Source organism: Heteronotia binoei, chromosome 11 (assembly GCF_032191835.1).
Source record: "Heteronotia binoei isolate CCM8104 ecotype False Entrance Well chromosome 11, APGP_CSIRO_Hbin_v1, whole genome shotgun sequence".
Classification (NCBI taxonomy): domain Eukaryota; kingdom Metazoa; phylum Chordata; class Lepidosauria; order Squamata; family Gekkonidae; genus Heteronotia; species Heteronotia binoei.
Genome location: NC_083233.1, coordinates 50,881,730 through 50,953,818, shown reverse-complemented (window position 1 = coordinate 50,953,818; position 72,089 = coordinate 50,881,730). Strand labels below are relative to the sequence as shown.

The following is a 72,089-nucleotide window of genomic DNA, read 5'->3' as shown; positions in this document are numbered from 1 at the left end:
CATCAGGGGTGTGTGGCCTAATATGCAAAGGGTTTCTGCTACAAAAAAAGCCCCTGCCCATAGATTTGGCCTTTTCAAAATGTCAGTCAGGCAACCCTCAGTGCTCTTTTCTTCTGCAGAACTGTCTTTGGACCCACCTGGCTGGTGTTCCTCTGATGGTTGGCTCTCCTTTCAGGCACTCCACATGTGTAAATAATAAAAGTGGATTAGAGCAAAGGGATTAGATGAAACAACAATAATCTCTTTGTGATGCTACTGGGATTATTCTTTTTCCTCCCGTGAATCAAAATCCAAAGGATGGCGAGAAGAGAGTGCTCTCCAGCTATTAAAGTGCTGAACTGCAAACTGCACCCCCACTGAGCTATGGCTGGCCAGCTGCATTCTTCCCAAAACTAATGGCACTCATCCTCCTTGAAAGGTACTAACAGAATCACTATTGAATGGGCAAGGGACGGTTTGTATGTATTTTGCAATTCCACACAAGCACAGCAACAGAATTCACATCTGGAACTCAGAATCTCAGCCTTTAAAAAAAAGAGCCTTTCAGGTTGAATAGGTAAGCTTGAAAGTGGTAGGGATGATGCCTGATTGAAGACTCAGGATCCAGATTTCCAGATGCTTCAAGATTTCCAGTGCCAAAGAAGGGGATAGTGCAGCAGTGCCCTACAAAGGTGTTTCCTCCCCACAGAGGATTGTCAACTTCCAGGCGAGGCCTGGCAATCTCCCATAATTACAATTCATCTCCAGACCAGGGTAGATTCTATGGCATTATACCATGCTGTGGTCCCTCCCCAGCCCTTCCCAAACTTTGCCCTTTCAGGCTCCACCCCCAGATTTCCTGGAATCTATAAAACCAGAGTTGGCAAACCTACCTGCCTAGGAGTAGAAAAACCAGAGTAGGATCTGCCAATTTCCATCATTTTATTATAGTTGCAAATTCAGCTGGGGGGGCATAGCATGTTGATATCTTGTATGTGTGAAGCATACCTTATGCAAACGGGGCCTCTGACCATTTAAGAAGAGAAAATGTCAGGAAAGTGCAGTTTTCTTCATTGCTCTAGTATTACAGCAAGAAAGTTAGTTCAATACAAGATCCAGTGGAGATTTTTCTCTTTCTCTGTCGTTACACTGTACCGTGTAACGTTACACTGTACAGTGCAGGAACTAAATACTGCCCGGCCAAGAGGCAGAGAGTTAAAATTAGCACTGGGAGCATTGAGGACCTCCTCCCTGGAGGATAGGGGTGGGTTGTCATCATTCTGTGCCCTGCACCACATGGAAAGAGAAGCCAAGATGCTTTTGTACACTTATCCCTTCGCAAGCATTTGTTTCATTAGAAATCTACAGATGGAGCAAGTAGTGCAACAGGGGTGTAGTCTCCATTGCCCAGATGTTGCTGTAGAACAAGCACTTCAGGCTAGGACTGCCATTCCCCGCCTGCCTTTAGCAACAGGCAGCCCTTTTCTCTCCATGTGAGAAAAAATTCCACCTGTTGAAGTTCTATGTGTCACACATGGCTGTTAAAGATACTAAGGCAGCAGCAGTTAAAAAGCAAAAGTGACAAATGTTCTTCAGCCCTTCAACCCTGTTTGGGCACTGCAAAATCCAAATAGGGTGGGTTTTTGTTTCCTTCAGTTGTTGACGCTTTGCCCTGACCTGGATAGCCCTGGTGAGCCTGATCTCATCAGATCTCAGAAGCTAAGCAGGACTGATTCTGGCAAGTACTTGGAAGGGAGGCCTCCTCGGAATACCAGCAGTCGGGAGGTGGGGCAGGCTTTATTCAGCCACCGCGCTAAATAACCTTCATCATGCCCCCATTAAGGGTTAGACACCAGAGGTTGCCATGACTTCCAGGTGAGCACATGTACACACACAAAAAAAATACAAAAATACCCCCCAAAACATTGATGCTTTACTAATACTTTAGGTGTTTGTGGATGGTGCCTATGGTATTCATGATGCATGGAGGAAAACCTATTTAATCCCAGGTAAGGGTCTGAAGACTCTGACTTGGATCAGATCTCAGAAGCTGAGCAGGGTTGGCCTTATTTGGTATTTGGATGGGAGACCTTCAAGAAATCCCAGAATCATAATGCAGAGGCAAGCAATGGCAAACCACCTATGAACATCTCTTGCTTTGAAAACTCTACATGGTTGTCATAAGTCATTTGTAACAGCAAATAAGGCCTGAACTCCCAAATAATACATAATAAAATTACCACTCTTATCAGTCAAACATGCAGCTTACTTTAAAAAGTACTTGCAATTTTTTGCTATATATAGGGGCTCTGAACAAAACTGAATTTCCTTTTATAATTGGTTTCATTTATTATAGCAGCGCTTAGGCATTGTCTTTACAAAAAGAAACAGAAAATTTTTGCTAGGAGATCATGTCCAATGATTAATCCTGTATAATGTTTATGGATAAGTCTTTTTTTTCCTCCTGGACACATTTTGAGTTTAATTTGTGGGGGAAGACATACACACAAAAGAGCAAATGTATATCTACAACAGTACAGCATAAATTCACAAAAAAATACTACAGCTATCATGCATAAGAGAACAAACAAACACCAATGAATTTCCTCATCACCAATATCTTATTTACACAAAAGATAATACCTCTAATCTAGTAGTGTAGTGGTTAAGTGTGTGGACTCTTATCTGGGAGAACTGAGTTTGATTCCCCACTCCTCCACTTGCACCTGCTAGCATGGCCTTGTGTCAGCCATAGCTCTGGCAGAGGTTGTCCTTGAAAGGGCAGCAGCTGTGAGAGTCCTCTCAGCCCCACCCACCTCACAGGGTGTCTGTTGTGAGGGAGGGAGATAAAGGAGATTGTGAGCCGCTCTGAGACTCTTGAGTGGAGGGCGGAATATAAATCCAATGTCGTCGTCTTCTAATCTTACATTCTCCTCAGGTTTCTCTTAGGTCTATTACAAAACAAATGGTCTCCATCTTTAATAAATACAATTTGTGTTAGTTTCTTCTTTCCCATAGATGTTTATACCTTGTAAGCTGACCCATGAATCACTAGAACTGGTCCAACAAAGCCATTTTGTGTCCATCTCTCTCTAAAAGCATTTTCAGCCAAGTAACAAGGTGTTACACCTTGGACAATTTTTCTCTGTTGACCTAGAGAGTCATGGTGTGATTTGATTAGTGCCTTCAACTGTTCTGTACCTAGGTAATCAAAAGATAAGAAGGCCCACACAAAAGAACATAGCAAGTAGAGATAGATTCTGCTATTGCAGATAAAAAGACTTGCACATCCATTTTTCCAACAGTATTTTTCTTGACTCTGGGATGATCAGAGTTGAGAGGCCTGCTCAGCTAGGAAAGTAATGCAAAGGTGGCTCATGCTACATACCCCTCCCCCCACCACTGCACTGCTCAGTTTTTCTTTTCAGCTGCAGTTGGAATTGAAAGGAGAGTTCCACTTAATAAAGCGCTAAATTCACCATAAAAATCCATTCCCACAAGCAATATTGTACTGCATCCTCCTTGGAAGCAAATTCCCTTTAGCAAAGATTCTGCTGCTCCTGCAATTTCCCTTTTGTTCTGTTATTTTCAGGCTAATAAATCATTTAATGTTTTCTTTGGGCTTCCATTTTTCTCCCCTGACTAATGAATCAAAGATTCCAAATCAGCTTTTGTTCCCCTGGGTGAAGGAGACTTCTGTATAGCTTCTTTTCTTTATTGCGAACCATGCTCCCCCCACCAAAGATCTGATAATTTACAATTGATTCATGATCACCAAGCAGCCAGCAGGAGAGCAGGATGTCATTAACTATGCTAGAATGAAAGACTGAAAATTTAAAGAGGCAATACCCTGGGAAGCCTTAACTGTACTATGACTGTCCATATGGGAATACCAGCTGTTGTAAAGGTGTTTTAAATTTTTTAAAATTGCCACAAACTAGATATGAAAAATGAAAAACAATGGAGAAAATACTGGGCTTCATTGGATTATCTGTAAAAACGGAATGAACAAATCAAAGAAATTGGAAATTAAATGACAAATGTAAAATCGCCAAGTCAGCCTCTAGATCAGAGTGCTTTGGGGCTGGATGGCAAGGTTTTAAATGTAATAGCAACATGAAAATTTTGAGATCAAATCTGTATCTTTCTATAACCTGAACTGATGTTGCAAATTTGCTCTATTTGAATAAGTTGGCACAAATATTATTTTGTGTTCTTCTCATTCCAAAGTACTGGAAATCTTATTCAAACATTCTTCTGGTTTCTTAGAATTAGAATTCACCAGGTATTTTCCACATACTTCTAAGCACATCTTTGAAATCATAAGGGCAATAAACTAGCTTTTATAAAAAAAGAAATAAAATATTTTAATGAAAACTAATATTGTTTTTAATATGTGGCTTTTAAGTATTGCACAATTCAGTGTTGTTTTTTAACTCGTTATTTACTAGATTAAATTCTACAAATAAATACAAGTTGTGAACTTAAAATAATAGCATTACCACTAGAAACAAAGCATAAATGTAGGAGGCATAACACTTGGTCTTCAAAGGAGTAATATGTAGGAGCCATATAAGCAACAAGGAACCCCCAAGTAATTGTAGAAAGAAGAGCAATTTGGAACAATCTAGAAATCCCTCTCCCCCAAAATCTCCTCCTGTAAGATGCTATAAGCAGTTAAAGACTTTGATATCCCTTTGAACTGAAATTTGGCTGTTTTCAAGATTCCTTACATTTTGAAGTATTTCCAGTCCTCATCACACTCCTTTTTCCCTCTTAGTTTCTTGAAATAGCATATTTTTCAAAACTCTGCAATTCTTAGCCCTGCTACATTGCTTAATAGATGTATCATCCTATTGATTACATTGATTTACATTGTGTAATCTGCCCTGAATGTCAGTGAGAAATACCTGAAGGATCCTCCAGGTATCAAGTAGGGTTGGCGGCAGGTAAAGAAAAGTGTGACCTCTTCCTTTAATAGAGCCTTAATGTGTGGAAATTTGCAGCAGAAGCTTTTTGTGGCATAGAGGCAAGTGACATCACCTTGCAAATAACATCCCTTTAGGGCACTCTTAAAGGGACAGAACATTGCAGCTGGCAACTCAGAGATCTCGCTCTTGTTTTTAGGTTGGGTGGCTTTTGTCATCAGCATATGGTTCCATGAACTGGTATATGGATTCTAATGAATATCTCAGAGAGTATTATTATTATTCAGTTCTAGGAAATACATGCCAATAATTTCTCAAGGAAGTGTTTTTTTCTTATATGAGTGTCTGTTTTTAAGTTAGGGTTGCCAGCCTCCAGATGGGGCCTCTTGCTTTTACAACTGATCTCCATCTGGCAGAGATCAGCTCCCCTGGAGAAAATGGCAGCTTTGAAGGATGGACTCTATAGCATTGTACCATGCTGATGCCCCTCCCCAAACCCCATCCTCTCCTGGATCCACCCCCAAAGTCTCCAGGTATTTTCCAACACAGACTTGACAAACCTATTTTAAATATCCTTGAATTCTATTCAACCATTTGTGGCAGCTATTAGGTAATTAGTTTAAACTTATTTGGCAGAATCTATTCTCTAAATTGTTTTTACAAGATTGTCTTGGGAGTCTGTTCCTAGTGAGTATCAAGTTATGGTTTTGACATGTTGGAAGCCTCTGGTTCAATGTCTTTGTGCCTTGAACAGGTCTATAAATATGCTAACATTTGCCTTCTTACTATATCTGCCCTAGCAGAGATTCAGGTTAGATTAACATATATCTGGCAAAAAAGCCATTGGCTAAGAATTGCATATATGCAGTCTCCAGCAGATACAGGGTGACCTAGGTGATAAGGTGATTTCTGTATTTTGACCCAGGTTTCCTCATCTAGCTGCTTCTGGAGGTCTTGTTTCCAAGATGTGTGCACTAATCCAGCTGCAATACTCCCAACAATTTGTTAAACTGCTGAATGAAAAGCTCCCAGGGAATAGATACCCTCCCAGTCATAATTTCCCCCATTCTGGGCTATAGGCACTGTAACTCAGACTAGTTCTATCTATTTTCACATAGAGCAGAACTGGAGATGCTTTAAGCTGATCCTGCATGGAGCTTAAGCTGATCCTGCAGGGGCAGGGCTGGATCTGGGGGTGTGGCAGAGTGGGCAGCCACCCTGGATGCTAGAGCACCTCTTTTCCTTCCAAAAATAGGTAGATCTTCATGGTGGTGGGAGGGTAGTTTGTTGTTGTTCAGTCGCACAGTCGAGTCTGACTCTTTGAGACCCCATGGACAAAGTTACGCCAGGCCCTCCAGTGTTCTACCATCCTTCGAAGTCTGCTCAAAGAGAGGGTAGTGGTGGGCACCATTTTTTAACTTTGTCACCTCTTCAAAAATAGGTACATCTGTCCCTGAACAGGGGGTTAGACTAGATGGTCTGTATGGCCCCTTCCAACTCTATGATTCTATTATATGATTCTGTGATATAAACTCTCTTCCTGGGAGAAGTGTTCCTTCTTGGAAGGTATTGAGCTGTTTCAACAGGGCTTTTTTGAGCAGGAACACAGTTCCAGTTGGCTTGGTGTCAGGAGGTGTGGCCTAACATGCAAATAAGTTCCTGCTGGGCTTTTTCTACAAAAAAAGCCTCATGTTTCAACATATTTGCAAAGAATTCTCTGAGATTATTAGATGAAGTCACAATTCCTATAGTGACTGCTTTAGCCAACAGCCTGCCCTTTAGAAATAAGCACCTGTCACAAACAGAAAAGGATAAGAACAAAGCAGGAGTCAAGTTGCACCTTTAAGACTAACTTAGTTTTATTCTGAACATAAGCTTTCGTGTGCTCTCTAAGCACACTTCATCAGACGAGGAATCCAGTACAGTGAGCAAAGCCACACATAGCTGGTAGTCAGTGGCTCAGAATGCAAACTGGTACAAATTTAAGGTGTTTGAAAATGGAACAGGTGCCCTTTTGATTTCAAAGTGCCATGTGATATATTGTTTGGGGAACAATTTTGTTCTTAGTAAAGTTGATGGCTTCGTACTTTGATGTATTTACTTTACAAAATGGAACTGTTCCACCAGGCCTTTGGTTGAGGCAGTGGATGCCAAAAAACTTTGACCTCCCCTGCTTCAAGCAACCCATGGCACTATTTACATCAAGGGCGGCAGGAGTGACTGACCTATTCCAGTTAGTGTGTCACAGCCCTCCCTGACGTGATCTCAGCCTGAACTGAAATAAAAAACTATTCACCAAGCACCAGTGGGCATTTTAAATCAGTTAATTTTAATTGTTACTGAAATTTTTTAATGAACTGTTTAATTAATCTGTATGGTTTTATTGTTGGCTGACATGTTGTAAGCCACCCTGAGTCCGTTTGCAGGGTACGGCAGGATAGAAATCCCATAAGCAAGCAAATAAATAAATAATCAGACTTTTTATCAGATGTTTACTATATCAGACTTTTGTTTGCTTAGCGAAATCTTTTGACAAACTGATTCAAGCCTGTAACATTGAGCAATAAGAGTTTATATGCCCTTATTACAGATACAAATAACTTGAATATGTTTGTTAATGTAACACCTTTCCCTTCCTGCTTGGTTAGAAAAGCTGTCATAATCTGCTGTAAACATTAACTCTTCCCTTCTTTCCCCCCATCATATGATCAGGCCAAGTGTGATTAACCTGTAGCCATTCATTTTGGATTTGGTTACATGAGCTTGAGGGGGGCAGGTTCTAAATGTGTCAGTCAGTGATGTTTCTGTTTTGTCATCCTCCTCAGCCAGTCTCCACCGCAATAGTGCATGAAAGGTGCATATCACTGCATCAATATAAGAAATAAAGGGTTTGGGACAGGCATTTCAGGCTATTGCAGGAGGGCAAGGGAGGAATTCCAGGGAAAATTTGAAAGTATTTTTAATTACATAGCTGAGAATCAAGAATAAATTGTTAAATTATTAAAACAGAAAATGATAAAAAGAATCAGGCAATATGTATGTAAAAATGGAATATTAGATATGAAGTAATTAGGGAAAGGTGGAAAAAAACCAGTACAAAATTAAGTGTATGTAAAGTAATTTTTATGCAATTAAGTTCTGATCAATAATCAAGTTATGTTCGTTTTTATTTGTATATGTAGTTTTGTCCTTATCTATGTATGATTAGATATAGTATGTTATGTAGTTGTAAAAGATTATAGATGACTGTTTATGCATATGCTTAAATAAAGTGATAGTTTATGTTATGTTATTTGTATGATTGTATTGTAGTTATCGTAGGTCTTATAGTGTGATGAAAATAGAAAAGTAAAAGGTTGTGGACGTGGGCTCCTTTGTTGCTTTCTCTGAGATGAAAGGTTTAGATACTCCTAGATGAAGCAGTAGATCTCTTCATTCTGATGCATTCACTGGAGTAAGTGTTATGCCCTTATATTTAATCTCTACTTATAACACAGGCTACATTTTCATAGCTCTCAATAATAGTTTCAGTTTTCTGCCTGTTAGAGCCTCTGGAGGATGTCTTGAACGCTGTTCATTGCATGGTCTTTGTAAGGGAGTGAGCCTTCTTTCCAGGCCTCTACCAGTATATTCACTTTGGTTTTGTGATACACAAATCTAGCAGTTAAGTCAGCAATACTCACTTCACATCTCACAGAGAGCCATGTTCACAAAGACCAACAATTTAAAGGGGCCACATGAATACCGTATGCCTTGTACCCTCCCCATCTAACATACACATAGAATAATATACATTAATTTATATTAAATATTTAACTACAACTTTTTAAAATTACCAGAGTACCTCTGCACACATAGGGTTATCTGTCCCCACCCTGTTGAAACTTTGTCAAGCCTGTAAAGAGAAGGGCGTCCTTCTCTGCCTTTCTGCTCTCTCCTCAGCATGAGGCAGGGCAAGGCAGGCAAGAGACAGTGAGATTACCAAGGGGTCCAGAGAAGGATCAGTTAGAAAGGGGATTCAAACCACCACCATCCCACTATGGCCAGCATGCTTTTTTCTTGGGTGGCTGTTGTGGTGATGGTGGTTGTATACCCCTTCTCTGCAGCCAGCTTGCTCACCTCCCAGCAGCTGCTCAGGTACTGGGATGAGAGCACAGAACTTCTAATGTATACATTAGTTTGACTTACTATTAGGAAAATTATTTCAAAAGGCATGTGAACTCATATGGAGAAACTGTATTCCCAAGACCCTAAGTTCTTGGGTTGTCGGTTATAATAGGAAAATTAATTCTCTTTGTTATTTTTATATTTTTATGTGTGAGTGTGTGTGTGCATTTGGGAGTCCTAACGAACTCACATGACTGACCCCTACTGGGGGCCTGGAGGCTATTCAGAGAAGTGGCTGAATAAAGCCTGCCCCCACCTCCTGACTCTGGTATTTCACAGAAGTCTCCCATCCAAGTACTTGCCAGACTCGACTCTGCTTAGCTTACGAGATCTGATGAGATTGAGCTTGCCTGGCTATCCTGGTCAGGGCAAAAATGCATTCTTTTAAAATTAATTCTATAATTAAAGGTAAAGGTAGTCCCCTGTGCAAACACCAAATCATTACTGACCCATGGGGTGATGTCACATCACAACATCACGACATGTCACATCTTGGCAGACTTTTTATGGGGTGGTTTGCCTTTGCCTTCCCCAGTCATCTACACTTTACCCCCAGCAAGCTGGGTACTCATTTTACTGATCTCAGAAGGATGGAAGGCTGAGTCAACCCTGAGCCAGCTACCTGAACCCAGCTTCCATTGGGATTGAACTCAGGTTGTGAGCAGAGCTTGGACTATAGTACTGCAGCTTACCACTCTGCACCACAGGGCTCCTTAATTCTATAATTACTATTAGGCAAAAAAAAAAAAAGTGGGGGAGAGGAATATGGGGATAGATCCAGCCACTTGGCTCAGAAAAGTTACAAGCCTGTCTCTAGCCTAAAGCACCTTCCTTCAACTTTGGTGGGTCTTCTAAAGAACCACTTAGGAAGACTCCTTCAGCTGGAGGAAAGCTTTGAACTATGGAACAGAGCATCTGTTTCTGGACCCACTCCACTGAGTCTAGGACTGTCCCACTTAACAGTTTCTTACCTCAGTTAGCAAATACATGAAGTTGAGAATGGGTAGTATACCTTTCTGGGAAAGTAATAATATTGCACAAATATGAATATTGATTGATGAGGTAGTGATTATATCCTATGAATAACTCCGACAAATCCAGGCTGGCAGACATCTGTATTTTCACATTTATTATGCTCTGAGAGCAGTGTTTAATGCACAGACTCCCTTGAGGAACTCAGTCTGAATTTTTATTAGGCCAAATGGAATGGAGAGGGCTTGTCTTGACAATTTATCAGATTCTGTTAACGATGGTGAGACAATGAGTTCCTTTCAAAATAAATGGGAGAATGTTTGAGTAGAATTGTATCTGAATCTGAATGGAAATTGGTTTGGGATAACTGGGTTTTTTTAAAAAGTTCTGAATCAGCTAGGGAAATTTTCTGAAAATTTAACTTCAGTGGTATTGGACTCCCTATACTTTGAAACATATTAATAATTTAAATGATCAGACTGGGGATCCATCTAGTTCAGCATTCATTTTTCACACAGTGGCTTAACAGTTGCTCTGGAGGACCAACAAAAAGAGTATAGAAGGGTATAGAAGAGTATAGAGAAACTTAAAACAGTTTCATTCAGAGATAGCCATTATTTGTTGTTCTGAAACAAACAGTCTGTTGCTTCCTAACCCTGGTGGTCAGGGTTTTGTTTTTTTCAGAATGTGGAAGTACCCATTGGTCACCATGGATAGTAACCATTAATGGATCTATTCTCCATTAATCTAGCAAAGCCATATATGCCATTACTATGTCCTCTAGCAGCAAATTCCACAGGCAGATTAGAGAAAATTATGAATTAATCCGCCTTGAGATTCAGTGGGAAAAGTGGGCTATATGTAATTGTTATGTCTTACTAAAAATAATTAGTAATAGTCCATCTTGAATGTTTTTGTCCATCATGAATGTATTGCCCATCAACTCTATTGGCTGCCCTGAAGTTTTAGTATTATGGGAGGAAAAGTTCTTTCTACCTACTTTTCCCATCCTATGCATAATTTTATAATCTTCTGTTATGTCCCCTTTTTCCAAATTGGAAAGCCTTAGACACTTTAGCCTTTCCTTATAGCAAATGTGTTCCAACTCCTTGATTATCATGATTGTCCTCTTCTGCACTTTTTCTCAGCTCTGCAAAATCATTTATGAGATATGGCGACCAGAACTGTACACTAATCCAAATGAGTCCACATCATGGATATATATAGGGACATTATCATAGTGGCATTTTTATTTTCAGCCCCTTTCTTAATCCCCAGCATAGAATTTGCCTTTTCACCACAGCTACACTACATACTGAGTCCACATTTGATGTTGATGATGGAGAGCTGACACATTAAATGTAGATATTATGTGTGCATATTTTGGAGTTGGGAAAAAAATTAAAAGCATTTAGAAACTGGCATTATACAATAAAAAGCAGATGTCTGCATCAAAGCTCCTGTTACCTAGAAAAAAATAGTAGAAGGAGATAATTTGGAATTAATTATCTATAGATTGATAGCTGCTAAGATGACAGTATTTTTAACAGAAAGAAAATGTGTTCTCTACTTACAGAAGACTTTTTAAAGAGGTTGGAAGTTGGAACACGACTGTTTTCATGAAATGGCCACATGAAGGTCAAGTATCTTAAAACAGTTTCTTTCAGAGATAGCCATTATTTGTTGTTCTGAAACAAACAGTCTGGTAACAAGGCCATTCTATGTTATTTTCACTTTCACAAAGATGATATAAGATGTTAAACAATTTTCTCTTTTTCTGTAAATTCTTGAACTTTTGTAATTTCTTAGCTATAGTGGCTGGAGTTCTTCATTTAAAACTGCCTGTCATGAACACACATGAAGCTGCCTTCTGCAGAGTCAGAACATTGCTCTGTCAAGGTCAGACCTGTCCACTGTGAGTGACAGCAGTTCTCCCAGGTTTTAGATTAATGTTCTTCACATCATCTTCTACCTGATCCTTTTAACTGGAGATGCCAGGGCTTGAACCTGGGACTTTCTAAGTACCAGGGCATGTACTTGGTCATGTTACTTTGGCCAAAACTCATCCATCTCCTCTTAAGGAGTATTTTACTTTCTAACTCAGAAGGAACTTTTAAAGATCCTTTGCCTACCAAGGGAAAGCTCAAGAGCTCCCCCATCAGACCCCCAATTTGGGGTATTTAGTACAGCAATTTTCAAAATTGAATAGATCAAGAGAGCTTCAGTTCTCAGAAATACACTTGCATCATCTAACGTGGTATCTACCCTCCTGTTTTTAGTGGTGTACCTCACCCAGAGGTTTACATCTGTTAACTACTGCTGCGTCTATACATACTGCAATTACCTGCCTGCTGTAAGTAATTTTATTTGCTTGAAGGCTTAACAGAGCGTTAGTTACAAGTCTAATTCCATACATTGAAAATTATCTTGCTCTGATAGAATGTTAAATGACCAAGAGCAGGTAGTGAAAAGGTGTCCAGTCATTCTCAAATGTGAGATAGATTTGACTTTGTGTTTTAAATGAAAAAAGAGTAACTTTGAGAAGAGAACCTTCAGCAGGAGTCAAAGAGGAAGAATGGAAGGCATTTTTTTTAAGACAGTGCAGTCTGCTGACTCAAAACATTATGGTAATGGAAATGGAAAAATCCACCTTCCCCATTAACAAAGGGCCAGGGATTAAAGTGAACGGGAGCTATGCAAAGATACAGGAGATATATAATGTTTGTATGCCATTCCTATTCATTTCAATAGCACCTGTGCAGGAAAACTTTCCAGTGAATTTTGCCCTATGTTCATTAAACACAAGTGTCATGTGGACCTGAACCCCATAAGCCTCATATCATGTAGAAGCATCTTGAGTCTTCCCATCACCCAGTCCAGCCCCACCCACCTCTAATTTGTGCAGGGCCCTCTCTCTGGCACACCTGTACTAAACGGAGTTGCTGCTCTGAGCTAGTGCCTGGATGATTTTCCTGCACTAGCAAAATGCTGTGAGATACAGAATCCCGCTAGTGTGAGGTCTTCTGCCTCTTACTTCTGGATTATATTTCTTGATGAAACATTCGTTCCACCTCAGAAAGCAGTGAATGAACATATTATGTAATATATGGTGTCTTGATTATTCTGCTCTCTCTCTCTCTTTTGCACTGCCAGATGGCAAAGAATCCATCTTAGCAGCTTAGTAATGTTAGATTTCCCCCCCTCTCTTCTTGCCTGGGCTTGATTGCTGGGCTCCTCCAGAGCAGCAAGCTCTTTTCTATTCTGATGGTAACATGCAGCCTCTCACGTTACCCTCTGATCCCAAGATTAATCAGGGTCTACAAGAGGAGAGAAGCAAAGCTCTTTCAAAGCAGTAGTCAGAAGTAATGTTTTTCAAGTGGAATGCTATGACTTCCTGGCCTACTTGGATGGTCTTTCCATCCTATATTTCCATGCCTTTCTCTTCTCACACAGCAGTCATCTGGGGCTTTTTTTAAACAACGTGGGAAATCGCTTTGTCATTTCCATTCTTGCAGGAAAAAATGCTCTGCACGTTCTCCAAAGCACTGTTTTTCATAGGTCAATTTTAAAATTAACTTGTTCCCCTTTAGTCAGGAAAAAGCAGTCTGCAAAGCAATTCATTCTTGTATTGACTTTAAAACAATTATTCTCATTCTTGGTAAAGGCACTCTCCAGTTGCTAAAAAATTTTAAAATATAGAAACCTAGTTTAGAAGTCTTTAAAAAATCCCATTCATAGGAAAGCTTCAATATATTTTTGAAAAGAGCCTGGAGCTGGAGCCATTAACCAGTTAAGGAATTTTAGTTGAATAATTATCCATCATTTAACTGATGAAATCTATGGACATTACCAACCACTGGCTAATATTGCCTCATGAAAATTGAATAAAGCTACTCCTTGTTCTAATTAAACATTTTTCTTTTCCTATTACAAAACAGGGGAAAGTGTAGCAAATTAAAGTGTGTTTAAATGTGTAGTCCACTGATTAAAATTGATCCCCACAAAAATTAATCAACTAAACCAGGAATTGGTTAAAGCTTTAATTGATTAACATAGCAATTAACCCAGTTAAAGTTTGTAGCCCTTCTTTCTGAAGCCTGACTCTTAGGAAACACTGATGCCCAATCGGTGTCAAGCCCTTACTGTTTCCATCTACACAGAGATGATGCTCAGTGATCTCCTTTGCATTACTAAGGCAGCTACTTCCAAGCCTGCAGTGTTCAGTTGACTGAGACAGCAAACCTGCCTGTTGGTAGTCTCACCTGAACAATTTTTGGAAATACTGTTGAGAGCTCCAAGTTCTTAAGCTGTTCAGAATCAAGTGAAATCTCCAGCTAGGAAGGTTCCTTCAATGCTGCAGCAGGAACATCAAAGGGAAAGAAACTTTTCTGAATTAATTTTGATGTTGGCTACAACAGTTTTCACTGAAACTCACAGCTGTAACATGTAGTCATGGCCACTAGCTTTGAAGACAAATCATCCAGGATATATGCTGAATGGCGATTAGCTGTCATAATAAAATGGCGATTAGCTGTCATAATAAAATGGAGCCTCCATAGTCTGAGGCAGAGCATAGTGCTAGCAGTGAGAAGTGTATGTTGACTTCTGACCTCCTTTTTTCCTAAATAGCACAGGAATGAAGGGACAGTGACCGTGTAGTCACAAACACCCTTTCCATATTCTTGGTACCCAGTGACGGTATTTTGTCTGAAGGCATTCATTCCATACAGGCCTTACCTGGGGAGAGGAAAAAGACTTCACCTGTTTCAGGATCCTGTCTCTTACTGGAATTTCAAGCCCCCAATACAGCTGCCCTGTGTGTCCCTCCCAAGAAGTATCTGCCCCCAGTTTGACCCACTGGATTACTGTAAAATATAATGAAAGGCATTTGTGAAACTAAGTCAAGTGAGATGTCAGCCTGCATGTAGGCCAATGAGAAACATGAGAGAGATGGTGAAGGATGAAGTGTGACCTTTGGTGGCTGATCTCGGATTTCTAGACGGACATTTTACTTACTTGCTCTTACTAGGGAGATTCTGATTACAGTGTAATATCATTTCCTCAGACTCCTAAGGGATAGTTAACCCAAGATCCATTACACTGCATAACTTCAGCTGCTAGATGATGATGCATCCATGTGCCAGCTTCTTGAGCTTTATAATGGATCCCCTTGCTCACTTGAAAGTCTACAATTATAGTCACTTTCTAGTGGGAAACATCTAGATCCCGTCTGAGCTGTCCAACTACATCGGGTCCACAATACTCCCCGAGGTGGAAAATCCAGATGGCAGGGGCTCCCACTACCATGAATTAACAGGGAACCCAAGCCACCAGTCAGTGATCTGGATCAGTTTAACTAAACGATCAGGAGTTGCGACATTGCCTGACGCTTGTGCAGGAGATTCTCCCAGTACATTGTGCTGCAGAGGAGAATTGTCCCTCCGTCTTCCACACAGACACACAACAGCGTCCACTTGTGTTGTCTGTTCCTCCCCGCTCTCCTTATGTCAAGCCCCCCCCTCCCCGGTTTTGTCGGCCGCCCTGAGAGCGCGTGCGTGGGAGGCGGAGTGTCAGCCAGAGCAAGATAGAGGCTTGAGCCTCTCGCACGTGCCGGGTGAAATGCGCCGGCAGCTGGCTTTGGCGTCTGCCGCCCTCGGACCACGAGGCGAGCCCTTCTTCCCCCGGCGCGTCTCCCCTTCGCCTCGATGGCTGGACTTGGGTCCCATCATCCGCCACGCCCGGGGAAGCTGGCGGACTCGACAGGTGAGGGCTGGAAGCTGGCAGGCGGCTACCCAAAGCAGGTGGGCTGGGGCTGGGGCTGGATGGAAGGAAGGAGGAAGTTCTTTTGCGGCGAAGACACGGCTGGGCTTGTCGCCGCTGCTGCTGCAGGAGCCGGCCTCGCGGGTCCCACCAGGGCCGGCCGGCCGGCGGGGCACTCACTCACTTCCTCCCCGCTTCTCGCGCGCCGAGCCGAGGCTCTTCTTCCTTCCTTCCTTCCTTCCTTCCGCCTGCCGGCAGCCGCTGCGTGCAGAAGGAGGCGGCGGCTGCGGCTGTCTGCTCGCCCGCCCGCCCGCCCGCACTCCCTCCGCACTGCCGGGCTGGCCCTGCGGCTGTCCTGGGCGGGCGGCGGGCGGCGGGCTGCCCTGGCGGGAGGGGAGGGGAGGGGCGGGGCGGCGGCGCTGGCCGGGAGCTGTCACATGGGCCCTGGTGCTGAAATGTGAGGCGCTCCCCGGCGGAGCTGCCCGGAGCGCCGCCGCCGCCGCCCCTCGCCTTCCCCGCGGCGCCCTCCCCGCCTCCGCCTCCCCTCCTCCTCCTCCTCCTCCTGCTCCCCGCCCGCCCGCCTGCCGCCTGGCTGGCTGGCTGGCTGCCTTAAGAGATGCTCGCCTGAGCGGCCGCGCCGACCATGAGCGCGCCGAGCGGCCGGAGCGACTCCCGCCCTGCCCAGCAGCGGGCGGCGGGCAGCGGGCGGCGGAGCCACGGACGGGACGGCAGAGGCGGCCCCGAGGCGGCCCCGAGCGAACTGAGCTCGCGAAGGCCCCTGTGCCAGCCGGGCGGCGGCGAGGGGCAGCAGCAGCAGCCCAGGCAGGCGGCGCCAGAGGGGGCCCGGCGCGGCAGCATCAAGGCGCCCCCCTCCCGCTCGGCCCGCCAGCAGCCCAGTGGCGGGCAGGAGTCGTCGCCGCGCGTGGACAGGGCTGGGCTGGCCCGAGAGGCGGGGGCGGACTCGGGCTTCGCGGGCGCCAGCCGAAGGGCCAGCAGGGAGTCCCTCCTCAAGCTCCCCGACGGCGCGTCCCCCGGCGGCGACAGGAGCCCCGCGGCCAGGGCCGGCTGCAGCCAGCGGCGCGGGGAAGCCGACCCGCTCTTCCACCAGCTCCACCCCATCCTCAGCTCCGTCTTCGGGCAGGTAAGGCGGGGGCGGGAAAACTCCGGCCTCCTGGAAATGCGCTGCTTCCCGGCTGCCCGGCAGGAAACTTCGGCGAGGGGGGAGCCTCCGGGACCAGCTGGCAGGCGGCGAGCGGGTGCGGGGTCCCGCGGGAGCCAGGGGGACTGCGGCAGAAGGGGAGAGGACTTCTCTTGCGCGCCGGGGAACCTCTGAGGAGCGGCTCGTGAGCCCTCTTGGCTCCTGGGGCGAGCGAGGCGGTTGGGAGTCTCTGTCCTCGACGTCCAGGAGGGGCGGTGAGGAGGAAAGGCGTTGGCGAGGGGACGGGTGACTTTTGAGCCCGACTCCTGGGCGCAACAGGATTCCAAGGATCCCTCCCTCCAACTTTAACCCACCCAGCCCCTGAACAGCATCCACACACGTGCGCCATTGGGCGGCTAGAAGCCCGCAGGCAAACTTGGTGTCATAGGCGGAAGTGCCTCTGGCCAGGGCACAGGGGGGGCGGGGGGAGCTTGTATATTTCGGTGCCGGGGGCGACAGATGGCACACTCCCCGCAAACACACGGCACAGCGCACACACACGGGACAGAATCCACCCGGATTTTTTGCCCCAGCGCAAGCTCCATTCCAAGAAAGAGGAGCTGCGCCGCGCCTGCCTGCCTGCCTGCTCCCGCCGTCCGCTTCAACGGGCCTGATGCGGGAGAGTTTCTGGCCGGACTGTGCGTGCTCCCCTCCCTCCCAGGCGCCTGGGCACTCTCCGTCCCTGAACTGCCCTCACCGTCCCTTGCCAGGCTTCGTGGTGGTGGATGGGCCACCTCCCCGGAATTACAGAGGCGGGATGAATGCAAGTTGCCTTTAAAGACAAAAACACGACTTCTATTAGTGTGTCTGCCGGAGGAAAGAACAAAACCCAGAACCAGATTGGAGTGGGGGTGTGGAAATACCCGCAGACTCCGGTGTCTGCTGTATTTGCTCACTTCGGCTCCTGGTCCGCTTCTGCGCAGTCACCCGCCAAGCATTCTGATGCTCGGAGCTGCCGGAGACTGCAGAAATGGTGTGTGCGCGGCTGCGTGTGCGAGCAAAATCCTTCTGACCCAGTTCAAGCCTTCTGACCAAGCCTTCAGACAGCCGGTATGTTGAGCAAGGCTAGATGCAGCCAGCGGTTTTGTGCTCTGCCTGGTTGGCACCATGAGACGCTGGTTTTTAAAAACTCCTGGACCCGGGATTCCGGAAGGACGATTTGTTGAGTGGCAAGACAGAGCCTGCTTTGGGGTTTCCTCTGTGTGGTCCGCACAGGGATGGCGTTGGACAAGTGAGGTCTCCAAGAAGGCCAATGACTGCAGGAGTGGGGTCCCTCTTGTAATGGCCCCCCCTTGGCTGGTGTTTTAGAAGGCTCCAGAGGGGACCACGAATTGCCCCGTTTTCTATTCAAGGGCCACCTCCTGATATTAAATGAGATGCTGGAAGGTAGGTTTCTTCCCATCGTATGCAGTCACAAAGGGACTTTGCTGGCCAAGGGAACTTTGGTGAAAGGGATAATCTACTGTGCATTGCTGCCATCAGCCCTATATCCTCAGGTGGCAATCCTTCCCTGGGGGAGTTTTGATGGAGGAAACTAGCTCTGGGGAGCCCCTTGTTGAAGCTCTGCCTCCTACTACAGGTATCATGTGAACATAGTGGAAGAGGATTGTTTCTGCAGAGAAATGCATCCCTGCTTTAACCTATAATGGAATATATTCAATATAGGGGGAAGGTAAAGGAGATTGTACGCTGCTCAGAGACTGTGAGATTCAGAGTGTAGGGTGGGGTATAAATCCAATATCATCATCATCTTCTTCTTCTTCTTCTTCTTCTTCTTCTTCTTCTTCTTCTTCTTCTTCTTCTTCTTCTTCTTCTTCTTCTTCTTCTTCTTCTTCTTCTTCTTCTTCTTCTTCTTCTTCTTCTTCTTCTTCTTCTTCTTCTTCTTCTTCTTCTTCTTCTTCTTCTTCTTCTTCTTCTTCTTCTTCTTCCAGCACCTTGAAAAAACAGAGCAGGAGGTGAGGTGGGAACCAAAAGAGAAAGGAGTCGGGAACTTGTGGATTTCCTTAAGGGCTCCCCTGCCTTTTTCAGCTCCATGCATTTATCAGAGGGGATTTTAGGCCTGAGCAGAGTCAGCAGGAGAGGGATGTTGCATTTCCTTGAGGAGGGCATTTCACACATGTCATTGCCATTTCTTTTTACAGTGGCTTCCTAAGCAGAGGTGGACCCTTCTAAACCCATGGATTTCAATGGACTTAGAAGGGTGTAAAGTCCGCTTGCCCTGTCAGCGTCTCGGATGTGTCTCAGCATGCATGCAAATGAAATGTGAGTCAGCATGGTGCAATGAATTAATTGTCATATTCGGTTTGCGCTGGGTTCAGATCTTCATTCAGTCATGAAGCTTATAGTGGGGTGAGGGACTTGGCCACTGCCTGTCAGTATAATTTATGCTGCCCCCTTGGTGGAAGGTTGAGATAGATGCTCTCCAAATAGACATTTGGCTGAGTAGCAATGGAAGTTAACAAGATCCCCTTCTGCTAGGCAGACAGGAATTGCAGGATGAGCCATTACTGGAAACCAAAAATAGCTGGGCCAGTGGTGATGGCAGCATCTCTTTTTCCTCATTCATTTCAAAGGATTCACAATTATTATAGGCTGGGCTCTGCAATGAAACCTTTGCTGCTGTCAGGAGTGAGGAGGGGTTGGACTCCAGCTTGGGCTGTGTACACAAGTGCAGCAGCATGAGGCACTAGAATGGAGTGTACCACTGCAAATTACAGGTGGGGAGGTGCCATGTTAGAAAGGTCTTCTATGTGCAGGGGGGAAATCTCATTGAAATAGAAAACAAGCGCATCAAAGAAGAGAAGGTTATTGCTCAGCATATTGTCTGCTGTGCTGGTTTTCTGTTTGCAGGGAGTTTTTTGTTTTCACTTCAGAAGGACAATCACAAATGTGATTTCCCCCACCAAAATCTGTAGCCTAAAGTGACATTCCATTCTGCCACTTCTACATTCTAGCACCTCAATCTGCTGCAGATATCAACCAAGCCTTTTGTGGCTTAAAAAAGTCATATTCCTGCAAGACCAGTTGACTGCTTTTAATGATGGCAGCTAAATGGAACCTCTGTGTTCAGAGACAGTGCAGGTCTGCTTACCAGATGCAGGAAGGCAAGCAACAAGGAATGCCTGTAGCTTTTCTGCCTTACTTGAGAGCCAGTGTGCTGTAGTGGTTAAAAGCAGTGGACCAGGTTTGATTCCCCTCCAGGAGAACCAGGTTTGATTCTCCACTCCTCCTCCCCATGAAGCCTGCTGGGTGATCCTGGGCCAGTCATAGTTCTCTCAGAACCCTCTCAGCCTCACTTAGCTTACAAGATGCTTGGTGTGGGAAGAGGAATGGAAGGCAATTGTAAGGCACTTTGAGACTCCCTAGGGTAGAAACAAGCAGGATATAAAAAGCAACCAATACTGCTTCTGTGAACTTTACAGAAATACCTCATTGCTTTTGGAAACAAGCACTGAGTGCTATACCCATTTTGGCCAGTGGCATAAATGGTTGCCTTAACAGTGCAATCCCAAGTAACATCAATGGACTTAGGATATAACTCTACTTATTGCACTGTAAATTGCACTATAAATCTGACAAGTTCAGTTATACAAGTGGAAACTGATACAAGTTCATGTGTGAGAGAAGGTCCTAACATGTTTCAGCAGTAGTATGTGGGAAAAGAATCTAGAGGTCTTAGTGAACCATACATTGAACATGAGTCAGCGATGTGATAGCTAAAAAGGCAAATGCGATTTTAGGCTGTATCAACAGAAGCATAGTGTCCAGATCATGCAAAGTGATGGCATCTCTTTACTCTGCTCTGGTTAGACCTCACCTAGAGTATTGTACTCAGTTTGGGCATTACAATTTAAGAAGGGTATAGACAATCTGGAACATGTCCAGAGGAGGGCAACAAGGTGGAGACGGGTCTGGAGACCAAGTCCTACAAGGAGAGGTTGAAGGAGCTTGGTATGTTTAAGCTTGAAGTGGAGATGACTGAGAGGTGGTATGATCACCATCTTCAAGTACTTGATTGGCTATCATAGAGGATGGTGTGGAGTTATTTTCTGTTGGTCCAAAAGGCTGGACCAGAAGTAACAGTTTGAAATTAAACCAAATGAGTTTTCAGGCTAAACATTAGGAAGAACTTCCTGACAGAGCAGTTCCTCAGTGGAACAGGCTTCCTCAGAAGGAGCTAGGCTCTTCTTTGGAGGTTTTTAAACAGAGGCTAGATGACCATCTGACAGCAGTGCTGATTCTGTGAACTTAGGCAGATCATGACAAGGAGGGCATCAAGGGTTACATCAGTGCTTAGTTCTCGTGGCCCTTTCTTACATGCCCAGGGAAATGCTGATTGCCACTTTGGGGTCAGGAAGCAATTTTCTCCAGGCCAGTTTGGCTAGGGATCCTAGAGGGTTTTTTGCCATCTTCTGGGCATGGGTCACTGGGGGTGTGGGGGGGAGGTAGTTGTGAATTTCCTGCATTGTTCAGGGTGTTGGAAAAGATGACCGTAGGGGTCCCTGTCAAGTCTATGATTCTATGAGGTGGTAAATTGTGGATAGTCTGAAAGGCAGGAGAGTGGGTGGAATCCCCAGAGAAATTCTGAGCAAGTCCCACCAGAAGGAATAGCAAACATCCTTCAAGATTTCTCAGATTTATTTGTGGAGGAGTCTACAAATGAACTTGGAACTTTGCTACAGAAAGAATATTGCTCACACCCCGCCCCCTTTAACACCAATAAAAAGGACTCCCTAAAAACACAGGGAAGCCTCAGAAGAGTTTGTCACACTTTCCCAAGGGAGCAGGCAGACACTGTGATGCAGGGAAGCCTTGCTGGATGCAGTATTGCAATGGAAATGGATAGTTACTGGAGCCCAGAAAATATTGTAGAAACGAGTGTATGATAGGGAGGGGGCAGAGTGAACACCACATGATGGAAGCGTTGCAGGGAAAGAGGATATAGGATGGTTAAAATCTTCCATCATGCTCTGTACATATGTAGTTCTGGAAAACTTTGCTTGCAGGCACCAAGGGGAACACTGAGCGCCTCCAGGGTACCTTAATGTTGAGGACTGTAGGATTAGCTACACAGCAGAAGCTGCTCTGTTTGAGTGCCAGATGGCAAAGTAGATTTTTTAAAAGTCTCCCAGTAGACTAAAGGCTATGGAGGGAAGAGAGCTATTCTGTTACGTTGCCAGTTTCACTGTGGTCCCTGAGCAGAAGCTTCAAGAATGACTTTCCACAAAATGCTCTTCTGTTGTGTCCAATCTGGAAAAAGCATCCCAGGGCTAGAGGAGATTTCCCAAGCAGCCAGGTTCAGCTAAGGAGAGACATGTCACAGGCACATGAGCTCAGAAAGGCATGATCCGGTCAAGAATCTACAGCAATGCAGTGGTTGTTAAAATAATCACGCTTTGGGTCCTTTTGGCAAAGCTGACTGTCTTGGCATAGCTTACTCTGCATAGCAAAGCACTACATAGATAAGCAGATTCATGTCATCATGCATGATCATAACCTGTGGTCTTGCATTAGGTTAATGACAGGTTAGAATACCGGTTTGGTGGAGTAATTGCTTACTGTAAGCAGAAAGTGTTAGCAAAGTGCTGATTATGGAACGTTACCACTGGAAGGGACCAAAATGCCATTGTGTTCAATATATACACTGCAAGTTAAATTGGTGCTACCTGGAGCCATGAAGAGCCCCGTGGCGCAGAGTGGTAAAGCTGCAGTACTGCAGTCCTAAGCTCTGCTCATGACCTGAGTTTCATCCTGGTGGAAGCTGCGTTCAGGTAGCTGGCTTGAGGTTGACTCAGCCTTCCATCCTTCCATGGTCGGTAAAATGAATACCCAGCTTGCTGGGGGGAGGGGGCGGGGAGTGTAGATGACTGGGGAAGGCAAAGCCAAACCACCCCGTAAAAAGACTGCCATGAAAATATTGTGAAAGCAACATCATCCCAGAGTTGGAAATGGCTGGTGCTTGCACAGGGGCCTACCTTTACCTTTTTTACCTGGAGCCAAGGTGAGGAGGCTGCCTCAGGCACAGGAGTCTGGATGCTTCTGAGGGTGACATAGTAGGAACTGGAGGAATTGACATCTTGATCTCAGTCCACAGGGAACTTCTATTCAGGCTCTTCTACATCTCCTGTTCATTTCAGAAGAACTTTTACAAGAAAAGAGCTTGCTGGTAAAGTAGGACAGAATATGGGGGAAAGGCCTCCCTTACACCAAAACTGCCCCCCCCCGGTTATTAGCCACTGCTACTTGGGTGAGGTGTAGACAAGCAGTCTGAATAGCTTGTCAGCAACTTGGTTATTAGGTGATGCTGCTGGGTTATTAGGTGACACTCAGGTAATCAAACTGAGAGCCAGAACAGAGTTGGCAGTGCATTTATTTATTTACTTACAGAATGTATCCACTTGCTTTTTATAGAACTTTTCAAAGCAGCTAACAAAGATAATTTTCAAAATGAAAATAAAATACTAAATAGCACATTAAACAGAGAAGAAGCTGGTTAAGTGAGGAGGCAGAGCTAAGCAGCTGGGTGTTGCTTTCATATGAAGCTCTGTAATACGGAGTCTCAGACCATTGGTCCATCAAGGTCAATACTGTCTTCTCAGACTGGCAGTTGTTCTCCAGGGTGTCAGGCAGAGGTCTTTCACCTACTGACTGGTCCTTTTTAACTGGCAGTGTTGGGGATTGATCCTGGGACCTCCTGCATAAGGACATAAAAGAGCCCCACTGGATCAGACCAATGGACCATCTAGTCCAGCACATAGGGGCAAACCACTGCATGCCATAGCAGAGGCTCTTCTACTGAGCCATGTCCCTCTGTACCTAAGTGACATTTGTTCCAAGGAATGGAAGTCCATAGCCCAAACATAGCACTCTGTACCACAGAGGATGGACAAGAGACCCAGAAGTGTAGCCAGAGTATCTGAGATGGCACAGGGTATCTCTCTCAGAGCTATTTCACAGTCTATGAAGGGGACTGATGACAACAGCTTAACTATTGAAAGCTTGGGCCTTGATGGCAGCTGATCTTCTCTTCGTTGGCAGCTGGCACTGTTGAGCAAGACCTCTGGGTTACTTGACCCCTGCTGAGCTGATAGCTGCAATACTACTTTTGGCCATAGTAGTGGCACTGAAATGAAGCAGGCAGCAGTCCAACAGCTCCCTCTTCTACAAAGCTTCCATTGTGCAGAGAAAGGGTCTTGGATCCTGGTGCCAAGCATGCCCAATTTGAGCCTCATGTAAAGTTACTAACCTTCAGGCGGGGCCTGGAGGTCTCCTGGAGTTACAGTGAAACTCCAGTTGGCAAAGATCAAATCCCTGGGAAGAAATGACTGCTTTGGAGGATGGACTCTATGACATCAAATCCCTGCTAAGCAGAGTTCTACCCCCAAATCTCCTGGAATTTCCCAACCTGGAACTGGCAACCCAAGCCTCATGATGTCTTTCTTGCTGTGGACAGCCCAAGTGAAATGTAATTTGGGGCAGGCCACCCAGTGTCCTATTTGTAACTATAGTAGCCAGGACCTCTCTTCAACAAAATGTTTGGAGTCTGGCTATGAACAGAAGGTTGAGATGTCCCTCCCTCCTTATGCACAGTGCCAGAGCCTCCAACATAGCTGCACACAAAAAGGTCCCTGGTTCTGCAAGGCCAGTTCAGAGCTTCAGCCTTTGCATGGCTATCATGCCAACAGAGACACACAGAGCACTAGTGGTTTTGCTGATTTAAGTCGGGAAATACACATAACGATGGCTGATGAGGTTGGTGATGGCAGTTTGCCTCTGGAAGGATACAGTATTAAAGTGTAGGGGAGTGAAGTTTTCATAATGCCCAGGGCTAAGCCTAAAGCATATTGTCACATTTCACTGGCACATACCACAGTTCATTGCAATGTACATATCCTATAATCTTCAACACAGCAAAAGACCTTGGGCTATAAACTGTTTCTCTGGAGCCTCAAAAGATATTTCCATCCCAAACAATTCCCAGAGTTACTTGTTCAGAGGGACCAGCCCTGACTATATCAAGTGTAACATGATTACATTTGGTTGCGCATGGTTGTAGTGGTTAAAGTGTTGGACTAGGATCTGGAAGACCCAGTCTGATTCCCTGTATGGTGAAACAGGCCTGCTCCAGCCTGCAGACCCTATTCCATCTTGTCAGGCCTCAGTTTGGGCTGACGTGGTGAGCCACTCTGAAAGCTCTGGGACCCTTCTGCCCCACCCCACATCCTCCCCACCTGCCTCCACTTCAAGAAAGATGCTTGCCACCAATGCTGCAGGGAGACAACACAGAAGGGTGAGTTGGGGTGCGAGTTGAGGTGGGGAGGCTTGTTGTCCTGTTGGGGGCAGGGGGCACAGCTGGAGAGTGCCTGGGCCATAACAGCCCTACTTGGGGTGACCGGAGTTTTCTCCTGGTTGCCCCAAGCAGACCTTGTGTGCAGCTCAGCCTAACCGGGCATTTGGGAGGCCTTCCGGGGGCTGGGGGAGGTGGGTGAGGAGAGGCCAGGGCATGCAACACCTGCTTGGGGTGACCAGGGGAGTGTTCTCCTAGTCGCCCTAAGTAGGCCTCATGCACAGCCTGCCCTTTCTGAGTGCCTGGGACGCTTTTCAGGTGTTGTGGGGAGATGAGTATGGAGAGGCCGGGGTGTATGAGGCCTGCTTGGGGTAACTGGGGAGTTTTCTCCTAGTTGCCCCAAATAGGCCTTATGAGCAGCCCAGTCTCCCCAAGCAGTTTGGAGGCCTTTTGGGGGTTGGAGGGAGGCAACTGTGGAGAGGCCAGAGCACACAAGACCTGCTTGGGGCAACCGAGGGAGTTTTCTCCTGGTCACCCCAGGCAGGCCTTGTGCATAGCCCAGCCGCTCCAGGTGGCTGGGAGGGCTTTTGGGGGTTGGGGGAAGGTGGGCATGAAGAAGCTGGAGCGCATTTTCCCCTTCTCTCACACCTTTCTCCCCATCTTTTTTCTACCTCTCCCTTCCTTCCTTTCATTCTTTCTCTGTCTTTAATTTTTCTTTCTCTCACTCCTTTCTTCCCATCTTTTTTCCCTACCCCTCCCTTCCTTTCCTTCTTTCATCCATTCTCTGTCTCTCTGTCTTTTTCTTTCATTCTGTTTATCTTCCTTCCTTCTTTTCATTTTTATTTCTCTCATTCCTTTCTCCCCATCCTTTTTCCTATCTCTCCCTTCCTTCCTTTCACTCTGTCTTTGTCTTTTTCTTTCATTCTATCTCCCTTTCTTTCATTGTTCTTTCTCTCTTTCACTCCTAATGCAGTTCTGGTGATGTCAGGGGTGTGTGACATATGCAAATGAGTTTTGCAAATGAACTCCAGCACCCGTTTTCCTACAAAATGACCCCTGCAACTTGCCCTCCAAGATTCTTCCCAACACCTGGAGAGGTTTTTATTTCTTTCTTGGGTAACCCACTACTACCAGCTGACTTTTGTAAGGAACTGCCCACTGGAAGGGTCAAGGCTCCCACTTTCCCTTCCAGGCTCTGAGACCATGCCTCTGTGTCTCCTGCTGCCCAGAACCTGGTCACCACAGTTTACTGCTTTGTGCACCCCTGGAGGAATAGCCGTTTGCCAACTGACTGCCTTTCCCCTGGTGCTCCTTTTAAAATAGCGTGTCCAAGATGATGGAGGTCTATGTGGTACAGAGAACCACTTCCAACATCCAGTTATAAAATATTTATTAAAAAGAAAATATTCACAAGCGTACTTTTAGCACAGCACCAGATTGAGCAAGGAAGAAATGGGTAAAATGCAAATCTTCTGTCTATACATGCCCTATTAGATGTTAAAATATTTTGATTAGATGTTAAAATATAAGACAGGGTCCTAAAGAATTAGTAAGTTACACATAACTACAGATTACTACAGGCTCCTAAAGATTAGTAAGTTACACCTTAGTAAGTTACACAGAGTATGTATTCCCTAGTAGAGTTCTGTAGCTCTCTGAGCCAGTACGTGGTCAATGGCTGGCTCCTCCAGACCTCAACAAAGATTTCTGTCTGCTCAGATGGACCCAGCACAAAAGAGGACTTCTTTCTTGCTCTCCTGAGTTTATCTCCTCTCTTTCCCTCTCCCACTGACTATGTCAGTGAAGCTTTTACTGAGTCTCTAGAATTGTCCTTCTTGAAACCTTTCTAGCAGTTATTTCCTCCAAATCTCTGTTCCCTGCTTGGGGGTGTGTGTGTGTGAAAGAGCTGGACTCATTATCCCTCCTGCTGGATCTATTAGCATTTGTATGAAGGTTGGCTGAGGTGCATCTGGAAAACTGACCTTTCCCCTTCCAGCCTGCTCTCTCCCCAGAGAGAAAAAAGACTTAAAATTCATAGTGAAGGTTTTGTTCATTTCAAACATCCAAAGGGGGAAAAATGTATTTCTTCACATCCAGCTATGCCGTGGAAGCTTGCTAGGTCACTTTGGGCCTGTCATTCTCTCTTAGGCTAATGGGGTTGTTGTTGTGAGAATAAAAGCAAGGAATAAATATCTACATAAATTAAAAATTGGTGTGCTTTGTTTTAGTAGCATAGTACAGTGATGTGTGAGCAAAGTATTGGGGTCTGTGAACACGTTTTCTTCTTGTGAGAAGGAAGTCTATGTCTATTCTCTTATTCTGTTATAGATAAGCTCTGGTTATGTATAGCAAGTTAGTTTACCTGTAGCAAACTAGTTCTAGTCAATTCTTAAAAAGACAGCTTGCTGTGAGAGCTATGTATGTGTTGCAATTTGTGCGTGTGTGTGTGTGTTCTAGTGCTAAACCATCTTCATTTTGATTGCTGAAAGAAAGCTAGTCCCTATGTTTGTGCAAGTTGATAGGCAAGCCCAAAGCCATCATTAACTACAGCATCATAAAAAGAGCCCTTTGAAAGAATGAACTGAAACTTCCACACTATGCTGGAATGCAAAAGCAGTGGTGAGATTTTGGGGGTTGCAGCAATTTCTATGTGTATAGATATGTTCTGAAGACCTCTGTCATCTTCAGTTTTACTTTATGTCCCAGGATTGGATTACATTAAATCCTGAAAGGCCACAGACACAAAACTGCCTTACACCAAGTCAGTCTATCGAGGTCAGTTTTATCTATTCAGAGTGCAGTGGATGCCTGCTCCCCAGATCGAGAGGGAATGCGTGCCAAAATAAACACTTAGGCTAGCTTTGAATTCTCCAAGGTCGGGTTTGTTTCCAGGCGGAAAACCTATGTGTGGGACTGCATAGAGACCACGATGAAGATCTCCAGGATCTCAGACAGATGTCTTTCCAGCCATCTACCACCTGATAATTGTTTAATTAGGATTGAACCTGAAACCTACATGCAAAGCAGATACTCTGCCATTGAGGCACATCTCTTCTGGTTGCCCCAAGCACCACCGCATTAAATACTGCATACACAAAGTCTCTGTTTTGGCTACTTAAACAGGTAACAAAACAAAGTTTGAGTCCAGTGGCATCTTTAAGATAGCAAAGTTTTATTCAAGATTTTGTGTGTAAACACACTTCTTCAGATATAGTGAAACAAAATTTCCTCAACCATTACATATAAAAAGAGAGAGTGGGGGGAGGTAGTTACCAGAAAGAGCCAATTAAAGACAGAGACAGAAACAAAATTGGAAATTCCCAGTCCATATATATAGGTAGAAGATGAACAGAAAATTATACAGCATAACAAAAATGTTTAACATATTCAAGGATCGAACAGGAATAATAAACTGTGTTTCTATGGTAACCATACATTTGGATTCATTTCTGGGGTAAAAACAGTGAAGGAAATAAATATGTCAAAATTGAAGATTGATGCATCTTTGATTATAGAATGCTGAGAGTAATGAACTGAGACTCTTCTCAAGCATGGAGGTGACTTTACAGCATATTCTTCTTTGAAGTGGGGTGATTGGCTGTGCAGGTTTATCTCCCCTGTCCTCAGATCAGATAAATGCATTCCAATTTCTACTATTAATTACTTTACATTACAATCTACTATTCTAATTTATTATTCCAAATTAGAAATAAAATAAAAAGGACATATGACCCTTCTGGGGGATTGGTGAGAATACAGATGTAAGGGCTGAATTAGGTTAGCATATATAGGGAGATAAGAAACCAATATCCCTGTTAAGTCCTGGGGATTCCATTGTTCTCAATGTTGTAATCACTTGGAACTCAGCAATTTCCCTTTCTAGTCTGTTCCTGAAGTTCTTTGCAATAAAACAGCTACTTTGAGGTTATCCAATGAATGTCCTGGAAGGTTGAAGTGTTCTCCTCTGTCTTGTGATTCTTGATGTCATCAGAAATATTTATTGTATATAGCCAAAGGCTATCACAATAAAAGATTAAGAATGTAGTGATAAAAGTAGTCAAAACTAAAAACAGCATATAAAAGAGAGCCAGTTTGGTGTGGTGGTTAAGTGCGCGGACTCTTATCTGGGAGAACCGGGTTTGATTCCCCGCTCCTCCACTTGCACCTGCTGGAATGGCTTTGGGTCAGCCATAGCTTTCACAGGAGTTGTCCTTGAAAGGGCAGCTGCTATAAAAAGCTCTCTCAGCCCCACCTACCCCACAGAGTGTCTGTTGTGTGGCTGGGGAAGGTAGAGGAGATTGTGACTGCTCTGAGATTCAGAGTATAGGGCAGGATATAAATCCAATATCTTCTTCATCTTAAAGAATTTGTTATAAGATACCAGAGCAAATTAATATTAAATTACAGATTCTCAATGCCAGATTTGTGTCCATTTATCCTTTGGCATAGGGCTTGACCTGTTTGCCCCATGTAGAGAACCAAGAGCATTGTTGGCATTTAATGGCATATACAATGTTAGAAGATAAGCATGTGAATAAGCCTGAGCTAGTGTAGTTGATGTTAGGTCCAGTGATTTTGTTGTTTGGGTGTATTTTGCAGCAAAGTTGGCATCTGGGTTTATTGCAAGCTCTGGTACCAATGACCATGTTCAGATTAGATGTTGCATTGTTGAGGGTGAGGAGTTGTTTGAGATTTGGGGTGGTCGTGCTATCTGTACACAAGAAAAGGTTTGCCCCCCACCCCGTACTTGTGAAAGAGAATTGTCATCCAGTAGAGGTTGCAAGTCACTGATGATGTGTTTTGAGTTGAGAGCTATATATGACCGTTACTGGTGTCCTGTTATTATCTCTGTTGTCTCATTCAGCACTTACATCTGCATTCTCACCAATCCCCCATTTTATTTAACTCTTATTTGGAATAACAGATTTGAATAGTAGAATGTAATGTAATTTGGAATGATAGATTGGAATGTATCTCTCTGGTCTGGGGACTACACAGTCAGTTGCCCCACTTCAAAGAAGAGGATGTTGTAAGGTCCCCTCCATGCTTGAGAAAGATGGATGGAACGTAATGGCAGGTCTCAAGTAATCACTTTCAGCATTCTACAATTAAAGATACATCTGCCCATCCATCTCCAATTTAGATGTATTTATTTCCTTCCCTGTGTTTTCCCCATTAAACCCAAGCAAATGGTAACCATATAAACTAAGCTTGTTCCTGTTTGTCCTTGAATCTGTTAAACATCTTCATTATGCTGTATGATAATTTACTGCTAACCCGCCACCTATGTATATGGACTGATAATATTCAATTTTGTTTCGTCTCTATCTTGACCTTTCCTGGCAACCAATCCTCCCCCTTCTATATGTAATGGTTGAGAAATTTCTTTTCAGTATATCTGAAGAAGTATGTTTGCACATGAAAGCTTATACCTCGAATAAAACTGTATTGGTCTTAAGGTGTCACTGGACTCAAACTTTGTTCTGCTGCTTCAGACCAAGACCCACCTGAAAGTAACAAAACACAGTCTTTTAAATTTATTTCCAGCTGCTTTCTGTTTCAGCCGCTGAGTGTGTGCGACAGCTGCTGTCCTCTCAGGAGACTCCTGTGGGATCTTTTTAGTTTCATCAAGGCAGCTGTAATCATGTGCCCTCCCACTGTACCTTAGGACTCCAATATTTTCCCCAAACATTAGGGTAGGGGTGCTCAGACTTTTGGAAGTGCGACCCACTTCTAAACTGATACTACTTTTCAGACCTCATCTGCAAAATAACAGCACACTGCTTTTCCCCCTCCATAAAATAAGAGACAAGAATTGTACATCACTTAACACAGTGATTGATGCTGTGTATTTTTTTAAAAAAATTAATATATCACAGGCTGTATGCGTTTTAAGGCAATTTCTTACATTACATGTGAAAGCCCAAACTTCTAGCTCCCCGTATTTCACTTTCTTCCTCCTGGCCAGGTAAAAGTTGTAACCCACTTTGGGGTCTTGGCTCATAGATCAAGAATTGCTACATTAGAGAATCAACTGAAGGCTGAATTTCCTTCCTAGCCCCTACCTTCAGAGAGCTGCAAGTGGTGTTTAAGAAAGGTCACTTTTCCTATTGTGCGTTCATTCATCCCACCATTTTGTTGGCACACTTTAAAAGCCTGAGCAGAAATGAGAAAGGGACAAAAGAAAGACACATTCAATCAGGTAACAATGCCATATCACTTTGATCTCCCTGGAAAGCACAAAGAATCTTGTGGTACCTTAAAGACTAATGACTTTATCGTGGCAGAAGCATTTGGAGCTTGAGCCTACTTAGTGTTTTAACATTTCATGTTTCGAATATAACACTGGACATCTGACAAAGTGCGGTCTGGTGCAGGAAAGCTTCTGCCACCATAAATACAGTGCTCTTGAAAGCGCTTCAAGATTCCTTGTCATTTTGGCTGTAGTGGACTAAAATGTCTCTTAAAATCAATTGCCTCCCTTACACATCAGCTCTACTTCTGACTCTCAGTGGAGCTCTTTGGGTGTCACTAAAGCACCCTCTGCTGGCAATCGTCAGAATATACCATAGTAAAATAACCTGCTATTTCATCTATTTGCAGGGCAGCAGGACAGCAAATTTGCTAACGGGAACTTTGCCCAAAGCAGAAAAGAGGAGACTGACAGAGTTAATTGAAAGGCAAGAAGGGAGATGAGCAAAACAAGCTCATTAATTTAATCAACTCAAGATTTCCCCAGGATCTTGACAGACCATTCCCAAAGGCCTTGAGTGAATTTGCTTATATCTGGGTTTTTAATGTTTCATGTTTATTGATAGGTTTGAGTCCCATATAGGGTAGTGAGGGGGGAGAAACAGGATATATAATGATAAATATACATTTTAACTATTATATATTGTATATTTTAATCCTTTGTAAATCAAATTGGACATTAATGGAAAGGCAGTGTAAGGTTTCTCTGAACAAAATGCAAACCGTAAAATGTCCAGAATGTTTAGATTTCCTTCTAAAAACAGCTTCAGCTGCCATCAGCTTTGATATTGACAATCTTCTGCAAATCAACTGTGCTATGCATAGCTACAGAAAGGGAGAAAGAAGCAATCAGTGAGCACCTGAGCATGCGCTGAACTATGTTGACCTTCCCAGGAACATGTTTTACCTGTCCAATGTCACAGCAAATTTCCACATTGAATAAGTCACCTCTAGTCTCATCAAAGCAACTTAAACATTGCAGGAAGGGCAGACTGAAGAAACCTGAATGGCACATGCTTTTGCTCTTTCTACTTTTGCTGTAGTATAGGAAATTCCAGGAGGCGTCCTTTCATAGAATCGGTTTCCTTGTTAGAGCAGAGCCCGGGAGAATTCTGTAGTATTTGCAATACTAATAATTGTAGTATTTGAGGGTGGAGGCAGGACAGGCAGGAACCCAAACATCATGTCAAAGCAGAATCAAATAAAATAGCACACAGTTGTTACTACCTAGGGCTTCTGGAAACCTAGCTGATGCACTTTGCATATGTCAGGAGCAGAGAGACTCTCCTAGGATGATCTCTAAAAGGCAGCAATTTCTTGCCACTCATAACTGTGCTGTAATAACTACCTGATATACTTTATTTGAGTTTGAGTTCTGCTTTCAGCTAGAAATCAACTCACAATACAAGTATCATTTAAAACAGAAGGAATAGATGCTTAGGGACAGAGTTTTCAGCAAAGTGTGAGCCCATACATGATGTGACACTCCTTCATTCTAGCCTCACTTGCAGCACTTGGGATTTTGTTTTGTATCTATGCTGTGACCTCTGGAATGAAGAACATGATGAAATTCAGATGGAACTTATATTTATTTGTTTTGGAGATGTTATATGTCACCTTTCTGCTACCTAGGGCTGTGATCACGGACACTAAGGCTGCAGTCAGATAGGCAGTTTGGCCCAATATAGTTGCTGTTCCCTTATGGATTAAATGGACTCATTCACACAGCCACTTCTGGGGCCTGTTCCCCAGTCATACTCATCCCATCATATGATGAGTTAAATGCGGAGTAAACACCTACCAGAGAAAGTCTCATGTTTCTGGATGTCTGAACTCTCTCGTTGCATGCTCAAACCGGTTCAGAAGTGTAAACTTTTAATTCTGGTTTTGCCATTCTGTTTTTTTTAAACTGGTAGTGCATATGCACATTGGTGCATGTGCACACCCAATAAATGTTTTCAAAAAGTAAAAGTTTTTTTTTTAAGAAAGAAGACCAGACCGCATGCTCCATGGTTGACACACAGCATTAATCCGAATAGTCAACCATGGAAAAAATGTGCAATGAGGCTGGATCAAGGTGAGAGTCTGATTGAAAATCTCCATCACGGAATGTGACTAACAGCATGCCCAAACCATGCCAGCCTTCCAGTTTGACCACAGCCTAAGTAATGCACTTTCAATCCACATTCAATGCACTTTCCAACTGGATTTTACTGTGTGAACTGGAAAATCCAGTTGGAAGGTGCATTATTTAGTCTGTGTGATCACAGCCTAGGTTTTGAAGGTGCCTTCCAACATCCAATGTGTAGGGCAGGGACAGTGCCCATCACGCAGTTCTCCCACAGGCAGTTGGCTGAATCATCTAGTTTAGCAACTGGCTACTTTGCTGTGTTTAGACTGTAAGCAAATTTCTCGTATTAACCAATAAGAAAGGGCCAAAAGTCATCTTCGTGTCACAGTATTCATTACAGGCCTGCTAAAAGGTAGGGTTTCCTTGAGTCCCTAAATGTTTATAGGCAGGACTCAAATGTTTCTCTGTGGAACTGGATTTCTAAATGGAGGAGCTTAAAAAGACACAAGACCATGCTATTTTCTAGCCCACCTTTGCAACCCACATGACTAAACAGATAGCCTTTGCAAATCTTCCTAGCCAAAATAACAAAGTAGGAGTCAAGTTTCACCTTTAAGACCCACAAAGTTTTATTCAGAATGTAAACTTTTGTGTGCTCTAAGCACACCTCATCACTTCTGATAAAGTGTGCTTAGAGCACACGAAAGCTTACATTCTGAATAAAACTTTGTTGGTCTTAAAGGTGAAACTTGACTCTTACTTTGTTCTACTGCTTCAGACCAACACGGATGTCCACTTGGATCTATCCCAGGCCAAAAGTAAGCCCTCTTTGAACTGGACAATAGAGTGTGGCTGTCTGGTACGGCACTTCCTGACCCTACTCCTGATGAGCATTAAAAGAATAGGTTATTGCAAAACTGCAAAATTATATGAATGTGCAGCATGTATACCAATCATGGGGTTTTCTTGGAGCTGCCCTGAATGCACTCACTCTGGTTTTACTTCAAGATCAGCAACTGGAGGCTGAAGTAGGCTCTCTATGGAGCACCAGCAGTTTGTGAGAGAGGAGGTGCAACCTCAATTCCCTGTGTAACCTAGTTGCTGACCAAGGCTTCACGTCATAGGAAACCTTCATGCCATAGATGCTGGAGCCCTGTGAGTTCCATTAATCCAGTTATTTTCTGTGCTGAGCCCAGCCTCTCTTCAGTGTGTTTCTGCAAGTTGTGCGTACTTTGGCTTTTTGTGTGGTAGAACTGGTCACATTCATGATGAGAAACAAACACATGAGCAGCAAGGTATGATGGACAAGCTTTCTGCAAAACAACAGATTGGCCAGTCTTTTGTGTATGGTTTTTTTTTAATCTCTGAAATGTAATTCCTATTGAAATGAGGACACAGCAAACCCAGCCCAACTAATAAGTTTGTGACGGCGGGCGAGATAGAAATAAACAAATAAAACAGATCTCGTTAAATAGCATTGCAGAGTTTCACCAAAAACAAAGACAAATATCAGATGGAGAGAGCTTGTCATCGGGAAAAGCAGGGCATACGTTTGCGTAAATAATTAATCCCTTTGCAAATGAAGCCAAGAACAGAATTCAGAAAGGGTCTATTGGCCGGATTTTTGTCTTCATTAATCCTTTCAAAGCTAAGAGACCTTTTTTAAAAGCATAAAGCAGGAAATTCTGGCACCTCGAGCACTGCAGGAGCATTGTCTGTTGGTCACAGCATCCAGTGGTTATCCTAGAGATATCCGCTCCTCTTTGCCTTTGATTTCTGAGGCCAAGCAATTGCAGGAGATGATCAAAGGAGGCATTATTTGAGTCAAATCTAGCTTAGCACCAGCATCTCAAGAGATCTTCTCTTCCTCAATGCTGCTGCAGTAATGGGGCCATGAAGAAATCAGGAGGGGGGGGGAAGGAGCCAGGAGGGCTGGATCACTAATGAAGCTCTTTCCCTGCCCATACAGTGAAAGTGGGAAGCAACCGTGTCATCGCCATGCCCTCCTGGATCTTTCAATATGTGCAGGAGGGGTAGGGTTGTCAGATCTGTGTTGGGAAATACCTGAAGACTTTGGGGGTGGGGCCAGGAGAGGGCTTGGTTTGGGGAAGGGAGGGGCCTCCGCATGGTACAGTACCACAGAGTCCACCCTTCAAAGCAGCCATTTTTTACAGGGGAGCTGATCTCTGCCAGCTGGAGATCAGTTGTGAATAGGATTGCCAGGTCTGGGTTGGAAAATACCTGGAGACTTTGGTTGTGGTTCCAGGAGAGGGCAGGATATGGGAGGGGAAGGGCCTCAGCATGATACAGTGCCATAGAGTCCATCCTTCAGGGGAGCTGATCTCTGTCAGCTGGAGATCAGAAGCGGGAGATCCCCAGGCCCCATCTGGGGGCTGGCAACCCTAATTGTAAAAGCAAGAGATCTCCAAGCCCCACCCAGACGTTGGCAACCCTAACAGGAACTCTGCTCTGATGCGCCTTCTAATAAGCATGGCATACATCTGTTAGAGAACCTGAGCATGTATGTCCCCCACAAACTACATATCCCAGAGCTCTCTACAAGAGAGAATTAGTTAAACCAGCAGGAATATACATATACCCTGTCATACCATAGGTTCTTGGCAAATGTCACATTAAGGGTGCTTCTTTACAAGCTCATTTCGGGTGAGTTACAGGACTTCCTACAAAATCACTACTTATCACTGCAGTTTTGAAGATGGTGCTAAGCTCCATCCCCCTCTGGATTGCCTTTCACACAGAGGTTCTGTCTGTAGCCCTAGTGCCATCTACAAGTCTGAACAAAGGCGGTTTCTCTGTTGCACTGCATCATGAGGAAACTCCCAAATGAAGTGGGGGCATGCTGTGCTCCTCTCAAGGAAAAAGCCCTCATGTAGATGTAGGCATGGTTTTTAAAAAATGTTGTTTGACACAACAAGGTGTTGCCTCTTCTTGCAACCCCAGATCTACTGTTCCTGCACGAGACACCCAAAATTCTGCACCACCTCCTTTTGTAGCCCCTCTCACCTGTTACTGCAATGGCCTGGCATCTTTTTGCTCACCCACAAAACTCATGATGCCCCGAAACCCCCAGCCTTTGCTGCACCAAGAGGTAATCTCTGGCACGGCCAGCCTACTAAACTTGTGACCCAGGTCAAATGCAACTTGACAGTCTCAAGAGCCCACCTGCTTTTGCTGCCTGATTGGGACACAAGGTGGAATTTGTAAAAGAGACACTGCATTGTGTGTGTGTTGGGGTGTTTGGTTTGCTGGGTCACCCACATATTGGTGAAAGAAGCTACATGTGGGAAGGAGCTCTTATTCTATGTTATTTCATGCCTAGTCTGCACAGAGAAACTCTCCTTGGTGGTTTATAAGACTTTAATCACTCTAGATTCTGAGCAACTATTAAGCCCATAGGGTTAGTTTTTTAAGCTGAACTCCCTGCCACAAACCACTAATTATATTTGGTATAGTAAGGATGAAGTCTGAATGACTCCTTCTTTTACATGCTGTCATCTTTCTCTGCTGTCCTTGAGAGCAAGAATACACACAAAGAACTTGGATCCATGGTTCCGTATTGCCCATTCCAGATCTTCGGGGAGAGTTCTATGTTGCCTGGTGATACGTTTCTGCCTCCCCTTCTCTCTCTGTTTTCTCCTAGGCCTAGTTTCTTGTTGCTCTTTTCAGAGAATAGCAAATCGCTTATGTAAAACTGGGTTGCTTCCATACTAGCAGTTCAGAATGGAGGAGGCATCATTTGCCCCCTCAGTTTTTATGGAGAATTCAGTCAACTCTTGTCATTCTGATGCAGTCCAGCATTTTCTGTTTTTCTTCTTTTTTTCTTTACATCTTTGTTTCAACCTGATTGATGGTAATTCCCACCCCCACCACCCATGCAGTTGTAGTGAACTGACAGAGACTGCTTCTAGTTGGGGGAGTGAAAATACATTTCTACCATAGCAGTAGCAGCAAGCAATGCACTCGTGGGTGGGCAGGAACAAGCATCTACCTACAACCATTCCTGCACAGACTCCCACTCCTCCAATTTCTTCCACTGAGACTGCACAAATGTGCAGGTGCAATGATGATTGTGCTGGGGGGGGACTGCTTAGAAGCCCTCCTTTCTCTTTCCCTGCTGAGCTACAGTGCAGTTCAGCAGAAGAATGAGGGGAAGACCTTTAAATGGCTAAAGGGGGTGGGGAATGGAGTATGTGGTGTATTGACTGTATGCATTACAGTGGGATGGTCTACTTCTCCCCCTCTGATGTTTGTGTGCACCCGTTTGGTCTCCCAGAAAGAGTCCCTGCTCGGTTGGTTCTGTTGGTTGAAATTGTGGGTTACAATGAGCTCTCTTGTTCTGAAGCCGGCCCAGTTGCCCCCATTTTTATATCTCCTCGCTAATAAATGGGTATTGTTTTGAACACATCAATCTCTGCTGTGTATACCTAAGAGCAATAATCTGAGTGAGTATGCTATTCCTGACTTGCAAGCAAAAAGAAACATCCCAGCACACAACAGAGAGCTGACTCATGTCGTTTTGAAAATGGAGCTTTGCTCCACCTCTTCCATTGGTCTTATCTGGCAAGCTGTGACTGATAACTGAGTTGTAACCTGACCTCAGGAGGGTCACATCAATGAGAGGAGATAAAGGAGGATGAGAAAGGCAGAGATGTAAAAGTAATATAATGGATTAAAAATAGGTCTTGTGCTACAAATTGGGATTAAAGACTGGTCTTGAGCCTGAAAAGGCTGAAAACTACTTTCAGTAGACAATACTTATTGGATCAGTGGCTAACTCAACAAAAGAAAGTCTCATAAATTCAGCTCCTCAGCAGTTTAGTGGTAAATTATGCATTTTACATGCAGGACATTCCAGATTCAACTCCTGGTATGTCTAGCTGAAAGGAACTTTCTCTCTGCATGAATTATTTGAGAGCCACTACTGGTCAGAGTAGAATGTATCAAACTAGATCAGACTTGATTTGCTTCTCTATGAAACAGCCTCAAATGCTCAGCTAATCTTGTAGATTAATATAATCTCATGGATTAGAGAACCAGTGTGATGTAGTGGTTAGTAGTGTCAGTCTATCATCTGGGAGACCTGGGTTCCAATACTCATGCCATGGAAGCTGTCTGAGCCACTCACACTCTCTCAACTTAAGCTATCTGATGGGGTTGTTGTGAGGATAAAATGGAGGAGAGGATAAGAACATAAGAGAAGCCATGTTGGATCAGGCCAATGGCCCATCCAGTCCAACACTCTGTGTCACACAGTGGCCAAAAAAACCAAGTGCCATCAGGAGGTCCACCAGTGGGGCCAGGACACTAGAAGCCATCCCACTGTGCCCCCCAATAATTATGTAATCTTAGGATAATTATGTAAGCTGCTTTGATTCCCCATTGTGGAGAAAGGTGGGGTGCAAATGATTGAGACAGTCAGATAGATCTTCAGCACAGTGGACCACATTGCTAAGAGCAGAATGAAAGCCTGAAGAAGTCTTGTATGAGATGTCCTGACAGAATTAAGCCCTTTGGCTTGGCCCTTCTGGCTGCATTGATGCCTTCGTCTCACCCTCCGTTTGCTAACTGCTGACTCCTGCTGGCAGTTGAGGTCACATGTTTCAAGGTATAAGCCACTGGTTGGTCTCCAGGCTGGTGGGTCTTTGGCTCACCATTCTTGTCTGGTCTTTGGAGCTTTGCCTGTTCAGCTGCTTGATCTGCTTCCCTGTCTAGTTACGCATTTTGAAGAGCTGAATCTCTTGTCTGGAAATGGCTGCCAGGAGTTACTACAATACCAGGCTGCAAACCAGTATAAACTCAATATAGATGTGTTGCATAGATCTTTCCAAAGCAATATTGTTCTTACCAGTGATAAAGATTAAATCGGGGCGATCATTCCTATCAACCCTGAAGCCACCCAATTGTGGGAAGGATTCTTTTATGCAGAGATGAGTGCCTTATGGAACTCACTGTCTCCCGATTTCAGCAAAAATGGCTTTTGTTGAACATAAAGCTGTCAACTGATTAAAGAACATTCAGTTCACTGCTTTGCAAATGGTGTTTGGGGAACTCTATGGAAGAGATTTCTAACAGCACTCGAGCCGCTACTAGTTCCACAGGAGAGGTAAGACCAATCACTTCTGTACTCAGCTTTTACCCTCCCTGAGGTCATTTCTGAAGGTCCTTCTCTGTGCGTCTCCATCACTAAATGTCAGGTTGCCTTTTTTGCCCCTTGTCTTGTGGCCACAAATGTGGAATGAACCCCACCACCCACCATTAATTTTGCTTTGCTGATGCTGAAAGTGATTTCATGGCAGCTTTGACTGCTGGTTATTGTTGTGTCTTCCCTTTATTTTACTGTGTATATTGTGTTGCTGATGTTTATATTCTTACCAGTTTTGTTGTAATGCTTCTGGGAGATCCTAAATAGAAGGGCAGAGTGGGGTTATTTTCAACAACAATAATCATAACTTGATGTGCGGTAGAACACAAACTGAGTTTATGTGGGGGGATAGTGTGCCCCACTGAAGGTGTAGCACTTAGTTTGTAAACAAGTGAGAGTAGAAAACGACTCCCAAAAATCAAAGTATGAGAGCCCTTGGTTGAGTTGACTGTCATTCACACAGTAATTGATTCCTATCTAGTCAATCTACATATTCTTCAGATAGCAATAGAGGTGTAATTTTCAGATACTGGAGGAAGTGTGTGGTAAACTGCCATTTCATAGACAAAAACTGCTACTTAGCACTAGTGAAAGGTAAGGCTATCTTTAAGATTTTCTCTCACACACTCGCTTAGAACTCAGCAGACTCAAAAGCATCAGAACATATACCCTTAACTCTCATTTCATTGGCAATTAAAGCTTTAAACTCAATAATTAAGTCAATCAAAGCCTCTATGTGCACTATAACATCCTGATTTCTCTGTACCTTAAACAACACACACAAAAGCTGGGAAGTGTTCTCACTTGCCATCATATATAGGAAGTGAAGAATCAGGCAGCAACCTTGTGCTGTTTTTAAAACAGATGGGAACTCGACTCCAGTACAGGATCAATGAGCCCTGGTCCCTTTTCTAATTCTCCAACCGTTTCCTAAGTGGATTGCTTTCTATCCAGCTGGCCTCTTTGGTAATCAAAACATTCCACATTTCAGGAGATTCAGAACTGAAATTATATCAGGAGCAAATCAAGCCCAAAATAGCAGGATTTCCTGACCTGCTTACGAACAATCACTTCTTGTGGTACCTCTCTGCTCTTCGTTTTCTTTGGGTTGGCTGTCTTCAGAGAGTCAAATCAGTTCCCTGCATATTGAGAGTGGTGGGAGGGATCTGAACTTTAATCTGATGTAGATTATACACCCACCTCCTTCTCTGTCCTCTCTCTTCCTTTCTCTGTCCCTCCCTCTTGCTGTTTCTCTCCCCTCCCTCCCCTTCCTGTTTCATCTCTTCAAGAAAGTGAATATAAAGTTTTAAAAAACCAAAACAAAGAGAAACAGAGAGAGAGAGAGAAAGCTGTCTGAAGAGGGAAGCCCCACCAGTAGCAGCCAGTTCTTATTTGGATTTGACTAGTGCTGCTCGTGTCTCGCTTTACTCCTAAAGACTGCCTTTAATGGAATCAATTACCCAGTTTCCTTTATAACTGAGTCTACTGGCAAGGCAGCTTCAACATATTATGGGCAACTGTGTGAAGTCTCCACTGAGAAACCTCTCGAAAAAGGTATGTTCCTTGCCTGGACGTGCGTCGCATATGTCTTGAGCCAGCATCTATTGGGATCGGTGATGATGCCGGGGAAGAGACAGGGAGGGATTGGTGGGAGGAAGGCAGAGATGCCTCAGCCAAACTCCCCATGTGAGTCTTTTTCTCTGTAAGGTTGCCTTGCAAAGGTGCACTGTACTGAACAAAAAATCAGGGACTCTAAGACCTGCATGCATGCAGACATGGCTCTTTCCATGTACAATTTTGTGTCGGTGTGTAGGGCTGTGCAGTTGTGTGCATGTGTTCGCAATATGTGGGGCTCAATCCCTTGGGAAGTTCTGCCATGTGAGCGCCATTGAAATGAAATGCATCATGATGCAGCTCTCTTTCATTTCAGTGCCCCATAGAAGTCCTGTTAGACTTTGCCCTCTGTTGTTTATTATGAAGATGTCAGTGCTTCCTTTTGTAAAAAAAAAAAAAATACAAGTGCACACATTTTGTACAAAAGTACCTATTTACCTATGGATGTCAGCACAGTCTTGGTTTTATGCAGGGATATGTGCATGTATGTTACAAAGGCGATCCAAGAAAACATATCCATTTGGGCCTCAGTGGAGGTGAAGGCTCATAAGGAAACATTTGACCAAGACCATTTGTAGTGTGCTGGTGTTTCCTTATTATGGTAACAGCACTTACTACAGTAAATAGCTTGTGCTACTTGCACTATGCTTGTGCATCTTGTTCCTCTCATGTTTTTATAGAGTAGTGGTGCCATGATCTGCCATCCCTGTTTGGGCAGGTGTAAAGTATGGTGATCATGCTGCAATGCTCTTGTGTGCTATAAGGTGCAATTTCTCTTTCCTCTCTTGCCTTCTGCTCCCTGTAAATTTTCTCTTTGGGCAGTGTGATTTGCAGATTGTTTCTTCTGCCATACTATCCCGGCTAGATGCATATCAGCATGCAGAGCCTTCATGTGCTCTTTTCATTTGTTTCTGTTGGATCCCTTTGTAGGACGGTAACTTTCTCTTTCTGTTAAAATGTTTAAACAGGCCTAGATCTTGCACAGACTAGAGAGTAGCATCTTCCATGCATTCCTTTTCATCTTCTAGCCTCCCACATAAAAATGATTTGATGAGGGGAAAAAATCTCACAATAAATAAATACATCTTTTGATTTTTGGCACCAGGTTAAACTTTCTTTAATGAGCCAAAAATGTGATTTTGAGCAGCTAACATTCAGCCGGTTACTACAGCCTCCAAGATACTCAGTCTTTATGACTGGGCTGGATGGGTTTTAGCTGGATTGATGACTTTAATTGTCTTCCAGTATCTTCTTGTGATCACCAAGTACCTTTTGTGCAAAATGCAAAAAATACAGCTCATCAATAAAAGCAGCACTGCACCAACACACAGGAGAGCTAATTCTGAGGCAGGATGTACAATGGTGGGAATGGAGACCTGCTTCTGAGGCAGGTGCAAGCAGGCCTTCAAACACAGTCAGGTGCAGGCCCATGCTGAGAGACCAGCAGCCTTTGTTTGTCATAGAAGGATACTGAGTGAAGATGAGTGCAAGTGTTCTTTGAAATGCAAGCACACGGTCACAGGAGTGAATGTATGCCAGCATGCTGACCTGTTTGTGCGTAGTGATCCCAATATGAACTGTGAAGCAGGCATATAAGGTGGTGCACATGTGAATGTGGTAATACCAGACATGGATGCATTCCCCAGTATGGACATGTGTTTGTCAATTGACAATGGACTTGTCACTTGTGCGTGCACAGTGAATATCCATTTCAGAAGACCCATGTGTGACTGAGCAGAGGTGTTTTGTGTGTATATATTAGCCTATGTACTGAGAATAGTTTGTAAACTCAATAGTGGCTTGAGTGTGTCTGTGTTTATACAGCTGCACTGGCCTGGTAATGGGGCTGCTACAAATTTTGAGAAAGAACTCTGGACAAAACATGTTAATGAGGCAGCTGGCAAGATTAATTCACTTGGAGAAAAGATAAAAGGAGGAAGAAACTAGAAGGAAATTCTCTGTTGCCCTCATAAAAGGAGAAAGTGGTACTAGGCAATGGCAGAGACGGAGTTGTTTATTGGCCTTTCAGAGAGCCCAGTACTGTCAGAGGTTCAAAACAGGGGAGAGAGGCTAGAACAGCAGCGATGAGGCTTGTCTGCTTGTGACTTATGTGAGAAAATAGGGCAGACCTCTTCTCTGACCTAGTCCTAACAAGGACAAGTTAGAAACTCTACCCTTGCATTGCTGTAAGAGAGAGAAAGAAGCAGTTCACACTTTACAAGCTACCCATCTGATTGCTGGAGAATGGAACCAAGCTGCTGGTTCAATAGAGAGAGAGTAAAGATGCCACATATGACATTTTTAGGGGCATAGCTAAGCTGTTTGAAGCATACTCCTGAAAATGTCAAGTGCAAATGCAGTAAACAGATGTCCTGTACAACTACACTTTGCCAAGGAGCTGAGATTGGATGCAGGTCCTTGTTGAATGGGCACTCAGCAGCGAGCTTGCGTGCAATGGTGAAACAGTGCATAATACTCTCTAGAACAGCTGATCAGCAAGAGTGAACCTTCCCAGCAGAGACTTTTAAAATGATCGTATTTGCATTCTAAACACATTAAGAACACAGGGACTGCAAAAGATGATGACAGTAGAGCTCTGGGCGCTTTTAAGTTCTGTAGTTGGCCTTAGGGTAAATACAGTCCTATTACTTCTTTTCATATCTGATGACTTGTGCAACCTTGGTTTTGTAAGGAAGTAAAATGAGGGGTTGTTTGAGATCAAGAGCAGGAGGAGGAGAACAAGAGCCATATGCCCCAGAAGGATGGATCCAAAGAGCAACAGGTGTTCAAGTGCATCCTCCTGTATAGAAGGTATTTTAATGCACAATTGGGGCACACTGTGCCCTCAGTCCCAATGCGACAGCTCCAAGATAAGTTGGATAGGTGGAAACACATACCAAAAGGCTTGGCTGCCCTTCCTACATTTTATACCAGCCTTAGAATCAGGCTTAGTAGGAATATATCAACCCACTGAGCTCAGATAAGAGAATCTTAGAGGCTACTACCCTTCGCTACTTGAAAGCCAAGCCCCACCAGCCCCATATGTGGAGAGAAAGCAAACTGCTCTGCCTCAGGACTGGCTCAAGGCATTTTGCTGTGCTAAGCAGCCACACTTCAGGTCGAAAATCCTGTCTGCAGTGACATAATCAGTTGGATCTTACACAACATTGCAAGCAATCCTTTAGTGCCCCTCTAGGGTTTCCCCAAACACAGGCTCATTCCTCTCCTTCACAGATAATGCACTGCACACTGACTGATTTTTTAAAAAGCACAATGTTAAAGGTAGTACCCCCTTCTCCACTTCTCTATGGTGATTCTTTTATCAGCCTTTGATAACCCTTCTAGCATTGACAGGAAATTAATTGGCTAGCCTTTTTCTCTGGTGTGCCTGGACGTGTTCATTAAGAGGCCAGAGACGAAGAAATAGCTCCTCTTTGGGGCTTCAGTGGCTCCACGCATGATCAAAACTCCGCATTTTCAGCTTATTTGCTGAATTAAAATGATGCCTATCAGATAGAACTGAAACATTTAATTGGCAGATTAATCAAATTAAAGTTTTAGTTGATTATCAGGCCAAATTTTAATTGATGCAGATGTTTGCTTGGTTTTTAAGCCATTTTGGTACTGATGTCTGACTGTCACAGGGAATAAAAAAGAGAAAACATTCCTCCTACCAGTGACCAGTAGCTTGTTTTGTTAATGTGAACTGTCTTGCTCTTCCTTCAGTATCTCAGAAAGGCATTTGAACTGAAGTTTGGGTAATGTGCACATTTATTTAATTTAATAATCAGTTGAAGAAGAGATGGTTATCCAAAACAAGGACTGGGCAGCTGACAGTCATTGGACTTTTCAGCAGTTTTCCAGCCCCAGTACTTGGCAGATAGTTTTTCCAGTCCCAGTATTTGGCAGAATGAAAGACAACTTTAAAGAGGTGTCTGTTGATTGTTCCTGATTAAATAGCTCTGGCAGGTTTTGATGCTCTTTGGAGTAAGATCATGGGATGAAAGAAACATATGGGAGGTGAAGTCTCTCAAATACTCTGAAACTCTCTTAAAAACCATTCTCTCTAGAGTAATTTAATATTTTTCTGGTATATGGAGAAGGCTCTCCCCATCAGTTCTGTGCTGGCAGATGTAGTCTTGAGGGCCCTTTTATTCTAAGCTCTTTCTTTCCCTCATGGTGTGCTTTTGTCCACAATCATGGCCTTGATGCTATTCTTGCCCCGATACAGCCAATAGCATCATAACTGCTGCATACTGCCTCGAGACTGTGTTCACAAAAAAAGCCAACTGCTATCAGGCTCAATGTGTGTCATGAAACAAACCTATGACACAATCGGCTAAGAAACACAGTTGCGCATGCAAAATCCCACCCTCTGTGTGCGTGTCCTCGTCCGGGTCAAAAGAAACTTGCAGTGTTCAGCCGCAGTGCTCATTTTTTGGAGGACATTGTACAAAGTAGACAGATGCTCTCTGAGGAAAATGAGCCGTTGGCAAGGAGTTCTTTTGTCTCTCGTGAAAGCAATTACAGGATTGTGAATGTTTACTGCGTAAAATCCAAAGGTCCTCCTGAGCATCGCTGGCTTTTTATAGCTGCATGGGAATGTTAGGATGAAGCATTTCTGACAAAGCCTCTGCCATGCATTTCTATATAAGGCCAACTGCTGGCTCTCCAGTGGGGCCTGGAGCTTCCATTATTGGATTCCATTCTGGAGCCCCTGAGTGCTGAAAGGCACAGACTAAAAAAGAAAAAAAGGCATCCTATAGAATCTAGTGCTGTGAACATTAAGACTATGGGGGAATTACCAGCCAGGAGTCAGGAACTGCAATTAACCAAACAATCTAAGGCCTACTGGGCTTTTTGGTAGCCATGAACTTCATAGCAAACTCTACCAGCTTCCCTCTCACCATTGATTTTGTTACACTTTTTAAATTTGAAGCATTGAAAGAAAACCTTGCCTGTTGATCACTAAAAATGCTTCTCATACACCACGTGCATGTATGAAATGTTAACAGGCTTTGTCCTCAATATTTCAAACCTGTCTTTATAACATTAAGGACTAGAAATTTGCCTTCATTTTTAAAAATTAACACTGAGACTCTCAGGAGGCTGCTCATTGCCTTTTGTTGTTGTTGTTCCTGCAGTAGTATCACCATGTTCATGCCACCTTGCACTGAGGCAGTCCTAAGGTCCTTTATTTGACCAAACAAGGTATACTGTACACGTGGGAAGAGAAGAGCAGTGGCCAGTATATATTATTTGGCTACGTGAGCAGTCATTTTATTTGTACCAGTTTTGCCAGTATAAAAGCCACCTTCTACATTTTAGATTTGCCAGTTGGGACTCATGCCCCTGAGAGGACAGCTGGAACTGTGATGCAGATGGAGGCAGGCTGTTTGTAGGAGTAAAAGGTTTCTCATGGGATCTTCTGGAGACCCTTTGAAAGACCATGTGTGAATGTCCAAAGTTCTGCTTTTCCTGCATCGGAAGTCTCACCTCCCATCTGCCTCCCACGGGTACAGCTGGGATTATTGAAAAAAGCAAAACCCCTGTACTTTCTAAAAGGAATTTTAAAATTCTGCAGCAAGAAAAACCAAATTCTCAAACTCTGAATCTTCGTCATTATTTTCTTTCTGCTCATCACAAAGAAGAGCAGGAATACCGCAGAGTTTGGAGCCTCCAATCCTTCAGTCATGTGCCTGACTGACGTATTACAGAGTACATCGGTCGGATGTGGGGTCTCCACCTGCATAATGAACAGATGCGAAATATCAGTTCTCTTCAATTCCTGCACATTCAGTGCCTGATTCAGGTCAGGACCATGGTGTGCATGGCTTTGGCCTTACCCCCACGTCATTTATCCAACCTGAAACAGCCCAATTATACGTGTGGGGGTGCTATTTGGCCTGCAGAGGAAATCCACAGTTCCCCAGTGGGCCAAATAGGTTTCAGATTGAGAGAACAGTGTGAAGAAGCCTTTCCTCCGTGTGCATTATGGTCTTGATCTGAATCAGGCACTGTGCATGTGCAAAGTGGGCAGAGCCTGCAACTCAACCTGTGTCTTCTGTAGTCTTGCACTACCACCTCCGATTTCAGAGGTCCAAACTAGACATTACAAAGAATATGTGGCTACCACCAGCCTGCTTTCCCTCCAGAAGATCCAGTAAAAGAAGGCACTGCCATGACATCACAGTGTTTGGAGTTTCCATACTCCACCAACAGCAGCTTCGGTGAGATGCAGCCAGGAAGCTCTGAGTATCCTGATGTCATGTCATGCAATGTCTTCTGCAACATTTTACAGGGAAGGAGGAGGCATATATCAGAGATGCAGGCAGCACTATTCTCAAACTGCTCAATGTTTACTTTGGCCTGAGGTTTCAGCCCTATTCCATATTTTGTTTTCAAATTTATCTTCACTGCCATGAGGACTAGGAAGTTGGTGCTTTTTTTTGCAAATGGCAGCCAAAATTCTCAGGAAGCCAAATTCCATCCCCATTTCTGTCCTTGACATGATAAGATCTTGCATGCACAGGCAGCCCTGCCTGTAGTAAGCATAGTTGTAAATGTGGGAGATACTGTGATTATTAATTGCTCGATGCTGAATCAGAATTGCCTGGATGTACAGGCCACTCAATTCATATTCAGTGGGAGCCCCTAGAGATCATTCTGTCATCAGCCTCCTCCTGAACGCACAAAGAGCTACACCTGTGCCTCACAGCCTAGGCATGAATCCCCCATTGTTTAGGGGGTAGCGGTAGAAAAGATCAGAGAATCTCTCTCTTCTGTCTGCCTTCTTTTTTTTCTTATTCTATAGAGACATGTGCAGTGCTAAGGGGGTTTTTGATATCATTTCAAAGGGAAAACCCTCCAGGCAGGCTAGGCTTTCATCACCTGTTGAAAGTAAACTCTGCTCAAAGCTATAACAAACTGAAGGGTTGGGGGCATTATCAAAAGACAGAAGGGATGCAAGGCTTATTGGGGTGAAGACAGACGTGTATTTTAAGTGTGGTAGAAATGGTTTGAATGCACCTTTGCTGTCCTATAATTGCACATACATTATTCTGTCCTGAAACAATTGTGGGGGTGGGATGGGGATGACAGTTTTGCAAGTTGCCAGCATGTCAGGGAGAGGAGGAGCCAAGGGGTGATGAGTACCGACTGGCTGCCACCCATGACATCACCATCATCATTCTCTTCCCTGCCCCCAGCCCTGGAGCAGTGTTGTAATATTAAGGTGATAGTTAGCCTGTTAAGCTTTAAAAGGCAGACAGCCTGCCTGAAGCACACAAGGGAAAAGACATGCTGTAGAGCTCATATAGCATTTCCTCTCGGCAAGATATGTAGACATGTTGTGAAGCTGGGCTAATGGTGTGAGTGAAGGACCTACTCAGCTGGCTTTTAGGAATGCGTCTGTCTTCACCCTCAGTCTAGCTTCTCTGCTCATTTAAATCGGAGCAAGACTGGTAGGAATAGGGAGGTAACTTCCTCTATTGTATTGTTTACTTGCTACCGATCGGGCCAAGAAGATCCACCATGAGGAGAAGACATGCTATAAGGCTGTCCAGACGAGCGAGGAGGGGTCGTCGGGCTGCGAGTACCAGGGCCCACTCATGGTGCTGGCCCAGAACTGCGCCGTGATGCACAACCTCCTGGGGCCAGCATGCATCTTCCTGAGGAAGGGCTTCGCAGAAAACAGGCAGCCAGTACGTAAGTTGCACCCTGATGGGCAACATGCAGAGCAAAGCCCAAAGGGTGTGGGGTGCACCACTCAAACACAAACATGTCACCCTGAGTCTGAAATATCCTGAACACTTGAAGCTGCCTTACACTGAACCAGAGCATTGGTCTATCAAGGTCAGTATTGTCTACTCAGGCTGGCAGCAGCTCTCCAGGGCCTCAGGCTGAGGTCTTTCACACTGACTACTACCTGCCCCCTTTAATTGGAGATGCTGGGGGTTGAACCTGGGACTTTCTGCATGCTAAGCAGGCGCCCTGCCACTCAGCCATGCCCACTCCATCCTGCCTCCCAAATGGAAACCAAGGATCAAACAGGCCTCTTGTTTATATACAAATATGTGCAAATTCAAATACAGAAATTGACACCAAGCGACACTGCCTGACAGGTAAATGGTGATGCTAGAACAGATAGGTGAGACAAGCACCTAGGGAGAGCGAATTTGGAGGCGTGTTCAGAGTAGGAGGCTCACTTAATCCTCTGGCACAATTCCCCAGGAAATTCCTTTGCACAGGCCTCACTGAAATGGATGGGACTTGTGCTGTGGGACAGATCCTTTGCTACCCTTAAAGATATCTAAAACCAGCCTGCCTGAAGCAACCACTTTATGCTCTACCAGCTCTGAAGTCAGGATTCTATTCCAGGCTCTGCAGCTGAACTGCCAAGCCATTTAAAAAACAGCAAATGCTCATGCCCCCTGTCAATGGGAATAATAGCCACTCTGGCATTTAGGACACTAAAGCTGGTCAAATCCTTGGAGAAAGCCAGGCAAACTGCTGCTATTGATCCTGCCCCTGCAAATGGTCACCAACACAAAGGTTTCCCTTCTCCAGTACCTGACACAAAAGATTATTTCTGTTTGGTTTTAACAAAAGCAGCAGAAACAGGAAGTCGTGTGTTTTTAAAATTACCAACATAGCGAAGGGTGGGGTCATAGGTTGTCTGCTCAGTGCTCCACCTGGCACACAGATGAAGGCTACAAATGCCAAGGGGATCTCTGCTCTGGCATAGCCTTCTTCTGCAGACATAAGCCAACTCATTTGTCTTGGTTCGAAGCACTCTTTGGGGAAGCCACAGTAATTTAGCCAGTAAAGCAATCTAGATAATTAGCTACATAAGCTTGGGCAAAGAGCGGAAACTCTTTCTGGAACTCTGTGGTGGAAACGAAGCAATCTTAGGAGACAAGAAAGTCAAGGGGAGAAGCTGGAAGTGGGGAATGTTTTAGTTGTTTTTAATTGCCTGGCAGCCAAGAAGAGAGTTACGGAAGGGGTTTTGGGGGGTGGGGAGTACTAACCAGGAAGCAGTGCATTTCCACACTTTTGCTATAGCCGCTGGAGTTTTCCTGTGCTCTTCATAATTGAACACTACCCACACACCAGTCCCTTGAAACCCAAATGGACGGTCTGGGGTATTTCCTAACTACAGTCAATCTTTCTCTTCTTCTTGTCCCCTATACTCCTGTTATTTCACAGGGTTGCCTTTCTGTCTTTGAGTAAGATTTTAGTCCAGTAGCACCTTAAAGACCAACAAGATTTCCTGGGTATAAGCAGTCAAGAGTCAAAGTTCCTTTTGTCAGAAAGCTCATACCCTGGACATTTTGTTAGTCTTTAAAGTGCTACTAGACTCAAGTCTTGCTCTTCTACTGCAGACAGACCAACACAAATGCTCCCTGAAACTTTCTGTCTTCGCCATCTGATGCATATGGTAGGGTCAGCCCAGACAGAGGGAGCCTTGGGCCTTACCTTTGGAGAGCCCAGGGGGCTTTCTGAACTGGCATGAGGCACCACTGTTAAGGGTGTTGGTTTGTTGGGTAGGACAGTTTGCAGCTCAACAGAAACCTCTGAGAAGCCATGTAAGCTCTGGAAAATCTCATAAATGCCATCACCTTAGATGCTATAAGTTTTTGTTCCTATAGGGGAAAAAATAAAAAGTGGAAGTCCATTCAGTGCTGTCACAGTTCTTTGGAGTAAAGATCATGGTGAACTTGCAGGACACCTGAATCTAGGGATTGGAAAAGTGATACTGCAGAGGGACAAGCTTCAAAACAACCAGACAGACACAATTGACTCTCTTGCTGGATGTCAGTGTCTTGCCAGGGGGTGTAGTGAACATGTCTTTCTTTTCCATTTCTTCTTGATGCTCTTCTGCCCCCAACCATGCTCAAAAGGTGCCCTGACAAAACCATGCCCAGACACCACTTTCCTCTGAAAGAGATTATTGTAACCTTATTTTCTTTTCTTTCAGGATAGAGAGCTGCGTCCAGAAGAAATAGAAGGTAAGCATTTGTCCTGTCCTTGACAAGTTTGCAGTAATGAGCCAGTGTATAAAACCACTGCAGCCACTCTACTTGTAAGCACCATTTTGCACATTGCAGGGTAGCAAACTGGGCTGATGGATGTACCCTGAAACTGGCTGGGAGGTGCTTTTAGCTTGTTGGGAAAACCTATGTGTTTCCCAGGGAACATGTGTGTTTTCCTCAACAGGCCAAATAGTTCCCCTGGACTGTTTCAGGTTGAGAAAATGGCACAGGAGGAAAGGCTGATGGGTTGATGGAGGGCCAAGATGAAAGCACAGGCTATTAAGTGTTGGTGGCTCCCTTGACGGGCCTAGGCTAAAGCAGCTGTGCCCAACTATACCAGCCTCTGATGACAGCTGCACATTCCAAATCCACCAGCTGAAGCAGCCACCGAACATAGAACTCCCAAGAGCCTCACAGGCATTCCTTTCTGAAACATAGAGATGACTCGAATGGTTGACATGATCACTCCCCGAGGGCCGTTTCCTTCTTATACAGCCCATTCAGCTTCTTGGTTTACTGAGCAACTTAAAGTAATGAAAGAAGTTGGCAGACAACTGGAGCACCCATAGAGAAAAACTTCTGATAAATAGTATTCAAGAGAGGCCAAAGGATGTATTTATGCCCACTCTGTGGTGGTACCTTATTTTTGTATTATTATTGGCAACACTCCTCTGTTACCACTACATTTGTGCAAAACCATTCAACTCAGTAGTTCCAAATGGTAAGAAGGCATCTCAGTTTGCCCCTTGATGGTGTCAACTTGGATAACTCTACATCTTACTGTGATTCATTTGTGTTAGGGAATTCTGTTTGAAATTCTGTATCTTTATCTCAAACAGTGCAATGGATCACTGGATCAAATAATCATTGAGAGGCATTTAACATGAAAAAGCAAAAACATATTTATTTCTACAGGAAAAGGGTACTGGGAGGTGAAAATAACAAACACTATAGAACTACGTGCTTACACTAGAGGATCATGTGCTTAATGGAAGACCACTTCCTCCTTCTTGAACTCTCTGCCTGAACAAAGGAAGTCACTTGACTAACTGACCAAACAGACAAAACAAGTTTTCCCACTTCTAGACCTTGATTGACGACAGTCAGTATCTTCTTCCCAGGTCATGTAGACAATAGGGAATCAGGCACAGTGTTAGCCCTATAATGACTGGAACTTTAGAACATTGCAAAGGACATAAAGAACAGATATTTCCAACACCCCTTCTCAATATCTAATGTCAAAGTCATTATACATTCAATAGTCATTACTCATTATTCACTGTAACATTCACATCAACTAGATTCATCATTTCACGTAAATATTCAAATATAGCACAAGGTAATGGCTTTGTAAGTATTTCAGCTACCATAGCTTCTGAACAACAATATTCTATCTTAATCAGCCCCTTTTGGTGTAGATCTTTCACTAGCTCACATTTAATATCAATAGATCTACTTCTGGCTGTTCTACTTTCCCCTTTACATATAGCAGTACATGTTTGGTTATCTTCAAACACTACAATAGGTACAGGTTCTTTTTTCTTGAAGTCTTTCAGCAGATGAAAAATCCATTCAAGTTCACTGTAGGCATTGGGTGCTGACATACACTCAGCTTCTGCTGTAGATTATGACACTATAGTCTGTTTTCTGCTAGTCCATTCTACAAGTCCATTTCTGTAGAAGTATCCACTGTTTGATCTGTAATTGCACAATTCTTCTGCATAGTTGGCATCCATGTATCCAACTAGTCTGGGATTCTCAGAAGGTTCAATGATCAGTCTTAAGTCCATAGTCCCTTTTAAGTATCTTGCAAGTTTCTTTACTGCATTCCAATCATGGTGATTAGGCAAACTTACTTTTCTGCTCAGTATTCCAACAGCAGCTGTAATATCAGGTCTGGTAGTTTTACTCAGGTACAGGAGTTTTCCTATAGCTTCTCTGTACTCTCCAATGTCTTTGAGTGGTTGACCACCCTGAGCTCTCAGGTATGCAGGTTCAAGAGGTATCTTAGATTCTTCTTCCGGGGTTGGAAAATACATTATACAGTTATCTCCTTCATCCCTTTCATTATCCTGGCTTCCATTGCATCTAATTGGTCCTGCATTTTCTCCAGTGAAGCAGTCCTTACACGGGTTTGCTTGTGGTCTGACATGTAAAAACACCAAAAGTTTTGACCTCACCAAATTAAATTTCAACTATCAGGTTTAAAAGAGTGAAGCTTGCTTTCTTCAATAAGCCTAATTTTGCCATCCTCAGAGCCTCCTGGGCTCAGATATTAATTTTTAAAGTTTTTATTTTCACCAAAATGGCGGTCGCGACTTTCTGCCTCACTTAAAAAAAAAAATCTTTCTTTTTTCTCTAGAGGCTTCTAAAATAGTTATTAACAATAATGTCCAATAGCATTTACCTTATAATCGTCACCTCTGTTGGCTCCCCAATTTTTAATGTCCTGAACACTTTAAAAATTTTATTTAAACTTTAGCCTCCTTGCAATGGCTGCTGATGTTTTTCTATGATATTATAGTCCTAGAGTAGGGTGGCTGTTTCGATGATTTCCCTTTTCCATCCAATGCTTCCTGCTTTACTTGCCACCAAATCCCGTTTTCGCTGGTAGAGAGATCTCACGATACTTGACGTATTTCCTGTGTTGACTGTGGGAGCTGCAATTCTATGACGATGGGGCTTTTTCTCAAAAACCGCAAGCAGACCAAACAATAAATTCCTTTCCACTTTTTATCACTGTCCTTTAAATTTACAAAGTCCAAATTTTGCCCCTTCTCCCCTTCTTCTTCCAAGCTTTCTAGATTTTAATTTCCCACCTTCTGATTTTATTTTGTTTAACTTTAATTAGTCCCGGAATGAAAGATAGCGATCTGTACCTTTTCTGTAGTTATCCAGATCAATACCAGTCTTGTGTATCTTTAGATGTTTAATAGTATCAAAGAAGATTAGGATCCTGTTGAGCTTATGTCAAATAAATGACTCTGGAAACTTCTGCAGATGATGAAAATGCAACTCGTCTCCAGAGACCCCTCAAAGCCTCAAAGGAGCCCACCCCCCGGGACTCCCTTTCAGCCAAGGTAAATCTCCTCAAAGTTTCCTGTGCATATCTTGGACTGATCTCTGACTGAGAAAAGTAGGCAGTAGGCATTAGATTGCCTTCCGCTACCCCGAACAGAAGTTCCAGTCTGCTCCCCTTCTGAGAAGCAGTTCAGCTTGACATTTTCCAACCCCGGAAGAAGAATCTAAGATACCTCTTGAACCTTTGGCCCAGTTGAAAGGTTCCATCCTCGAGTCTCTCAATCTGTATCCCTAGATAGTGTTTAATATCTCCAAGTCTTTTGACTTTGATCTCTTTGTTCAGCTTTTCAACCATGTCTTTAAAGTCCTCTTTGTTCTTGCAGCTCACAACCAAATTATCAACGTAAACCAGAATGTATTGATATTCTCCATCTTTGAGTGTAGTGTACATGCAAGGTTCTGCTTTCCCTTGCTCAAATCCTTGTTGCTGTAGTAGTCCAGTTATTTTGTCATACCAACTTTTCGTGGCCTGTTTCAAATCATAGGGCGTTTTCGCACTTACCTTTTACTGGCACGACCACCCTCCTCACGCCGGCGGATCTGCAGGGATTTCGCACCAGAAGCGCCGGCGCAGCCAAAAGAGCCGGCAACTTCCGTCGCGGAGCCAGCTCAAACGGAAACCGCCAAGAAGCAGGAAAACGTTTGAGCTGGCTCCGCGACGGAAGTTGCCGGCTCTTTTGGCTGCGCCGGCGCTTCTGGTGCGAAATCCCTGCAGATCCGCCGGCGTGAGGAGGGTGGTCGCGCCAGTAAAAGGTAAGTGCGAAAACGCCCATACAGTCCTTTGTTGAGTTTGAAAACATAGTTCTCTTTGCCAGGAACTTGAAAACCTTCAGGTATTTCCATATAGATTTCCTCTGATAACTCACCATTAAGAAACACTGTCTTAATGTCTAGGTACTCTACAAGCATATCTCTATATGATGCCACACCAGTAGTGTTTTAAATGTAGCACTATTGATAACTGGTGCAAAAGTCTCTGAATAATCAGTTCCAAATTCTTGTGCATATCCTTTGGCTACTAGCCTTCCTTTGTATAAGTCTATAGTTCCATCATCTTTGTATTTTATTTTGTAGACCCATTTGCATCCAACAGGCTTTCTTCCTGCAGTAGCTTTGTAAGAATCCATACATCTTTTTAATAAATGGATAGTATCTCTTGTTCCATTACTTGAATCCATTTCTCCTTTTCTTCTTCAAATCACACACTTGTTTCCAGCTCTTGGGTTCCTCTTTAGGTTTCACAGTCTCTATAGATCTCACAGTGTCACAGTATCCATATTTCTGTGGTGGTTGCCCTTTTGTGCTCCTTTCTGATCATTTTAAAATGAGTGGAGCGTCTGTCGCTCCCTGCGGTGCGGTCCCCATTTCCCCTTCTGGTTCAGTAGAGTCTTCAGAAGGTAGACCTGCCGGTTCACTACAGGTAACCAACTATACCAATCTTCAGAAACATCATCAGTAACCTCGGGATCAGATTCAGCTACACAGGGTGCTCTAGGCAAATCATTGTCATCCACAAACACCACATTACAATGTTTAGTCTTATTCAGCTTTGGATCATAGACTCTGTAGCCTTTTTCCACTGAGGGATATCCTACTATGGGTGCGTTCAGATGCTCCTTTAGTTCCGATATAGGCATGTTTCCAATTCGGATTTCCTGATCTTGTCCAGACTTCCACATCTGTTACTCGGCAGCAACTCGTAGTCATCCTGACTTGCCCCAGATTGATCTTGCCGCAATTTGACTCCAGAGAAAGTCCGGTCCTTCCTGCTTGGTGTGGCATACAATTGGGTTATTTCTGTCTGAATGGCTCATCTGCGATGCAGCCGGTTTGCACTTCCCTCAAACTGTGACCATTTCTGGCGCCATTATTAACAGACGAATTCATGCATGCGCATGACCGCATAACAGTTCAGCAGAGTTTTGCATTTTCCCTGATAATACGGGCTACACAGGAGCAGAATCTTTCTTTTTTAGAGGAACTGGAATATAATATCCTCATTATGTGGGATCTCCATGTGTCAACATCAAGTCCCACTTCTCCCTGAAAGTAGTTCTCTGCTGATCGGCAGCTTGAATGTGTCTGGCTAGGCTTCTCTCCCCCCTTCCCTCTCGAGGATCCCTTCCCACAACAGCTGTTTTTCAACTGCACGAAATGCATTGCAACTACCTCGGGCTTTTTTTTCCCAAACACACGCACTGAAATTGTCATTCTCCAGGAAACGCACTCTCTTCCAAAAGTTTAACTGCATCCTTCAGCTCGCCCTGTAATAAAAGAGCATCATCCAGATTCGACTCTCTCTCTTTTTAAAAAAGTTTTTGAAAGGGCTGCTTTTCTTTCTTGGAAAGTGATCTGTCATCAGCAATAACACTAATAACGAGAGGGGGGGAGGGTTGCAGGAGGCGTGGAAAGCAAGAAAGCCCTCCTCGCTGCCAGAGGTCCGAACACAAGTCCTTTCCCCTCGCCATCCATCTACAAATGTCTTGAGTTCTAGAGCAACCATATCGACAAAGAGATTGCAATCCCCCCCCTAGGAGGTGTGTGGGGTGTGTATGTGTGTGCGCGTGTTGGGAGGAGGGGAAGAAAAAGGCAATCGGGATCTCTTCATTCCCCCCTCCCCTCAAGTGTGTGTGCATGTTTGTTTCTCTCTCCACTCAGATTTTGCCGGATTTTTGTTATTTCAAGCACATGCCCACAGGAAGAAGCGATACAGGTCTGCGATGTCTGATCATTCAAATACGGAACCAGTGCAGGACCGCTCTCTTTCGGGAGTGGTCATCTGATCAGAAATGTGCCGATTCAAAAGTGGGCGGTTCAAATTGGAGTGTGATGCATCCGCTTTTAGTGCAATGTCTGACCGCACCCTATGAATCCAATCTCAGTCCTTGCATCAAGTTTCCCTCTATTTTCTCTAGGAACATATGCATAGGCTTTTGATCCAAAAGTTTTAATATGCTTAAGTCCTGGCTTCTTGCCAAACCAAGCCTGGAACGGAGTAATTCCTGTTACCTTTGAAGGTATTCTATTGTGGATATACACTGTTGTATTTACAGCTTCAGCCCACAGGCCTTTAGGCAATCCAGAATGCACGAGCATTGCTCTGGTCATTTCCTGTAACACACAATTAAGTCTTTCTACACTCCCATTCTGCTGTGGAGTGTATGGGACTGTCACTTTGTGTTCAATCCCTTCTGCTTTCAGAAATTTTTTAAACTCAGTATTGCAATATTCACCATCTCCATGTGTCAGCAAGCTTTGAGGTGCACGCCCAAATCTGTTTTTAATCATGGCAACATATTCTTTAAATTTATCAAGAGTCTCATCTTTTGATTTGAGCATATAGACAGTGCTATATTTTGTCTTTGCTTCTGTGAAACTGAGAAGAATTTATTTTTCCCAATCGAAGCTTTTATAGGCCCAATAACATCACTAAGTATTGTATCCAAAAACCTTTCATTATGCACACTACTTTTTCCACTGAAGCAAGGTGCGGGTCCTTTTGCTCTCAGACAAACATCACATCTTTCCTTGGATTTATCACAATGCACAACATCAAGTCCACAGTAGCAACTTCTCAACACTCTGCATGCTTCTGTGTGCTAACTTTACATGCCAAGCATAAACATATCTCCTATGGTCACACTTTCTGCCTTCAGTCTGGCAAACAGTCTTTTCCACAACATCAACAGCATCTGACCTTTCACTTAAGTCCATAATATAATGGGCTCCATTTCTTTCATCCAGTTTAAAACTAATTCCAGAATTCTTCTGAATAATTTCACCATCATCTCCTTTATCAAGATATACAGCATAATTATTTCTTATAAGCACTTGGCTTGAAAGTAAATTCTCAATTGATTCAGGTGCATATGCTACATTTTTCAGTCTTACTGGCATTAAATCTCCATCAGTGGTAAGCAATTTCATTTTGATCTCACCCACACCACAAACTTATAAGGGTTTCTGGTTGGCACATCATTTCAGGTCTCTGACTTTCATCCAACTCTGAAAACATGCCTTTATATCAACAAATATGCATAAAAGATCCACTATCAATCAAAAAATCTTCCTCTTTCACCAATACAATTCACATTATTAACATGCATGGTACTTTCTCTGTTCCTTTCTTTGTTCCCACCTGGGCCATGTGACTTGGAAAATTTCTAGTTTAAACATTTCTGGCTGCTATTATTTCTATGGCCACGAGATGGCACCCGTGTTCCCTCATTTGAAACATGTGCTTTAAAATTGCTATTCCTTTGTTCAGTGTCCTTGTCCCCAGATCTGGAGGCTGCTTCCTCCTCGATAGCATTTAACAGGCCTTCCAGACTCAAATCCTTTTGCAGACTCAAAATCATCTTAGTTGGCTTGTAAATACTTGGTAGAGCTTTCAATATAGTTGAGATTAAGTCTCTTTCTGCAGTAGCCTCACCATGCTCCTGGATTGCATGCACATAGTCTGGATTGCATGCACATAAATTTCTTCAGATGTTTAGTCACATTCTCCCCTTCTTGCACTTGAAAACCAAATATTTTGCCTTTAAATCATGAATAGCGCTTATGGGAGTTTTGTTATATTTATCTTTAAGGCATTCAAGCATTTCTTTTGCCGTTTTAAGAGTGTGCAATTCAGGAATTCATATGCCTCAAGAGATTTTAAAATGAGAGTTTTTCTAAAGCATCTAGCCTTTTAAAATTTGATTTTTCTTGCTCATTCTCAGGGGGATTTTCAGACAAAACTCTTTCAGCTCCATAAATCTCAAGTCTTTGCATTAGGAGCGAGAGCCAGAATGAGAAATTATTCTTAGTTAACTTCAGGGCACTAAATCCTATCACTGGTAGGTTACTCATGGTACCAAAACCAAGATTTGCAGTGGCTGTCCCTGAAAACGTGGAAACAGAAGATCCAGTGGCTCCTCTCTCTGGGTTCGACATTTTTCACAGCAATCAGGCAGGGCAGGGTTAAAGATTCTTCCTTCCTCACTGAAGAGAAAAGGTGGCTGAATGTGCGCGCATGGTTGCAGCAAAGCTCTTCCAAGGTCTCTGACATAATCCACAGAAAAAGGGTTAAAAAGCCCCAAAATTCTCTTTCTAGCACATCTGAGGCTGTTAGACAAAAGTAGCAGTGTTTCCAGATCTAGACAATCTGAATTCAAAACTCATTTAAGTCAGAACACTCTCAGTAATGGCAAGAGGGAAAAAAAGGCATTGTTTTAAAATTGAGGCTTATCTGCACAGCATAGCAGGTTTTTGCCTATTGCTTTCTAAATATTCTCAAAGGAGATTCAGATTTTAAAAAATCATTTAGAGTTCAAAAAAAGGTCCATGCTATAAGCACCAGCTTGATGGCAAAAACCAAGAACCATCCTCTGCTACCAATTTTGTTAGGGAGTTCTGTTTGAAATTCTATTTCTTTATCTCAAATAGTGCGATGGGTGACTGGATCAAATAATCATTGAGAGGCATTTAACATGAAAAAGCAAAAGTGTATTCATTTCTACAGGGAAAGGGTATTGGGAGGTGAAAATAACAAACACTATAGAACTACATGCTTACACTAGAAGATCATGTGATTAATGGAAAACCACTTCCTCCTTCTTCTTGAACTCTCTGCCTGAACAAAGGAAGTCACCTAACTAACTGACCAAACAGACAAAACAGGTTTTCCCGCTTCTAGACCTTGATTGACAGCAGTCGGTATCTTCTTCCCAGGTCATGTAGACAATAGGGAATCAGCCACAGTGTTAACCCTATAATGACTGGAACTTTAGAACATTGTAAAGGACATGCAGAACAGATATGTATTTCCAACAATTTGCAAGGTAGCTCATGAATAAAATTGCTTGTATCTGCTGTGATCTGGACACTGTAGCTTCAGTAGGTTGGTGCTGGATTGTTGGAGGAGCTTAGCCTATTACCAGTTGGATCTTGACCTTTACCCATGTTGACTCATGCCAGATTGCTAGGGTGAAGGATAGCCAATGGATCCAGGGAGTAATTAATACCTTTAAGGTAGGGAACAGTTCCAAACACTTTGCTGGAGGCAGCTGTGAAGCTCCTTCTGGAGATGCTTCCCTTGAACATATCTCAATAACTATTGCCATATGACAAATTTCGTTTTTTGGGGTAAATGGCAGCTTAACTCCAGGATGTTTGGGATGGGATAGATTACTTAGATCTACTTCAACCCAGTTTCCAAACGGGTTTTGGAACTGAAACTGCCAGTTTGGTGTAGTGGTTAAGTGTGCGAACTCTTATCTGGGAGAACCAGGTTTGATTCCCCACTCCTCCACTTGCACCTGCTGGAATGGCCTTGGGTCAGCCATAACTCTGGCAGAGGTTGTCCTAGAAAGGACGGCTGCTGTGAGAGCCCTCTCAGCCCCACCCACCTCACAGGGCGTCTGTTGTGGGGGAGGAAGATAAAAGAAATTGTGAGCCGCTCTGAAACTCTGGAATTCAGAGTGGAGGGTGGGATATAAATCCAATGTCGTCATCGTCTTATTCTTCTTCGCCTTCACTGTCAATGTTCAGTTCTGTCACTACAGGATGCAGCCTCTAATCACTATCTCAAAGGGCAACAAGGAGACTGGATTCCAAGCATCCATTTTTAAACAGCAAAACCCCCACAGCAATAATATTTAGCATTTATAGAATGTTCAAAGCATTTCATGTTCTCTTACACATATACCTGAACACACATGAAGCTGCCATAAACTGAGTCAGACTCTTGGTCCATTAAGGTTGATACTTTCTACTCAGACTGGCAGCAGCTCTCCAGGGTCTCAGGCTGAGGTCTTTTACATCCCTCACTGCCAGATCTCTTAAATGGAGATACTGGGGATTGAACCTAGGACCTTCTGCATGGCAAACAAATGCTCAGCCTGAGCCCCAGACTCAGTAATGTTCTAGCAGTGCTCCTACAGACCATGCAACATAACATTAAAATTGGAACCAAAGCAGAATAAGGCAACTTAAGGTAGCAATCTGGAGGGCAATCACAAATCATAATAAAGCAATAGCTAACCAAAGCAATACAAAACAGTCTGCCCTTCACCTGTCACTTGAACATAGTCAGAGATGCACCAGAATCTCAACAGAGAAAGTGTCATAGTGTCACCTTCAAGAAGGCAATGGACCCAGCTACCAGTTCCCCACACCTTATTTTAGAATACTTTAATGGATGAACAAATTTATACAGGAGTAGCTTGTCCTTCAGGCACTCATCATGAAGTAGGGATTAAAGGCCAAAAACAGGAACAAACAGGAAACCAGTGGATCTCTTTACACAAAAGAGTAATCACTACAGCATATCCCTATTAGTTCTGTTGCTGCAGAGTTTCAGACATTTTCAAAAGGTCCCCCGAAGGTAGCCTTACATATGGTATATTATGGCAATGAAGGCCTGATGTGCATAATGTATGGACAGTTTTAGTCAACTCATATGAACATATGAAGCTGCCTTATACTGAATCAGACCCTGGGTCCATCAAAGTCAGTACTGTCTACTCAGACTGGCAGTGGCTCTCTCTTTTCCCCCCCCAGGGAGCAGCATAGCTCATGCAGCAACTGAAGTGGTGAAGACCCTTTGAGTCACAGATATCACTTGAATATTCAAAGATGTGAACTTGCTCTTAAAGGGGAAGTGCTACTCTATCTATAACTGGCATAAGCCACTGTCTTGATCCAGAGCCCTAACAGAATGTCTGCCATGTCTAGATTGAACTTTGATGTATTCACTCTCATTCAGCCCTGCTTTTGCCTCTGGTGTAACAAGTTTTGCAGGTTTTCATGTTATTTCAAAAAACTTGCAAAACCTCATTGACCAAGGGTGGCAGTGGGATAAAATGGGAGGGGTGTGTGTTCACCAGTCTTTCGCACCATGGGAAATGAACACCAAATCTATTTTCCATTGTCTTCAAAATACTCCATCCTGAGAATCAACTTACCTAAGGTCTCCTAAAGAGGTTATAATTGAAATAAGACTTGGACTGATGACTTTTCAAGCTTGCACTCTTATTCCCCTATACTCTTCTGGTTCTCATGAAGATCAGAGTGCAGTGCTTAGACCTGTTAACATAGCCTGATTCCTTAGCTGTCATTTCAGTGCCAGAGATCCAGCACAGGACCCTGGCTTCTGCCTGTTCAGTGTACCTGTCTGATAGGTACACACAGGCAAGTTCCTCATGGGGAAAGCGGGATCCGTTTGGTGGAGTGATTAACTGTGCGGACTCTTATCCAGAGCTGTTTCAGTTTAATTGAGTCTCCCTCCTCCACAGAGCTGAAAGAAGCATTCAAGGAGTTTGACAAAGACAAGGATGGCTACATCAACTGCCGGGACTTGGGAAACTGTATGAGGACTATGGGTTACATGCCTACTGAAATGGAGCTTATAGAATTATCCCAACAAATTAACATGAATTGTGAGTACATGCTGTCTAAACTGATCCCACCTCCCTCCCTCTCCCTCTCGGTGAGGCTTCTGACCCTTTGTAACCAAACATAGCCCTCCTCTCTGTTTCTCCTGCCATTTTTGCTAGGCAATGCCTGCATTTTACCTGAGGCGTGCATTCTATGCATAATCTAAAAAAAGGTAAAGGTATTCCCCTGTGCAAGCACCAGTTGTTTCTGACTCTGGGGTGATGTCACATCACAATGTTTTCACGGCACTTTTTATGGGGTGGCTTGCCATTGCCTTCCCCAGTCATCCACACTTTCCCCCCAGCAAGCTGGGTACTCATTTTACCAACCCTGGAAGGATGGAAGGCTGAGTCAACCTTGAGCCAGCTACCTGAACCCAGCTCCCACTGGGATCAAACTTAGGTTGTGAGCAGAGAGCTCAGACTGCAGTACTGCAGCTTTACCACTCTGCGCCACAGGGCTCTGTCATGCATAATCTGCACAGTGATAAAGTACCAGGAATCCATTCAGTTGACAGCCATACTGCCTTGTGATCTGCCATTCTTAACTGAATGATTGTAACATATATCATGATTAACCTTCCTCTGTTGGACCTGTCTTAGCAAGCTCTTCTTGCCAATCAGCCTCTCTGTTCAGCATTCTGGTTTGCCTGAGGCCAGTGACTCTCTGGGTTGGTGGCTGAGCACACTGGTTGCAAGTTTGAAGGAGATTTGGGATTTGGGATCTGATGTTATTTCTTGACTGTGGAGAAGGAGCTTTGATGTGCAGGTGGTCTTTCATTCCAGCTATCTCATTGGTATCAAGCTGTTAGAGGTATGATATGAATAAGGGTGACTGGACTCAAAGGAGAGTGGGACACAGAAGAAGGGGGAACTCTGGCAAATGCTAGTAGTTAGTGCTGGGTGAGAAAAGTTGGAATTAATGTACAGCTGTTGGAGCCCCACTGCCTCCCTCCTTGTGCATATGCAATCAAAGAGGAAGGGTATTTGGAAAATGCTGGTCTGTAGCTGTCCATAGCATGGCAGGAGAAAAACAGATTCTGCCCTCATACTTTGTGTCCAGTGAAATGAGACAGCTGTGTAAAACTGTTATACAGTGAGGAATTAATTTACAACCCAGTTTCTGATTTGCTTCATCCTTCTGCATTTCTTTTTATTTCCAAATGCACCTTTCAAACCCAATATCCTTTTTGCTGATTTTTGTTATTCAGACAAGCTATAAAGTTCAACATGCCTACTCATACAAGATTGTCTAGATATACACATTATATGCATACATACATAAATACAGACAGCAATCAGTCATAGTACTTTCACTTTCTTCCCTGATAACACAAAAGTTGCAATTAGTTCCGAAGATGAGCCAGCAAAAAGAAAGGACTGAAGCTGTTCAATCAGTTCTTTACAATGAGCAGTTACTGATCTGTATTTCCCCAGATGCAGCTATGCTACACAGAATCACAGCTGCAGAAAGAAATATTTTCCAATTTTTGTTCTCCCAGAATGACAATTGAGATCCAGAGTACAGAAACCACAGAGATCAGGTGGAAATAGCAGCTTCAAAGATTGAACTCTTTGGTAAAGTTCTAGGAGAAATGGAAGTTCTAGAGTGACTGCAGAGAGTGGATGTTCTAGGACTTGTTTCTTTGTGCTGAGCTGCTGAATATGCAGCAGACTGGAATAATTCAGACAGTCCTACTGGAATGCTAAGAATGTTGGATTCAGTTATGTGTACAGAGACTAAAGGAAAAAAGGTATTAGGTCAATTAAAATTATAAGCATATTAAAATATAACTGTACTTTGAAAGTTCAAATTATCTAAAGTACTTTGAAAGTTCAAATTATCTAAAGTACTTTGAAAGTTCAAATTGTCTAAATTGTCAATAATTTGCAATTATTGCCAATAAATATTCCCATAGTGATTGCCTATAGTATTTGACTATGTACACGATGTTTTTAGTAAAGTTTAACCTAATGTTAATATTTTGTTCTTCTGAACTTTGAAGTTAGAAATTGTTTTACTTTTGTTTGCAGCATTCTCAAGTGGGCCAGGAAGTGGGGTTGTGTTGAATATTAGAAAGGCAAAAAAGTGCTAAATAGTCAGCTGAACATAATTCAGGATTGCTTTGGCACAGATCAGTTTGAAGCACAGATTCATTCACTCTTTGCTCTCAACAAACCAGTTTGGTTGTATGGATTAATTTGTCAGATTGGAAGAATATGCTCAAATACTGACACTCAGCTGGTTTGAAGGCTTTAAAAGTAGAAATGAGTATTACTAGCTTACTTTTTTCTTCTTGGTTTCCTTAGTGGGTGGCCATGTAGATTTTGATGACTTTGTGGAGCTGATGGGACCAAAGCTTCTGGCAGAGACAGCAGATATGATTGGGGTCAAGGAACTACGAGACGCTTTCAGAGAGGTGAGAACCAGGCTGTAGAATCTCCTCTTGTGCATTACTTGTTTACAAGATTCACAGAGGCTAGGTCTGTCAGCCATGACAGCTGAATTAAACCCCTGCATGCAGAGGCTATATATGTGGTGGAAGAACAACAGGGGAAGGGTTTTGCCTTCATGCCCTGTTTGCAGGCTTCCTCTGTATATCTCTGGCCACTGCCAGAAATTGGATGCTGGGCTAATTAGGCCTTTGGTATAATTATGTAGTGCTGCTTCTACATCTGGGGCATGTGACCCAACTTGGTAGACTGACTTTGAGCATACATGAATTTTACCCCTTGGGCCATGATGGAATACATCGAGAAATGAGAGTTTGGAATTTGCAGGGAAAGCAGATGAGACAGCAAAATAAGTGCCCCCTGCTTTTCCCTTTGACTGTTGCTTTTTTTTTTTTTTTTTGCAGTTTGACACCAATGGTGATGGAGAGATTAGCACTACTGAACTACGAGAAGCTATGAAGAAACTACTTGGACAACAGGTGGGGCACCGGGACATAGAGGATATTATACGAGACGTAGACCTGAATGGAGATGGACGAGTGGATTTTGAAGGTGAGAGAAAACAACAGTTGCCAGTGGGGCAGGAAGGTGGCTTAGCAGGGCTGGATTGGGCTTCACTGTTGTCTTCTGTGTTCTGTCAGGATTGTGTGTCACAGAAAACCCTGCCAGTGCTGCTCTGCCGTCTGCAGACTCTTCTTCCTTATGCTGGCCAACCTGTCTCTCCCTTTCTCATTCTCTACTTTTGAGGCTACTAATCCATGATATTTGACTACTTTCCCAGCATCCTCTAGGGCTCAAACTAAGGACTTGCAACCTCTGTTTATGCTTTTGAACAGTTGTCTGTTTTGGGCAGAAAATAAGAGAGTGGGCTGATTTTGTTCATTATAACTGCATCCTTCTCTTCTTATCTGGCTGTCTACCTGGTTAAGCAGTCTGAAAACACTTCCCCTGAGCCAGACTCACTCTGGGAATCCTCAGTTCCCCTTTTCCATCTTTGATGCTCTAATGCAGCTTGCCCCACCACCTTCCCACACCTCATTTCGTTAAGACTGCATCCTTCTTCAGTGATAAAATCAAAACCATCCAGTCTCACCTACTTCTCTTTCCTCCTCTTCCAGATCTCCCTCTCTCTACATCCCCTTCAGTTGTTTCAGTTTCCCTCCCCTTCTCACTTGATAAGCTAACAACTTCGTTAACATCATCCAGAAACTCCAACTTCTGGTTGCCGTCTCCCCAAACCATTTTCTTTCCTCTCCACCACATGATCAACCTGTCTCTTTTTCTGTTCTCAGTTAAAGCAGACTATTCCTTCTTCAATTCAAAAGAGCACCCTGTGACCTCCCCCCTGCTTTGATGTATAGCCCTTCTAAGGAGACATGTTTGCCGGAAGTAAGAGCCATCTTAATGAGGAAAACCTAATTATCTTGACCATTTTCAGCTTAAAGTTTGCTAACTAGAAGGGTAGGTTGGTATCTGGTTGAAGATTTGTTCCAACATAAAAATACTAGGTTCAAGAGGGGCAACTTTAAAATATTTATTTACGGGAATGTGTGTGTGTGCGTGCACGCGCGTGTGTGGTATAAAGACACATATACCATAATCTTCTTTCTTCTCCTCGGTCCATATTTCTTTCTAATAGTCCAATAGTCCATGCTATTCTCCCTCCTCAGTTCTAACCATCACTTTGTATATACAATCTTCACATGAGAGGCTTATCTCAATTTTCCATGACACTTCATAACAACTAGACACTTTCAGCATTAGCTCTTTAGAGAGAATTCACAGTCAAAACATAGCTGAGTCTTGGTGTTATCCAGGAATGAAAATAAAATAACTCAAGTCACAGTGTTCCTCACAATGCAAGATCAAAAGCAAAAAGAAAATCACAGTCAAAGGTCACCAGATTGGCATGTATCCATCACACTCCCTCTCCAGCTACAGCCAGATTGCCCTTCTGTCGTTGACCTTCAAACTCCTAGTGCATTCTGCTGATTCATACCCGCGACCTCTTACAATCTGGCTTCTGCCTCAATTGAAAATCACTGACAGTATCTTCACTGCCAAATCAAAAAGTCTCTACTCTTCCTCATACTCCTTGACTTCTCTGCAGCCTTTGGTACAGTGGATCATTCTCGCTTGCTTCTTCAAACCCAAAGATTAGTTGACTCTGTCCTTGGCTGGTTCTCTTCCTACCTCTAATCATCTGTTCAGCATTTCCAGAGGGGAAAACTCTTCCTCTACTTCTGCTTTACAGGTCTCCCAGGATCTTTCCTTGGTCTTCTTCCTCTCTCTCTCTCTGAGCACTATGCTTGGATGACCTCAACAAATCCTGTAACTTTTAGTACCACTAACACACCATTGACATCATGCTTCACCTTTCTTATCACTAAACTTTTGATTTCCATCCAATACTACATCTCCAATTGCTTCTCATATATTTCCACTTAGATGTCACATTGCTGTCTCATACTCGGTATAGATCCAGGTGGGCAGCTGTGTAGCTCTGAAGCAATAGAATAAAGGTGAAGACAAGTGGCACCTTTAAGAGTTTCATTCAAAATGTGAGCTTTTATGTGCTAAAAGTACCCTTTGTCAGACAATAGCATGGAATGGAATTAGTAGGCCTACATATAGGGAGTGGGCAGTGAATTAGTATGCAAAGTAGTGAAAATGTTTTTAATGGATTGAAAGAATAACAAGTTTGGTTCTGGTTATTGTTGGCCTGGGTTCAATGGGGAGGGGGGGGACAGCAAAGGCAATAAATGTCAGAATTGGAGATTGTTGTCTATGTCATTAAGTTTATTAATTGTGAAGACTAATAAATTTAGAGTCTGTTGTAATGTTCCATTGGTGTCCTCTAAAGCATGGGTTAAAATAACATTTTTCTTTCAGAGAGATCTCTACTGTTGAAATACTAATACAAAAATATATTAGAATACAGTGGATGTATACCTCTCAAACATGGGTTAAACTAACAATATCATTTTCTTAAGAGTAGTTCTGTCAGAGAGACCTCTACTCTGATATATTGCATAATATCGCAGACATTATTCTGATACGCTATTTCAAAATAGAAATACAGTGGATGTGGTTTAGCATATGTAACAAAATAAGAAGCCTCTCCAGTCCTGGGGAGGAGTTTGTTCCAAGTTTTGCAATAACTTGTAATTCAGCAATTTCAGACAGAATGGTCCTGACTTCTCCCAGATCCAGCACAAACTCCTCATAATTACCCTCAAAGCCTTCCACCCCATCTTAATTATCTGCCCTCAAATCCAGGGCTTTTTTTTCCTGGAAAAAGAGGGACTGGAACTCTCAAGAGGGAAACAAGGAAAAACAAGTGGATGCCCCTCATGAAGTTTTAAACATTGAGAATTTTATTTCTACAAAAAGGTTCCAGAACTCTTGTCAGCCACAGGGGAAAAAACCCTTGCTCATATTCTTCCTGGAAGTTCTGCGCAATTTGGGAGGGCTTTGACATTTCTCTGCTTTAATTGTTGGTATCGTGGCGAACAATTCAGTTGCTATCAGGTCCCATTCTGTGAGAATTCACCCAGGTATCGCAGAAAGACAGAATGAGCAAGGATATAAAAGAAGGGGCTTTGTTACTTGCCAGGGTGGGATGCCAAGCTATCCAGCTGGGACGTGATCTGACTTCTCATTACCTCTTACATGGGAAGAATGAGCTTGCTGGTTCTTCCATCTCTCTCTTCCTCCTTGCTATTCGCAGAGTTTGTCAGGATGATGTCCCGCTGAAGACTGTTTTGGGCTAAAAATTAAGCCGCATCTGAAGGTAGAAAAGGGCCTGAATGGAGCATCTAGCCCTAGTGTTCCTATGCAAAGATTGACACGCCGACTGCACGTGAGTCAGTGCAATACAATGACCTGCCTCTCCGACCCAAAGTGGCCCTGATGCTCCTTCACCTTTCCACACTGTGAAAAGACTTGCAATCTGCTACAACTGGAACCGCTGCTCAGAGAAGCTAGCCATGGGAAAGCTGCACTCTGGGAGCAGCCTCCGAGCATTTGCAACCTGATGAGACCTCCTTCCCTGCTCTTACTCTTCCACCAACCGCTGCAAAGCAACAAGAGGAGAGTTTTTTCCCAGAACTGGTGGCTTACAGCGAGGCCATCCAGGATTGGTGCCTGCCACAGACTGTGCTTTGCGCCTGTTTTTCCTTGGTGAACTGAGTCTGTGTGTGCTGCCTCCATGTATGTGTGTATAACGTTATTTATGCCTCCTTGGAATGTTTATGTGTCTCCCATGGGTATGTTAATAAGAGAAAAGACAAATATATGTTTTTTTTGGAGGGGATCAGATAAATATAAAAAATATGAAACTTTGTACAGGCCTCTTGCTTCTGTGTCAGGTGGAGGGGGGGTAGAGGCCAAAAGGATACTGATGGGTGGATCAGTCTCCCTCCATTTTCTAAGGGCCCAAAGGCTATGAGCAGCTGAGGAAGCTGGATGCTGTTGTGTCTTATTTCTAAGACAATCCTGTAGTTTGACACCCTTGAGGCCAGCAACTACCAGCCTACTGGTAACCGGATGGCAGAGAGGACTCAACCAAGTCATGGATCTGAACATGGCTACTCAGAAGCAAGACTGCTATGGGCTACCTATATATTTCCCTCAATGGGGTAAAAGTTTAGGCCAAATCCGATGAAAATAGCATGATGAGGAGGCTTCCCCCTCTTAAAAGACATTTCCGATCCAAACTTGGGCCCTGTTTAAAGGGGATGGGGAAATCTGAGAGTCCCATTCCAAGAACTCTCAGCATGGTGCCTGATTTGAGCCTCATTCCCTACATATGTCTCTCAAGTCACAACCAGCTTATGGCAATCCTAGCAAGAGGCTTTCAGGGTAAGTGAGAAGCAGAGGTGCTTAGCCTTCCTTGGTGGTCTCCCATTCAGATACCAACCCTGCTTAGTTTCTCAGATCTGAGAAGATACCATGCCACCTTCCCTACTTCCTCATTCCAGGTAAATATATGTTAGATTGAGGGATGCTATTTGGCTTTGTGGAGAAACTCTCATGTCCTCATGAAAATAGCACAAGGGACAGCTGAAGTGTGCTGCTTAAAGAGTGAAACAGACCCAAAGTTTATGTAGCTCACAGCTGGTCTCAGAACCTGTGGCCTTTTTTATCTGCTTTCCTCCAGCTATTTGAAGCATAGCCTTTTTTCTCCCTCTATAGTGCCAGGCCCTTCAGCACCTGCTATTCCTGGGCAATGTGGACATGGCCTGGACATCAAGGGAGAAAGAAAGGGATAATACAAATAAGGCAAAACTTATCCTATGCACATGGCTGTATCACTGGTTCACATGTCGCTTTCTATGTGCAGCAGCAGGAACACATATCAGGCCCCCACCATGTGTAGGGACTAATCCAATTTATTAAATATTGACCGGGCAAGTGAGAGATCAGCTCATAGAGTTTTCTGTAAGTTAATTATATGTCGTAAAGTAGCGGTTTCTTCAGTATATCCTGAACTTGCTGTCAGTCAACTTCCAGCAGGTTACCCCAAGTAGCAGATCTTAGGACCGAAGATCTCAGGGTAAAGGGCTCCCAAACACTTTTCACCAGAGCTTTTTTTTTTTTTTTAACAGGAATACACAGGAACACAGTTTCAGCTGGCTTGGCATCAGGGGATGTGGCCTAATATGCAAATAGGTTCCTGCTGGGCTTTTTCTACAAAAAACCCCCACCTCTGTAGAACAATGGTGACATCAGGGTGTGTGGCCTAATATGCAAATGTTCCTGCTGGGATTTTTCTACAACCCACCCCCCTGCTTTTCATGCACAATGGCTGGTGCCTGATGGACATTTAAGCCACCTCAGGGATGGCAGGTGAGTGGACAAAAGATGTGTGTCCAAACACACACATCTGCCTGCTGTCCTGCCCTCGACCTGTCCCTACTGCAATAGGGCTGGCCCAAAGAGTGGTACCTAATCACCAGGGAGCCTCTGAGATACCTCCCTGGCCATCTGGACAGCCGGGAAGCACCTGGAAAGTGATGGACAGGGCACATGAGTACTCTGAATGCTCCCCCGGGGCGCCCGCAGCCCACCCGTTCCATGGGCCATCTGGACACTCTGGGGTGCTCCAGTTTCCACTGGCTAACTTCCAAGTTGGCACACTGCCATTCTGAGCCAGCGGTGTGGAACCAGTCATACAGTTCCAATTTGAATTGTGGCCATGCAGGGAGGGGGAAGAGGATTTAATTCACCACTTCACTATTTGAAATAGCTTTCCACATGCTGCTGTTACAACTAGAAGCCCAAAAAACTGGCATCCATTTTTTTGCTTGCCTTTTAATTTTTGAATGCTAATAACAGCTGGAGGCAACTGGTTTTGATTGGCAAAACCACACTGGGGAGAAAACTACTCTCCCTACCTCCATTGCTGATCCACATCAGGCCCCCTTGCATTAGCATTTCAATAATCTTGGTGTCTCATCTATTTTGACACCATCACAAGAACTGTGTTATATTGCACCAGTCCACCTGACTAGGGGACTCTGGGACTTTCCCGAGCCCTGTGACTCTTTAGTTGGAGATGCCAAGGTTTCAATTCAGGACCCTTTTCACTGCAGATATATTCTCCCACTTCACCCTGCACACAGAATATATAGCCACCTTATCCTATTCAGGGGGGCTTATCCAAGTTCATTGTCAGTCTTGCAAAACGAGTATTGGTAGAGAGCAGCTG

The 72,089-nt window shown here is 43.7% G+C and overlaps 1 protein-coding gene across 2 annotated transcripts; it reads left to right on the top strand.

Moving 5' to 3' along the window:
- The first annotated feature begins 41,068 nt into the window (after positions 1-41,068).
- CABP1 (calcium binding protein 1) lies at positions 41,069-69,721 on the top strand. Of its 2 annotated transcripts, none has more exons than XM_060249687.1 (7): positions 41,069-41,331; positions 48,915-49,094; positions 51,371-51,401; positions 62,783-62,926; positions 65,234-65,343; positions 65,782-65,929; positions 69,108-69,721. In XM_060249687.1, exons 1-7 carry the CDS (start codon positions 41,287-41,289, stop codon positions 69,131-69,133), a joined length of 684 nt encoding a protein of 227 aa, XP_060105670.1. In that variant the 5' UTR covers positions 41,069-41,286; the 3' UTR covers positions 69,134-69,721. The 2 variants fall into 2 exon arrangements, with proteins under 2 accessions (XP_060105670.1, XP_060105672.1); XM_060249689.1 differs by having other exon boundaries at positions 41,070-41,331; positions 48,918-49,094.
- The last annotated feature ends 2,368 nt before the right edge of the window (positions 69,722-72,089 follow it).

Excerpts from the sequence above, each read along its gene's own strand:
- CABP1 (XM_060249687.1), top strand. The coding sequence starts at position 41,287 with ATGGGCAACTGTGTGAAGTCTCCACTGAGAAACCTCTCGAAAAAG. Across the intron at positions 51,402-62,782 it reads GCGTCCAGAAGAAATAGAAG|AGCTGAAAGAAGCATTCAAG; the intron begins GTAAGCATTTGT and ends CCTCCTCCACAG. Across the intron at positions 65,930-69,107 it reads TGGACGAGTGGATTTTGAAG|AGTTTGTCAGGATGATGTCC; the intron begins GTGAGAGAAAAC and ends TGCTATTCGCAG.